This window comes from Macrobrachium nipponense, chromosome 31 (assembly GCF_015104395.2).
Source record: "Macrobrachium nipponense isolate FS-2020 chromosome 31, ASM1510439v2, whole genome shotgun sequence".
Classification (NCBI taxonomy): Eukaryota; Metazoa; Arthropoda; class Malacostraca; order Decapoda; family Palaemonidae; genus Macrobrachium; species Macrobrachium nipponense.
The window spans coordinates 57345432-57416189 of record NC_061093.1 but is presented as its reverse complement, the minus strand read 5'-3'; the positions used below and the strand labels follow the sequence as shown (position 1 = coordinate 57416189).

Below are 70758 nucleotides of genomic sequence, written 5' to 3'. Positions count from 1 at the left end.
AAAAGAAAGCACCAATTTTCCTATTTCTATAAGTAACTACAATCATTTCAGACCTGAACACTTAAAAACTCTGCACACAAGAGATGAAAACATGAGATATGAATATATTTTCTTCCAAAAATAAGCTATTTCCCTTATTAGGTGAAGGCTTCAGAGAAAAAGCTATAAAGTCACTGCCACTTACATCTTTGAACTGCTGAAACAAGAATCAACCCATTTTTGAAAACCAAAGTATTAACCCCTGTATTAAGTAAACAAATGCTCATCCGCAGTGCACTAAAACCCCTTCCACAGTGCCAATCACTCCTATGGTGGCACGGATGCCAACTTTCATTTTCCTCGCAGACAAGAATCCTGAGGTTAATGATATATATCTTAAACATAATTTAAAAGAAAAATATACCACTTAACATGGTCATCACCTCTGAATGGCTATGGCAAATAGCAAAAAACTATTCTGCATCTTTATGGCAACTGAGTAGTTAGAAGACAACTAAAACCAGTACAATTAATTTAAGCAAAGGAGCAAGAAATTTATACTTACCTCGAAGGAGATATGAGTGGAATCAGCAGCAGTACTGTCACTGCTAACTCCGCGTACATCACCCCAGCTATCAACGTCCACTGAATACTCATGGTGTATTACTTCTGCAGAATATGAAAAAAGTAGAGTCAAGATGCATTATTACACATTCGAAAAAGACAAACCTTTATATAAATTAACCAGATACACTCGCATTCATATAATAATTTAATGAAATTCTGCTAAACACTCATTTGCTTCACAAGAAACCTCTATACGTACTTATAATTAGCCCATTTCATAGTCCTCTTTCATTAGATGTTTCTCAAAAGTTACAATTAGAATAATTAAAGCGTCAGACTCATTCAGTAAAGTTCCTTCCACCTGCAGGGGAGGATGGAGAGGGAAATCTGTACAAAATCTGCTGATCAATAATGTTCTCATTTTACTGGAGTTCAGCCTCATACCCCAGACTAAACCACGACCTGATCCGGTCCATGTAATGATTGAAGGTGAGGGCAGCTTCATTTCTCTTAAGTGGAGACTTTACTACACCCACAAGTGTTTCTAAGGAACAGGACCCTAAAGCACAGAAAGTCATGCAGCAGGATACATGAACATAGGAACCACCGCCATAGCGGTGGTCCTAGATCTGGTCAACCTCGTAACCTTTGCCGTAGTAACAGTCACAGAAGCAGCTGTCACTGGAGGGGTATTAGAGCTCATGAAGTGAGAGATCAATCCCTCCACAAAAGGCTCCCCAAGGAAGCCTAAGAAGGGCCATAACTCCCTAAGCCCCTCAGGCTCCGCCACACCTGGAATCTAAGTCGGGTTAGAGGAGCACTCTCCCTTCGCACTGAGGGAAATTCTTTCCCTAGCCCCCAAAACAAATGGAGACCACCGGTGTGGAGCCATCCTGGGTTGTCACCTCCTACGCCAACTCCCTACCAACGAAGCAGTAGGAGATGGTGAAAGGGAGACCATTCTCTTTAGATTGCAACAATCAGAGGCAGCTTGGGCAGGGACAGGAAGGAATCGGAAGAACCCTCAACATCACTGGAGGCATGTCATCCTCCAAAGATGTCTGGGAAAACCCTTCTCTCTCTCTTACTATTTCGGCCAAACAGCTACACACATTGTTCTCACAGCCAGACATGACACCTAGAACAAGGGCTATTCTGGTTGCATACAAGCTTCCTGTAAAATAGGCAGAGTACGTGGGCTAATGGAGGAGGAAGAGAAGCAAAACCAGAAGACAAAAGGAAAAGACTGCGTAGGATTATGGTGTGCCCTAATAAATTGTTTACGTAATCTATCAGCCCCTAGCATCTTCCAATACTTCACAAAATTTTCATCCTCTCATCAGATCACTCATTATCAGCTTCACACTCGTGCCTCAACAGCCAGGCTAATATGACAATTTGTCCAAAATTGCATTTTTCCTAACTATACAAACCTGAGGTCCTTTTACAATAGGAAGGTACTAGCGGCAGCTGGATAGGTCGTAAGCTTTCGAACAAGGGGTTCGGTAGTTAACTGCTTGTCCGAGCAGCGCGCGCTTGGCGCGACTGGGAGGTAAACAAATCACTTTTGCTTTTGGCCCAAGCAAAAACTGCAGAGTGAGGGGTGGCATGAGGTGGGGCTATGTGTAAAAGGACCTCAGGTTTGTATAGTTAGGAAAAATGCAATTTTGGACAAATTGTCATTTGTTCCGACACGGCATACAAACCTTCGGTCCTTTTACAATAGGAAGACTCACTTCTTGGTGGGTGGAATCTGAGTCTTTTGTGAACAGACTGGTGTTCGCCCAACCTTGGAAGCCTCCCTGGTCGTAAGAGCGAGGGAGGGATCCAAGCCTCTGTCCGATTGATCGGGGTGTGCACCGCAGGATCAATGGTCAGACCTCTGGACCGAGTACTAAGAGAGGGGCATGCGCATCTCTTCGTACCAGCAATGTAAGAACTTGTTCCTGTACAGGAGCAAAGTTAAAGTCATGGTTTTGACTCTTGTAGGCATCCACTTCCCCCCCTTGTAGAAGGAAGTGGTGGATATTCTGCTCCCATCCCTCGTGCAAGGGATAGGATGGGGCTCTGTCGTATAGCTCACCGGCATCTCGTCCTTATCCAGCAGGGTGATGACCGTATCCCTCTACCCACAGGTAGAGAGGAAGAAAAGATAGAAAGAGAAGCCAGTCACTTCCTCATCACTATCTATTCATACAGTCACACCAGGACTCGATGCTGTTCAGCCTGCTAGGGTCTGGGTTCGCTAGACGACGTGTTGAGCAGCCACCACGGGTCCTAAGGAAACCGATCCAAGGACCTATGGGCAATATCCAATAGGTATAAGGAAGTTGCCGGTGGTCTGGTTGTACCAGACCACTGCCTTCCATACCTGCGCCACGGAGAAGTTCTTACGAAACGCCGACGAGGGGCCAATACTTCTAACTTCGTGAGTTCTCGGACGGGACGTACGGATGTCGTCACTACCATCAGCCTCATACGCCCTCCTGAAGACCTCACGCAGCCAGGACGAAAGAGTGTTCTTGATACTTCTTTCTTGTTGACCCCGTTGCTAACGAAGAGGCGTCGACCCTCAGGCCCGAGGTGTCGAGTTCTCTTCAGATAGCGCCGTAGCGTCCTCCACCAGGACAAAGCGAGCATCTCATCCACATCATTATCTGCATGACGTTCCCGTACTCTCTTCGCCGATGCCAGGTCCAGCAAGACGAGGTTCATTCGAGTTCCCTGGTTTGGCAAGACCTTTGGAAGCTGCTACTAAGCAAGGAGATCTCGAACGAGTTCGAGATGTCCAATCCCGTCAGTTTCAGGAGGAGCGACAAGGCGGCTCTGTATCCTTGACTGTGGGAACTTAGAGGAGCTTCCTCGGCGAAGAAAAACGAGGAAATCCGCTACCTGCTGAAGATTGGCTCTGAGAGGAGATGGGCCCCGTCTACGACACCAACCACCGAAGACGGCCGACTTCCCCTGGTACACAGCTGCAGAGGACTGACGGACGTTTCCAGCCATCTCTGTTTTTGCGCAACGAAAAAGCTTCTCGTTCGCAAGAGAAGGTGGATAACAGCCAGCCGTGAAGACGTAGAAACTGGACTGCTCGGTGGTACCTCTCGACGTGTGGCTGGGCGAGAAGGTTGTGCCAATGGGGAATCTCTCTCGGTTCTCTTACGAGAAGAGCCAGCAGGTCCGGATACCAAATGGCTTGTGGCCATTTGGAAGCCATCAGGATCATCCTGAGATTCGGGATGACCAGTGCTCGACTGATCACCTTGCGAATCAGGCTGAACGGGGGAAAGGCATAGGCGAAGAGGTTGTCCCACGGGTGTTGAAGAGCGTCCTCTGCAGCTGCCCATGGATCCGGCACGGCCGAGAAGAACATCTGGAGCTTCCTGTTGTGCCGGATGGCGAACAGATCCTCGACTGGTCGCCCCTACAGGTCGAAGAGCCTTTCCGCCACGTCCTGGTGTAGAGACCGTTCGGTCCTTATCACCTGATCCCGACGGCTGAGCGTGTCTGCTACTACATTCCTTCCCTGGAATGATAGCGTGCCGACAGCTCTATTGAGGTGTGCCTCGGACCCACTCGTGCACCTGCCGAGTCAACTGATACAACGGGAGAGACACTAGGCCCCCCCTGTTTGTTGACGTAAGCCACCACCGTGGTGTTGTCGTACATCAACACCACTGAGTGTCTCATCAAGCGGTCCTGGAACGCTGGAGAGCAAGGAACGCTGCCTTTAGTTCCAGTACATTGATGTGAAGGTGCTTGTCGTTCTCGTACCACACTCCTGAAGTCCGCAACTCTTCCAGGTGTGCGCCCCATCTCGGTCGATGCGTCTGAGAGCAGCTGCATGTCCGGGGGAGAGTGCGCGGAGGCACTCCTCTTGAGGGGTTCCTGTCGTCCAGTCACCTGGCTAGGTCCTGCCTCACCTCCTGTGTCAGTGACCAAGGGAGGCTTGGGGGATCCGTCGCCTGTGACCAACTCTCCTTTGGTCTCCCTGAAGAGACCGCAGGTGAAGACGCCCGTTAGGGACTGGCTTCCCGAGTGACGACAGGTGTCCGATCACGACTTGCCATTGCTGAGCTACCTGTTCCTGCCGAGACAGGAACTGGTTGGCCGCCTCCCTGAATCTGCTACCGTGTCGATCAGCATTACCAGGTACTTCATCCTCTGCTTGTGCTCGAGATCGGACTTTTCGAAGTTCAGAGCGATCCCAGATCGCGACAGAACTCGAGCAGTCGATCCCTGTCCTGTAGCAACTGCGAGCGGTAGCTCGCCAGGACTAACCAATCGTCGAGATATCCCATCAGACATATCCCGTGCGAATGGCCACAAGCAGACACCAGAGTGAACACTTGCGTGAACACCTGTGGGGCGGTTGAGAGGACGAAGCAACGTGCCTGAGCTGGTACACCGTCCCGTCGAGGATGAAGCGGAGGTACTTTCCGAAGGACTGATGAATGGGTATTTGTAGATACGCATCCTTCAAGTCCACTGAAAGCATGAAATCGTTCTCCCTGATAGAGTCGAGCACTGAGCGTGCCGTCTCCATCGTGAACCGGGTCTGGCGAACCAACCGGTTCGTGGGAGAGAGATCTATCACTGGGCGCCAGCCTGTCGTAGACTTTTCCACCAGGAAGAGTCGGCTGTAAAGCCCGGTGGTTGATCCGTACCGATTTCTGGAGTTCTCTTGCTCAGCATGGTCTTGATCTCCTGTCTCAATGCTACGTCCTTCGATGCTCCTGGAGCGTACGCCCGCTGATGGACCGGGTCCCCATGGCTGGCCAGGCACCCCCCCCCTTCCGGCAGCAGGTGAGGGGGAATGCCGTCCTTCCACTGTGAACGTCGTCCGGTTGGGGCTGATCGAGACCTGACAGGAGAGAGCCGATACCGCTCCGACTCATTCCAGTCCTCGTCGAGGTCGAAACCTCAGGAGGACTGAAGGGATATATAACTGCGATGTCCGAAGACACGTAGAAACGCCTCTGTCGCAGTAGAGGAGGCGAAGGAGCTTGTTCGACCGTCCAGAACCGAGGGGGCCTTCTTGTCCGGAGACGAGAGACTACCTGGCTCAACACAGTCGGCAAGCTCCGATCGCGGCCGCCCCACCGTCGATTTGGGTTCCCTCTCGGGCCCCAAACCGACTCGAGCCGAGACGTGGCTCTGCTGGTGGGAGCGGCGATCCTTCCCCGAGGTCATTGTGCTGACGAATCAGCGCCGTAACCTCGGCAAAGTTCCTCTGGATCTCGGAAGTCACGGCATCTTGCAGAGTGGGACCGTTAAGCCCTTCGAACAAGAGCATATTCCGAGAACCTTCCTCCTAAGAAGGGGGAACAGCGACAGCCCTCTCGGTCTTCCCCATCCACTTGCGCATACGTCCTGGCCGGTCCAAGAACCGTGCCTGGCACGTAGGGCGTCTCGTGGTTGGATCATGAGGGGCGCACCCCTCACAGATCACTCCTCATAACCTCGCTCTTCCCGGTGTAAAACCCGAGGAGGTTGAAGGTACGGGAGAGGCAGACCTGACGCTCCTCGTCGCTCGCTGGCAGGACCAGTCAGGCTTGGAGGGCTGCAGGCGATCTTTTAGTCAACCCGCGGTGACGATCGAGCTGCAGGCCTGGTCGAACCGTCTCGCTGTGGAGAACGGCTGGACTGAGCACAGCGGCACTGATCTCGAGTGTCAGAAGAGCTGGTGCTGGTTGCCGTACCCGATCGCTCTCTGTGAGAGCGACGGTCAGGCGACCTGCAGGCTCCACTGTCGCAGTGAGACCGGTGCTTGTCCTCACGGCACGTCACGTCGCTGGTTCCAGCCGTGGCTGGCACCGGCGAACGGGAGGACCTCTTCCCAGCCTCAGCCTGTGTCGGTCGTGGACCGTCACGTCCCGGGTAGCCAGCTGTTCACCGCGAGAGTGAGAGCTGGTCTGGTGAGAGTCGCCTGAGCGGCTGTCACCAGTTCTTCCGCCCCGTGCCGTGAACCTGACGCTGAGCGGACTCAGAGGTCTGGTTCCTGGCTGCACGGTCGCTGTTAGGCGACCGTACACTCGGTACCTCCCGCGAGCGAGAGGCCGAGACGGACCCTGATGCAGTGGCAGAACCACTGACGCCAGGCGAGGAAGTACCGGTGTTAGCCGGTACCCCTCTGGTCCCCGTAGTCTTCTTCCTTGCGGAAGAAGAGACGGGCCCCGCTCCCGAAGGAGCAGGAGGACCAGCGGAAGAAACCCTCCCGTCCCACCGAGGTGAGACGGGTCCCGAGAAGCTCCCGAGGAAGCTTCTTAGGAGGGAGGAGGCAACCTTCTTCTTCCTCGGCTGTACAGCCTTAGAAGTCGAAGGGGAAGAGGCGGCGGCTGACGACCATGAAGAAGATGAAGACGACGACCACGACACCTTCCTCCTCTTCTTCGTCAGCTTCCTCAGGACAGACGTAAGATCTGCTATCCAGGGCGGAGCCGGGGCTGCTGTAGCCGAAGCCACAGGGCCCGGACGCACCTGTACAGACAGACCACAGTCTGGGGTAGTACCACCACGAACAGGGACGACATCAGCAGGTATGGGCATCTCAGGAACAGCAGGCACGGCCAGCACATCCTCGGTAGGGACCGCCAGCGCAGCAACGGCAGGAACAGCCAGCGCAGCAACGGCAGGGATCGCCAGCGCAGCAACGGCAGGAACAGCCAGCGCAGCAACGGCAGGGACAGCCAGCGCAGCAACTGCATGGACAGTCAGCCCAGAATCGGCAGGTACGGCAGGCAGCACCGGAAACACAGGAAGTGGAGCAGCAGGCAGCAACATCCTGTTACCGGCGGCAGGTCCAGGGGCGAGTTCTAGGGTCAGCGGAAGTGTGGTCGCTGCAGCGCGGCAACCACGAGCGGCGGCGGCACGCCCCCATCTCGGTACGGTGAACGGCACTTCACAGCGGGCTGTAGGCAAGACTGTACCACGCGAGGCGAGTACACCAGGTGAGGAGGGTCGTCGTCACCTGGTTGCGTGGTCACCACTCCATGGGTGACCGCAATATGCCCAGACATAGAACCGCCTGACCACCAGCACTCTGCAATTGGAAGGACGCCCATACCTCACCAAGGTCCACCCTCGTGGCAGTATCACCTGGAAATAAAAGTAGTAGCGATTAATGGATGGAAAACCCCTCGTGCGGGGGTTTGATCCCTCCCGAACGAGTGGAAGACCCCTAATACAAATTGTACAATCGGCACCGAGCGCCCTCCCCCGCGCTCGACGGATCGGGCGAGGAGAAGAACGCCGATAACCTCCCCCCCCCCCCCCAAGGGGAAGAGTTATCAGTGGGGAACTGAGCGGGGGGGTTTTCTTCGTTCCCCTCCCCCGCACAGTACCCATGTACCCAACAACAAAATAAGAGCTCTAGCAATCGTGCCATCGGCACGAATACAAGGCATAACGGATCATTCCTGACTGAGCGGAACTTGAACCAAATAATATTGATGCAATCAATAATAAGGAACAAAATGAAAATGCATCTTGCAAAACGATTCACTTCACAATGAAAAAGGGCTCGGATCGAGCGCATTTGCGCCCTCGGTACCGAGCGTAAGGGTGAAAGGTTTCATTCCTTACCTTATGATCAAGGTTTCTGAAACCTTGATCCATAACGAATTGATGCAATCAACAGATATATGAAAATGAAAAGACTACTGCGCTTGCGATTTCACTTCATACAATCAAAAAAGAAGAAGGATCAATTCCCGTGAATAACGGAACATTGATCCCAGTCAACAATGCAATCTCAATAACAAAATGAAAATGAAAAAGAACTGTACTTGCGATTTCACTTCATTCAAAATAAAAAGGGGGAAGGATCAATCTCCGAGCAAGCTCGGAAACTGATCCAAAATGAGTATTGCTACAATAAAAATAATCTATGAAAATGAAAAAGAATACTGTACTTGCGATTCCACTTTCATACTGAATAAGTTTCCTGTGCCGATAGTATTCGTTCGGCAACGGGCACACGGTCAAAAAAAATATAAATGAAAAGAGTACTTACTTACGATTTTCATCTACACATTTCCAACCCAATATACGCTCGGAGCGAGCGCTCCCGCCCTCGGCACCGAGCATACACAATACGAGGATCATTCTGGGAAAATGAATTCCCGCAATTACGCCCTTCAGTCCCGGCACTCGGGTAATCGGAGAGCGTTGTGCAGCAAGATCCTTTAATTCACAATTGAAATCAATGAAATGATTGTACTTACAATTCAGTTTCACTAGATACATCGAAAAAGAAAAACACAATCATGCGAAAGCAAACGACGATGAAGCGGGCAGAGAGCGATGATACACGTCCACACGCCAGCAGGCCGAAAGCAAAAGTGGTTTGTTTACCTCCCAGTCGCGCGCGCGCGCCTGTCGGACAAGCAGTTAACTACCGAACCCCTTGTTCGAAAGCTTACGACCTATCCAGCTGCCGCTAGTACCTTCCTATTGTAAAAGGACCGAAGGTTTGTATGCCGTGTCGGAACAAATACCCCCTACATCATGCACAATCAAAACATTTAGTTGCCATACACTTTCCTATACAGCCTAATGCTTTCATCCTGCTTGTGACATAATACAAAAATAAAAGAAGTACAATAGCATCCAGGAAAAAATCTGCCAGAAATCATCAAAATATAAACGCCAATTCATACCGACTGCATAAGGACATGACATTAACAATTCTGACAAGAAAGTAATCATTCCAGTGCCATGTTACAATAACATAAAATTGCTCATGTCACCTCAGCCTTGACGTACTGTACTGTATTAATCTTTACCACTTAAGCACTAGCAATCAAAGATAGTTCCTACTGTACCACTCAAAGTGATAACTTATCATAAGATTAGTGATTAGTGACCACTGTTCAAAGTTTCTCTGATTGCTGGAATGTTTTACGTCATGTCACATATTCCTCTTGCTGCACTACAAAATTATAAAATACCAGTTTCAATTGACATTTTGATGTAGTAATTTACTGTATTAAAGAAAATCTTTGCAAAAAAAAGAAAAAATGTCTTAAATCAGGATATAATTTACCCTACTATCGCACTTTAAAAAAAAAAAGTATGACTAATAACTTCCTTTGAGCGCAAACCAGGGATTGGCGCTGTGTCATACTAAAATCTATTACAAATTTAGTTCCCAAAATAATTGCTACCTTTTTAATGCTTTAAAATTCTTTCTCATTGAGCTGATACTAAACACAACTTATAAGAATGGTTGCAGTAATAAAAGAAAAAAATTACCCAAAAATACCGTGTAGGGGTCACAAATTACTTAAGGCACCGGGGGAGGGGGGGGGCCTCTCTAACCAGGTTAGGACATTGCACCCACAACTCCATTAGAAATGGTAGTAGGTAGGTCTGGTTACGTTATATTCCCTCTGAACGGCTTACTAAGCCTCCAGTGGCCCTGACCCCTCTAATTTGCATTCTTTTCTCACCCCAGTAGGCTATCTTAGAATACCTACGCTTACTAAGGTAACCTATCATAAGTATTCTTAGGTCAACAGGTAAACAGTTTAAGGGTTATTTTTCAAGTAAAACACACCAAAACGAAAAAATTTCTTCTGAATACGTAACCTTCGCTAACGCTTAATAACAAATTAAAATAATTAATCAAATTACGACTTATAAGGTAAGACAATACGGCCACCCAACCACCTCCATAGTAGCTCATACGCAAAATCGTAACCCATAAACACCCCTGGGTTACGTTCGGTTGGTAGTATATTGGTAGATCTAGCTATATAGGCTAGGTAACTACTAGGTATACTATTCTGCGACGAGCTAGACTATGACAGTTGACGTTTTCCTATACGGTTTTACCTCCTGAAAAAGAATTTAGTAAGTAATATTTTTCGCCAAGCTGTAATTAACCTTTAATTTCAACCAATTCCATGAGGACTGTGTTTACTTCAGTCTTTAAAACAGACATCACCACCTACGGGTAAACTAAGCATAAGCCCTAAAGATGCAATACGAAAATTCATACGCAAAAATAGGATTTAAAGGTTAATTTACTTGAGATAGAAGATAAAAATAATAGAAAATAAGGTAGAATGAAACGCCATTACCGTAGACTTTCAAGGTAGTGGGTCTTAGGGTAAGGTATGCCACAAACGAAAAATAAAGCCCCGAAGACGAAATAGGCGGATAAATACGCGAAAATCAAGACTGCCGGTTAGTTCCGTAGCCATCGACCTTAAAATAGATCAATAAATCACCGACATAAATACAAACTCACGTGAGAATGAAACGACAAAATAATCGCCCCCTTAAAAATCGGGAGGACACGTAATCGTAAACCCACGACTTGATTACGTAAATACCTCGTATTTTATGGCTTATCGTTCACATATCGACGACTAACTACTAATAAAAGTCACGGAGAACCATTATTTCACCTTCTTCCCGGATGACTTACTTAAATATGAGTCTTATTTTGATATTTGTGAAGGAATTCGAGTCCTACTTGACTCGATCGTGCCTCGGAGAGGATGGTGATTGTCACGTATACTGATATTCGATAGTGAGTAGATGGCGATTATTTTGTCATCTATTCACAGATCTGCGACGACATCTTACCACTCCGACATTTAAAAATAAAGATACCTAACTATATTTCCATTTTTAAAAGTACCCTTGATGTGAATTGGAAGATGCCTGTGGCTAACCAAAATCAAATATACGATTACAGTACTTTGATTTAAGCTATTTCTAGTAAAAGCTAAAAGGCACCAAAGGCTTAAGCGTCAAATCACACAATTTTACAAGAGCCATGTTTGATTACTTACAAAAATACTGATATTTCCTTATATATTTTACCTCTGAATGTAAAATATAAGCATCATTTCACACAATCTTACTAAACTAGCTGACTAAAATGGTTGGAAGGAGGTATTACCGGTCATTTCATAGTTACATAAGATACGATGACTTCGAGTTTCACATTCTGTAGACTGCATGAAACTATAATCAGAATGAATGCGAATGTGTTTTCAGTTGTCCCTAAGATGGAATAACTTCGTGAAGAAAGGTTAAGTACTGTGACAGGTTGAAAAATGCTGATTTCTTCATCGCAAATTTTGCAAGATGCGATACAGACACCATATAATGCTGTATCATTGTAATCTACAGTGAAAACTCAACCATAGCACCATCTACCTCATCATTAATTGTGCCTTTAAGTCCTCTCTTGCAAAAATATCTGCCATGATTAGTCTCAAAAAGCATCACAAATCATGAAGCTACTTAGTCATAAACCATTTATTAGATTCATGGGCCAATTAGGCCTATTGATGTTCCCGCTCCCTGATCTAGCTACGGCAAATAAGGGCATTCGACCATGGCCAGTTATATAGGTGGCCGTGATTCGACACACACAGGGCAAAAAAAATCTATAAAAAAAAAACATTATGCTAGGGGTCTGGCATAAAATGATATAATATAAGCAAATAAGAATGACCAAAAGTACTGGTAGACCTATCTATAGCCTTTTCAGTTTTCCATGCCATGAGCGGCGCATAAGAAATATTAAGAGACGTTTGCGTTTATATCATGGTAACTACATTTTCATGCATTTATAGTCACGTGATGACATCTTATGATCAACTTTCACAAATCAACTCCTATCGACCGGTGACATAGGTCTATTGCATGGAAGTAAGGTGATGTCCTCGCCCAGAGGAGTCAAAGTTATAGTGCGTTGCTCTGGGACCCATTTGTATGAATATTGTTCATGTAAATTTCATAGTCATAATAACTCAGTGATTTAATATCTATTAAAACATTACAGACACATATGATAATGATGTCTGGAGTTCATTCATTTGGCTATAGGTCTACAGTTAAACAGCAGTGTATAGTCACTCCAAAATCCCACATCAGTTGCTATACCGTCATATTTTTTTACCCATTTTCAGGTAATTGAAGCAGTTTCCCGTTCTACCTTTGAAGTATATGAAGCAGAGCTATCTGCGACTATTCTTATTTTTTTCATTAGCCGCTGTTTCGCTCAATTTTATTTGTTGCCACTTAGAATAAATTTTAAAAATCAGTCACGGCTCACGGTCTCAAATTCCTTGAAATTCCAATACGAGCCCCAATAGGTCCTCAGTCGCCTATGAAAAGGCTCGACATCAAGAATGATCGATTTATTATTTGGGGTAACTGGCGTTGCAACACCAATGGTCATCAATGCCGATCTACAGCTATTTAACCTCCAGTCCCTAACTTATCATTCATTGCACGTTTCTGCAAGTAATAGGCGCCTCATAACTTGCCTTCGTCACTGTAAGTATTTATGTGCTCATATCATTTGCATCTCCCTCACTAAATAAAGTATTTGAAAGCATTATGAACAACAGTCTTAAAGAAACACATATATGATAATGCATTAACATTAAAAATTCTCATCAAGAATTATGTTAACGGTTATAAGAGCATCTAATGGCATCCGATCCGATTTTAAAATCTCAATACTGTAAATCACTGTAGTACGCCATCTCATATAAATGACTAGTTTACGCGGTGCCTAAATTCAAATTCAATTTCTTTTATAAATTAAGGCAATCAGGCAAGAGCAATATCATAATTATTATGCAGTATTTAGTTTCAATTGTCTTTTAGGAGACTATAGATTAACCATTGCGATTGTCAGTGCGTTGTAAATGTAAGATACTACAATAATTTGGTTCAGGCGGAAAACAAACATAAAAAATATTTCTTAAGCAACTTGCGTTTCGTGAGTAAATAACATTGCAATACTTTTTTTATTTATTATTTTGTAAAGGAGGAATTCTTGACTTTTTCAGCCTTTCTGTGGAAAATGAACTATCTGGCAACTGCAGCACTCTACTGCTGACTGTGTTCATAACAATTGAACAATTACTGCATAACTATTGAAGCTGCCAAGGAGGCCCGACGTATCTGTGGCATTAATTGTCTTCCTTTTCTGTGAAAAACCTTATCTTGTGATTCAGGAAGTTTGTCGCTCCACGTAATTGAAATCATGGGGGTAAGTTGGTCACAAATTATTTTATTTAATTAATTAATAATATAATAGAAATACACACACGCATGTAAATAGAACATTATAATTCCGTTGGAAGCCTTTTTTTATTAGGCAAATCAGTGGCCTTTTAGACTTGTTCCATATAAATATTTGTACATTTTAAATAAGAATAAGACTACGATTAATTTTGTTAATCAGTTATCAAATTAGGCGCCAGAATCTCTGATGAAAGAACAGGAATGTTAATGAATTAAGTTGGGTGAATATTACGGTAAGAAAAGTTTTATTTGTGGCAACCCTCTGACATTTTGTAGGACGTATTCAACGAACTGCAAGAAAAGATGCTGAGGGCAGAGGAAGAGTGCTCTGCAGCCAAAAGGGACGCAGAACAGGTTGCCGGAGAATTACGGATGGCCCTAGAAGCCCTCCAGAAACAGCAGGGTGAAAAGGAAGAGCTTGCTTGCATGCAGAAAGTTGCAGCTAGACACAAGGAGAAGTTCCTCGAGGCAGGCGGCAGGATGTCAGGTTACCTGGAGCATCTTCTGGACATGAAAGCATATCTCGAAAACCAGAGTTCCATGTCTGAGGAATTTGCCAGGGACCTGGAGGACCTACGCAAGAAATTGACCTCTCAGCTGAAGGACAGAGAAAATGAGTATGTAGTTGCACAGGGTCAGACTTCTTTAGACATTGAGATAGAGCAACTGAAGGCTGAGGTCGCCGATTTGAGGGAGAAACGAGACATGCTCCTGAAACGAGCCGACAGGGCAAAGCAACTTGAAGGAGAGATTGAACATCTTAAGAAAGAGAGGAATGCATTGCGGGAAAAGGTATGTTTCCCGTGCTTATCTCTACGGGTATGTGTACTTTGTAGATTAATTAGAGCCGCTTTTTAATTACTGATAATGTTTGTGTCTTTAGAGTATTCTGCTAATTCCGATCGATGGTTAAGAGCTTCCTTTTATCCATGGAATCGAATTTACTTGTAACTGTGCAAATGTCGCGTGTGTATAAACCGAATTAAATACAGTATCTATCGTACTATACCCTGCCGCCGTGCCTACATTCATCTTGTGAAACGTAAAATGTCTATGAATTTTTCTATATTTCTTTCTCCCCCAACCCCCAAACGAACACTCCCCCTCTACTCTAACCCAACCTCTCCAACTCTTACTCTTCCTATTAAAACCTTGAACAAGCAGGTAACAATATCAGTTACCCCACCTTATCTCCAACCTACAGAACAACAACCAGCCTTTAACTTTTACCCTCCCCCAACTCTTCCACAATGTGCAATGCAAGGTATATAGAATGGTCTCCCTTATTCTATATACCTTGGTGCAATGTAGCCCTTAAATTTCTTCTCGGTGTTTACAAGAAAATCCCCCATCCCCCAGCAACTCTTCCCCCACAACATCCATCCGCTTCCCCATCCATGGCAGTAACATCAGAACCTTCACAATGCACAAACTTCCAGTCCAGAATGCACTGGAAATGTTAGAAGATGCCCTAGTCGCGAGAACGTCATCCAGGAAAAACTTTATTTCAATTTCTTTCTGGTGGAATCAGTGGTGGCACGTTACTATATATTGGAGACACTACTAACATCCATATTTTGAAAAAACACCAAGAGAAAGCGATATTTAACTTGCTTTCACTGAAAATTAGCAGATATGGTGAGCAGGGTAAGCTATAGCCGCCTTTGTTCAAGTTCTATAATTTTTCATGTAAGGAGTAGCTGTTTGAGCTGAATACTATAATATATATCTTTATCAACCATAAATCAAATATATGACTTCTCTCATCCTCTTCCTCCACTCAGTTCAGAGAGGAATACACGCCTGAGAAAATCCGAGCAAGACAAGACCACAAAAATAAGGAGATGATCGCCAACAAGAAGAAGAATGAAGACCACCTTCGTCGTCTGAACAACAAGATTAGCAGGGCCCTGGGAGAGGTCCACAGGACCAACGATAACATTTCTGCTTTGGAGAGAGAACTGGCCAAGGTCCAGTATCTGTGCCATAAGGAGCACAGCGTCCATTCATCAAGGCGATGAAATAAGAAACACACAAATTATATATATACATATATATATATATATATTATATATATATATATATATATTAAGCGAATACCACGGGAATGATAGTCAGGAATCCAAGCGCTTTCGTCTTTATTCAGACATCGTCAAGGAGCTACTGTCAGTAGCTCAGTTAGTAGCTCCTTGACGATGTCTGAATAAAGACGAAAGCGCTTGGATTCCTGACTATCATTTCCCGTGGTATTCGCTTATTTATGAGTCACGTGCATCTACTGTGATTTTTTAAGCATCTATAATATATATATATATATATTATATATATAGCTATTATATATAGATATAGTAGTATAATATATTTATACTATATATATAATAAGTAGTATATGAAGACTGTTTCTGAAGTAAAGGACCACTTTTTTTTAAAGAACGTTCCTGGAGTAAAGGGCCATTAAAGAAAAAAAAACTTTCTGATGTATAGGGCCGTTTTTTTTTTTCAAATCTTTTCTGAAGTAAATGATCAGCATATAAATATATATATATATATATATATATATATATATATTTAGTGTTATAAACTGGCAATAGAATAAAAAGATTTTTTCTTATCCATTGTTAATACCATTAAAATAATTCTTAATTTCCAAAGTCATTGTACTTTACATTATTTCACTTAAAACTATAAATATTCACTATTCAGTGAAATGATATGTGAATTATATTTGATTTTGTGATGGTTCTTTTTATTTTGCATTTTTCCTTTTAACTGATCATGGTATTTCAGTATTAAGAAGTAGCCAAATACAGTTAGTAGTAAAGTAAAGTTCCCACTACAAGCCATATGCATTGAAAATAAGAAGATACATTTATACAAGATCCCACTGGATCAACAAAATCACAATGATGGACTGTATATTACTGAATAGACTGTTGGCTTGCTATTATTCTTTCTTAACCCATATATTTACTTTATAGTATATATAATATAATGAAAGGATATTATTATTTATTTTTATAGTTTTAATCTCAGTCCTCAATATCACTAAATTCACGGATATCTGATTTCAGATATATAATTATATATATTATAATATATATATATATATATATATATATATAGATATATATATATAATATATATATTATATATATATTATATATATATATGTGTGTGTGTTTAACACTAGTGCAAATAGACCTTGAATAAAATCCTATTGATAGCCGAGTTTGAATGTTAAAGAAAATTGAGGGATAAAAGACAATAACCTATCGTCTTAAAATATCATAGAACAGTCCACTAACGATATTGCATTCTGTTGAAAAAAAAAATAGATTCCTGAAAAGAAATTGACACTTGACTACTTGAATGATGTTATACCAAATTACTAGCAAAGAGGAAGAAGAAGAGAACTCGCTATTATCAAAAACCGAAATATAGCTACAGGTATTTGAATTTATATGTAGTGTAAAGGTATCAAAATTATGTTTTAACTTTGAAAAGAGTATTTTTTATAATTAAAAAAGAATAATAGGTGAAATGACCCAAAAAATAGCTAGTTATGAAAAGTTAAATAACCATATATTGGCCTAGGCCTCTATAGGTAGACCCAGTCGGTCACCCGCTCAATAACAATCTTATGAATTGAAACAGTTTGGAAAATTTTAATTTTTATGTCATTTAGCTATTGGTGATTGAATTATTCAAGAACCGCCAAGGTAGACCTAGTGACCCTTCTTTTGCATGCTGTCATACGTCGAGTTCGTATACTAGGTAGTACCTAGGCTAGGTAGCCTATACCTAACCCTAGACCTAAGCATACTACCTATTTAGCCTAAGGCATTAGCATAGGCCTACGTGGATTGCCCACATCTTAATTTAGAAATTTTCATTCGTATAATGAAATTGCACAGATTCCTTTATTTTGATTGCTGGATGTGTTAGCTAGTAGCTAGCTAGTATATTATCCTAGCTAATTTAGACCTATAGGTACCTACTATATCCAACATACAACTTCCGACGTTTTATTACAGTTGACTGATAAAAAATAATGGTAAATTCGTAATAAGCAACTAAATTACTACCTATAGGAAAAAGTAATTTCCAAATGAAACCCGATGCAAATTTCTTGCTTAGTTCTAAGCCCATACCTAGGTATAACCTAACCTAACCTAGGCCTAGAGCACCCTGCGAAATATAATCTTAGGTTACCCAAAGACTGGCCCCACCTGGCATTTGGTGACACTAGTAGTACTACTGTAAATTTTATAAGGTTAAACCCTAACCTAACTATACTCTGTTTTTTTCCATCTGTCCACCTGCCTGTGGTGTTTGCGTATGGTAACACTGCGTCCTTGGCTTTAGATAGTAGTTACATTCAGCGATTATAATAATATCCTATTTCGAATATTAACGGTGTAATTCGTATATAGTGAATTATTAAAACACTTTTCAGTTGTAAATGTACACCCAGATAACCTTTTATTTACCTAAAACTTACACATAGCGTAACTATCTAAAGCCCGGGACGCAGTGTTACCATACGCAAACACCACAGGCGGGTGGACAGATGGAAAAAAAACAGAGTATAGGTAGGTATAGCTTAGATGTTTGGTCGTACTTGGAACCTAACCTCGCAAATGTTTGAGGTAGCCTGTTATTGTACTGAAAAATTTGCTAGCTAGCCCTATATTTTGTTTATAAAAAAAAAATTCCTGAAGTCTATCTATCCCTCTCCTTCATTCTGGCAATGAGAGTTGCAGGGATGTTGTTGTCTTGACAATCACATAGTATACCCTAGGTATAGCACTTTTAGCTCTACAGTCCAAGGCATGAAGGTCATATAGGTAGATCTATATAACTACTCTGCAGCGAGCTAGACTATGGCAGTTTATGTTTTTCTATGCTGTTTTACCTCCTGAACAAGAATTCAAAGTAATATTTTTTCGGCCAGCTGTAATTAACCCGTAATTTACCGTTGAACTCTATCCTATGGTAAGGGGGATCCGATGGGAATCCGGGGTTTTGGGTGGGGTAAATCACTTGGGAGAAAGCTCACCGCGGAATACTTACATACAATTACTTTTATCTGTAGCAATAGTTTGTAATCATGAAATACATGTAAATATTTTTACGTATAAAGTACAGCACAACATTTTTTCTCCAGCTAACAGAATGTCGCAGCACGGGGAAGTGGTGGAGGATTTTTATGGGGTGTACTTACTCTACTGTATCAATCCGAAGTTCAAAGGGCGGACCTACATAGGTTTTACTGTCGATCCAAATCGACGTATCAAACAGCACAACACTGGAGTCAGAGCTGGAGGAGCTTACAGAACTAGTAATCGAGGACCTTGGTAAGTGTTATTAATTGTTTTTCCTCATTATTCTTATTCAGAAGATGAACCTCATTCATATGGATTAAACCTACAGGCCCCATTGACTTGAAATTCAAGCTTCCAGCAAATATATTGTTAATTTGAAAGAAAGTAGTAGGAAATACAGAAATAAGAGATCAGTTATTAGAAAAGAAAAAAATAAATTAAGAAATTCATAAAGAAATTGATAAAAATGTAAGTAAATTATTAAAATACAAGGAAAGTCTTTTAGGGTAGTACCTCATGACATCTTCAGCCTACCATCTAATTAAACAAAGGACTGACTGATTTGGATATTCTTCCACCTCTCTCTGCTCAGTTTACAACTTTTATTCTTTTTTTTTTTTTTTTAATTTTTACATGTGCATTGGATCTTTCCCATACATCACCATGGAACTTGGGTTCTTTAGTTGTACGTAAATATGAATTTGTTGCTTTATTGTAGTCCCTAGCAACTCGAAGGTTATTTTTTAATAACCTTTTTTGTCTCTGAAGCATTTGTGAGTACAGGAGTAACTCAGTAGGCAAATTTTGCTCATTTACATTTAACCCTGAATATACAGTTGTTTGATATAAAATTTTGTTCTTTTTATATTTGCTTCATAAGCGTGATATGATCGGAAATCCTTTATAAGAGTTCTGATGACTGTACTTTTAAAAAAAGTTGCAAGGAGTTTTGTGGTAGTACTGTAGTAGGAGATTAAGCTTCATTGTTTGTCAGACTGTCCTCTTTTCTTGTTTATCCCGTCACTTCTTACTCCTTGACATCTGCCCACGTCCTTCATTCTTTTCACATCTGTTGTCATGTGGAGGAGTGGCCTCTACCCCTACTCCTCCAGGTTTGGGTCACCCAGACTCCAACAGTCCTCTCCCGTTTAGTCATCCAAGCTGGTAGCTTCTGAGGATTTTTAAAAGTAGCTGTTTTGCCTAGGAAGGATTTGTCGGTCTTGATTGGAGCGGATTAGTGTGAATACATAATCTTTGTAAAATATCTTTGAGAAAAAGACTTGAAACCAAATTATTTTTCACTGATTACTGTTTCTGGTTAAAGCAGCACTGTCCCAGGAAATGGGGCATAAGTAAAATAAGTTTCTATTTACAGTATTAAGAGTGTAGATTATTTGATATCTTCTATATTCAAATAGATTTAAACTAAATATTTGTTGTACTAAATTACAATCATTTATAAATTTCAGGGAAATGGTCCTCATTGTTCATGGGTTTCCGAATGATATTTCTGCCTTGCGGGTAAGTTTATACTTCACTGTGTTCCTTTCCAGAAACCCATACCTAAGTCTTAACTAAGGGCCTCCATCTCCCTGTTTAAAGATAACCTAAATAGTAGACATACGTGAAATCTAATAAGAAAAATATAATGCATGACAATTAATACAAAGTTAGAGTTATACTAGTATTAGATACTTAAATAATGGACTACACATAATTAAAGAATACTGTTTATGACATGAACATACATGTATGTATAGTTAAGAGAAAAGTCTTAGCTACTGTGTATGGTACTGACCCTAAATTCTAGTTACATTTTAGCTAAAATATAAAATGAAAGATATTAGTTTTGAATTTTAAAGTGTAAATGTGTACTTAGTATAGGAAGAAGGTTAGCCTAATGTCTGTGATATTGTCTTGTTATTTTCACTCAACATAGTTACACATTTATCTGGAACAAGACAATAGAAGGTGGATGTTGTAACAAAGATTGTTTGAAATACCAAGCTCTGATATTAGGTTTTCTGACTGAAACAACTCCTTATATGTGCCTGAAGAAAGATTCTGAGGTTGTATCTTTTCAGATCCAAATTTAGTTATGTAACTCAACTAATTATATTTTGATGAAAACATTACGTAGCCTGAAGAGTTGAAGAATGAATTATTTTTTGTTTTGCACATCTTTTGAAATGCCTCAAGATGGTTTAACCAAAATAAATATTTTGTCTTCAGATATAACTTTATACTTAAGCAATATATGTTCAAAGAGTATTACCGTATTGCTAAACGAGCACTAAGTGTGAGGAGCGTGGAGTATGGAGAGAATTCTTGTGTGGATGAATTATGAAAGGGTTAAGATTAATTAGAGGTCTCAGTCAACCAATCAGGTTTTCAGTTGCTCTTCCCATGCTAAAAAAATTATAATTCAGGCTAAGTGTAAGAAAAAAATTTTTTTTTTCATACAAACTCTACCCTCCAACCTTATTGATTTTAGCAGGCCATGAAACAGACAGCTCATTTATACTAACATATCTGGTTATCCACCCACACATGTGCAAGGGTGACTGCTGTCATCTTTATTTTAAGAGGGATTGACGTGGGATGATAGTACAACCGCAAAATATATTTAATCATAAGTGTAATGGGATCGTATGAAAAATTTGATCTTATTAAAAAAAAAAAAATATTCATCGGTAATTTGCAGTACCATGCGAGGGTGCTGCTTCACTTTCCCAGTCCACCTACATTTATGGAAGCTATTTTAGAATAAAAAAAATCACACTTTTATTGTAGTGTCTTACCGAACAATTATAGAGCCGTGATTTTCCACGAGCGGCAGGATACTAAATTCAAATTTAGCGCGTCGGCGTCGCCAACACTGGTGGTGATGACGTCATCTCCCTCCACTCGCGGGAGAACCAGGTACAACTGCCCAGGTGAATGCAATTCTTTTCCTGCCGGCGTCCGGTGAACATCGGTGGTCGGTGCGGTTGGATAACTTTGCTTCGCTTTTTTCTTGTGGATTTGATCTTCGGAATTGGTGAAGTACTTCTTTTTTGGCGTTTGTTTGTTATTTTGCTTTTTATTTAGGCGTTGCCATGGGTCGGGATTCTTAGTTGCCGTTCGGGAGTTAGGTTTTGCATCTCAGGATGTAAAACTAGATATCCAAGCTAGAGTTATGATTCTCACACTAAATGTGTTAAGTGTAGGGGACAGGTTTGTTCAGCAGATCGAACATGTAACGAGTGTAGTGATTGGACTGATTCTCAATGGAAGTTTTTTTAGTTCATACTCGGAGAAATTAGCTAAAGACAGAATTAGAAAGCAGCGCTTAGGGAAAGTAGACTTAGCTCTGCTTCGTCTTGCGTGCATCTGTTCCTTCTGTTTCTCCTCAAATTGTTATGTCTCCTTTAACTACACCTCCTATTCCTCCTACTAATCCCACTTCTCCGGCTTCCCGTGTAGTTTCTTCCGACACCATTGCCAGTCTGGAATCGAGGTTAGATCAGAAATTTTCGGTACTAGCGAATACGGTTTTTGCAACTTGGTAATTCAGTTAAGACGTTTTTTGGAGAAAGGGCCTCAGGTAAGAGTGTAGTGAGTGGCGTACGTGCTGTCCTGACACGTCTCCTAGACAAAGGTCACTGTCCAGCTCCCCCGCACCGGGGAGAAGACATACCGGAAGTCCAGGGAGTCGATCGGGATTTGCCCACAGACAGGCGCCTCTCTTGTTGAGCCTGTTGCGCCTCAACAGGGCTCGGTTAAGCGTTGGAAAGGTGTTGCGGTCAGACGGCTTTCAAATGATTCAAGCGATTCGTCTCCGGTCGCACGGCGCTCTTGGCGAAGATTCGCCCGTTTCGCGTCCCTTAAAGAGGCGTTCAGGCGCCGATTCTTCGCCTCCTCCAGTCAAGCGGTATAAGGAGCCTGAGAGTAGGGTTGCGCCTCGACCGTTAGCGGCTCGTTCGTCGCCTCAATCTGTGCCTTTTTCGGCTCCATCTACTAGTAGAGATTGTGGTTTTAGCGCTGTAGCTAGCAGTTCTAAGGGTGTTTCTTTAGGCGCTTTTTCGTCTGTTACGCCTGATGCGCCTGTTTCGCCTCGAATTTCGGCGGCTCCGAGCGAGCGCAAGGTAGTTTTTCCGCCTCCTGCTGAACATTTAGGCTCTTCCAAGCCTACGTTAACTGTTTTTGATTCGTCTCTGGCGCCTTTGCGCAAGCAGTTAGAGATGTTAACCAACTGGATGAATGAGTCCAAGGGTGGTTCGAAACCTTCAGATCCGGTTGTAGTTCCGTCTACTTCTTCGGCGGTATCGGAGAATGAAGAAGAAGTAGATGGAGGGAGGATTCACATCACCTCTCGTGTTATTCACGTCTCCTTAGATTTCTTCTGGTATCTATCCAGATTATTTTGAGAAAGCGGCTACGCGCTCCCCAACTTCGACTTTTTTGATGAGGAGGAAAACTTCAGACCCTCTCCTCCCAAAACTTGTTCTATCTAAAGCGGTTAGACATTCGTTGAAAGAGACGGAGAAATGGATGTCTATGAAAAGAGACTTAGGGAAGGCTCTTTTTGCTTACCTCCCTCTAAGTTGCTTCGTAAGAGGTATAGGTTTTATGTAACTGGGGAAGCTCCTTCTCTGGGAGTTTCTGGCCTCCTCCCAGGGAGACTTCTCCAGTTTAATCGACTCCTCTAGAAGATCTGCTTTCGCCGCAGCGAAAGTTTTCTTTACAGCGCCTGAGTTGGACCACGTTGTAAAGAATCAATTTAAACTTTTGGAAGTCTTTAGCTTCCTTGATTGGACTATTGGCGCTTTAGCGGCCAAGATCGAAGACTGTCCTTCTCTTTCCCAGGAGTTAGCGGAGGATTGGATTGGTGTTCTGTCCTGTGCGGACAAATCCATTAGGGATGGATGTGATGAGTTAGCTTCGCTCATCGCCTTTGGTACCCTTAAGAAAAGGCAACTTTGGTGCTCCTTTGCTTCTAAAAGGGTTACGTCCCAACAGAAGTCTGCTCTCTTGTTTGCTCCTTTTGTGAAAGATAACCTTTTTTCCAGACGATGTAGTGTTGTCAATTTCGTCTGCGCTAGATAAGAAATCTACTTCGGATTTACTGGCACAGTCTACTAAGAGACCTAAAGCTCCTGTGGAGACTGTTCCTTCGGTTTCTCCTCTGGCCCAAGCGCCTTTTCGAGGGAGAAAACCCAAGCGCTTCTTTCGGCCGAAATCGAATTTGCGACCTCAGTCTAAGGCCTCGGCCAAGTTAACAAACCTTCCAAATGAAAGCTCGGTTCTTCATGCACCATTGGAGCCAGGCTGGCTCTGTTTTGGGAGGAGGAATGGGAAAACAGAGGAGCAGAAGCCTGGTAGTGCAAGTACTCAAGTTCGGCTATCGTATTCCTCTCGTTTCACCTCCCTCGCTCTCACCTGTGCCAAATTCCATTCCAGGCATACTCTCCGGGCTCAGACAATTTTCTGGCGCTAGCCGCAGAAGTGGAAGCGCTTGTTTTCTCAAAGAAGCGATAGAACAGATAGAAGGGGATTTTCCTCAGGCTTTTACAATCGCCTTTTTGTAGTTCCCAAGTCATCAGGGGGGCTGGAGGCCGGTTTTGGATGTGAGCGGCCACCCTGAACGTTGCATGTCCAGAAAACAAATTTCATATGGAGACCACTCGGTCGGTTCTGGAGTCCATCAGACAGGGGATTGGATGGTCTCTCTGGACATTGCAAGACGCTTATTTTCACATTCCGATACATCGCGAATCTCGGAAGTACCTGAGGTTCATGTTCGAAGGCAAGGTGTTTCAGTTTCGGGCGCTTTGCTTCGGACTAGCGACCGTCTCCTCAAGTTTTCACCAGGGTTCTATCCCCGATAGGAAGCTGGCTACACATATTAGGAGTAAGAATCTCCCTCTATCTGGACGATTGGCTTCTCCGTCGGTGGTAATCAGAGAGTCGGTGCATGAAGGACCTTGGAACAACTCTGGATCTTGCCAGAAAGTTTATGGGAATTCTTGGTCAACAAACAGAAGTCCCCAGTTGGTTCCATCTCAGAGCATCCTTTATTTGGGGATGATTCTGAATCTGCAATCAAGTTTTTCGGGCTTTTCTGTCCCCGAAGAGGGTTCAAGGCTGTCTGGAGACAGTTCAGGAGTTCTTGGACAAAAAGGTAAGTTCTGCCAATCAGTGGATGAGGCTCTGGGCAAAATTGACGTCAGTGGAGAAATTTGTGACGTTGGGAAGACTGCACATGAGACCTCTGCAGTTTTTTCCTGAGAGCCTCTTGGTGCAGGAAGACACAACCAGACTCGATTACCTTTCCTGTCACAGATCAAATAAAAGAGGACCTAAGGTGGTGGCTCTCTCGAGCAGGTTGAAGAAGGGTTAGATTTTACGACCCATCCTCCCGAACCTACAGTTCTTTTCCGACGCATCGGACACAGGTTGGGGAGCCCTACTGGGAAATCAACGGACTTCAGGAGCTTGGTCGGAGAAGGAGAAGTTCCACATAAATGTAAAGGAACTGTTAGCAATTTTCTTAGGGCTCAGACAGTTTCGGAGCTTAGTAGAAGGCCGAGTAGTGGCAGTGCATTCCGACAACTCCACGGCTCTCTCGTACGTGCGGAAACAGGGGGGGAGGGGACTCAGTCTTTCTCTCTGTACGAAGTAGCCTAAGGATCTCCTCCTGTGGTCAAACGAAGCGAAGGTTCAGCTAGTCCCGAGATTTGTTCCGGGAAAGATGAACGTCCTGGCGGACGAGTTAAGTCGTCAACAGCAAGTGTTACCTCTGGAGTGGACTTTGGACAACAAGATTTGTCAGAAACTTTGGCGCCTTTGGGGACGACCGTCAATAGACCTGTTCGCGACATCGAGGAACAACCGTCTTCCTCTCTTTTGTTCTCCAGTCCCAGATCCTCTAGCTTGGTCGGTGGGACGCAATGCTGTTGGGATTGGTCGGGTCTGGAAGCTTATGCATTCCCTCCGTTCGGTCTAATAAGAGAGGTGCTGAACAAGTTCATGTCGCACAGCAATGTAACGCTAACGTTAATCGCTCCCTTTTGGCCCAGGAAAGAGTGGTTCCCGGACCTTCTCCAGTTGTTAGTAGACTTCCCCAGACTTCTTCCTCCAGAGAAGTGGCTTCTCAAACAACCTCACTTCAAGAGGTTCCACCAAAACTTGTCCGCTCTAGCTCTGACAGGGTTCAGACTGTCCGGAATCTTGTCAGAGCGAAAGGATTTTCAAGAAGAGCTGCAGAAGCTATCGCTCGTTGTAGGAGAGAGTCTTCTAACAAACTCTATCAAGGGAAGTGGAGAATCTTCAGAGAGTGGTGTAGAAGTGCTAAAGTCTCTACTTCTGCGACCTCTTTAACAGAAATAGCAGATTTTCTTCTATTTCTTAGGAACTCTAAGAAACTGGCTCCTTCGACGATCAGAGGATATAGAGCCATGCTCTCTTCGGTTTTTCGACATCGTTTTTTTTCAGGTTTGGATATTTCCTCCAATTCAGATCTGTCGGACCTCATTAGGTCTTTCGAAACCACTAAGCTCCCGCAAGATACAGTGGCTTGGAACTTAGATGTGGTGCTTAAGTTCCTCATGGGGCCACCGTTTGAGCCTTTGAAGTCGGCTTCACTCAGGAACTTGACTAAGAAGGCACTCTTTCTTATTGCACTAGCTTCTGCTAAGCGTGTCAGCGAATTGCACGCTATAGACAAAAGAGTCGGTTTCTCTCAAGGCAATGCTGTATTTTCGGTATCTTTGACCTTTCTAGCCAAAAATGAGAATCCTTCTAATCCTTGGCCGAGGAGTTTTTGTGGTAAGGAACTTATCTGATTTGGTTGGACATGAGGAGGAGAAAGGCTCTTATGTCCAGTCAGGGCTATTAAGCAGTATCTGTTTGCCACTAAGGGTATCAGAGGACAATCTTCTAAGCTCTGGACCTCGGTTCAAAATCCCTCTCGTCCTCTTTCTAAGAATGCTATATCGTTCTTATTAGAGAGCTTATCAGGGAAGCTCACTCGCAGTCCGAGAACGACAATCTTTCCGTTCTGAGAGTTAAAGCTCACGAGGTTAGAGCAGTGGCAACTTCTTTAGCATTCAGAAAGAATTTATCTTTAGCTTCGATTCTTCAGAGCACGTTCTGGAGATCGAATTCGGTTTTGCGAGTCATTATCTCAAAGAGATAGAAACGGTTTTCGAGAATTGTAAACGTTAGGTCCGTGGCTGGTTTCTGGCATGGTGTTGGGAGAAACGGCACAGGGGTCGTCACCTCTATGCTAACTTTTCACCTTGAATAGGTTGTCGTTCAAGGGAAGCTGGGGGTACTGAGTACCTGGGATACTCACCAGTCTGTTAGGTCAGATTTTACAATGGTTGGGTATATATGTTTTTAAATCTGGTGTGGTGACAAATGTTTTGTATGATTGAATTTCTGGTCTTAGCCCAGGGCAAGGGCAATCTTTGTTGTTACTATCCTCCGTCAGTCAGCCTTGACTCGCTTGAACTACGGAAGGATTCCACTCCTGTAGAGGCTAACTTTGGTCAAATTCCAATTCCTCTACAATAGTAAGAAGAGCACCGACCAGAGGCAGTAACAGTCTGCTGTAGCTCTCTTACAAGGTAAGGTACAACAGACACCTTGAGTGTTTACTGGTATTGCAATAAAATGTAACCATTTAAAAATACTAGTGGTCCACTGAATCCCACCTTCCCATAAATGTGTAATCAGCTCTATAATTGTTCGGTAAGACACTACAATAAAATGAAACATTTTCATTATTAAAATGAAGTTTTATTGTATACTTACCGAACAATTATGATTATACCCACCCTCCTCCCTTAGGTGGACGGACGGGCAGAAAGAATTGGATTCACCTGGGCAGTTGTACCTGGTTCTCCCCAGCGAGTGGGAGGGAGTGACGTCATCACCACCAGTGTTGGGCGACGCCGACGCGCTAAATTTGAATTTAGTATCCTGCCGCTCGTGGAAATCACGGCTCTATAATTGTTCGGTAAGTATACAATAAAACTTCATTCTAATAATGAAAATTTCATATTAACATTAAACAGTAAACATGGATAAAATTTTGCTAACAATGTGAACTGCTACACATAAAATACAGTCCTACCAAATCATATACGTATACACTTTTTCAAGATTAATATTACCTTACCTTCCAGTTATAGAAGATAGAGCAAGCGATCATTGTTTATAAACTTGATATAAGTTTTATATCCCACTTGATATTTCTCTAGTTGCTGGAGGCTTCCAGAATTTTGTTCAAAGCAAACTGGAATTTTTCCATATATAATTAGGGAGTGGCCAGAACTGACCCTCTTATGACATTTGGGTTAATAATCTGGTTTTTGTAAGACTTATTTGTCACATTATTGGACTTAGTATGCAATAGCTTTGTCATATTAAAATTGTTAAGAAATTGTATGGTCATGAGATCATTTCAATTTAACAAATTTTTAGGAATATTTTAGGGATACATATATCTTAATATTGTGAGTATAACTAGTCATATATTCAGACAATTGTTGCAAAGTAAATAGAGACTGACAACGTTGAATCTGCTCTTTATATTGCAGTTTGAATGGGCTTGGCAACATCCCGAAAAAAGCCGTAGATTACGAAGCGTTGACCGTAAGAAGAGTAGTGAAAAGAAGTTTGACTATTTAATAAAAGTTCTTGCTACCATGCTACGAACCAAGCCTTGGGCACGTCTTCCGTTGACCATAAGGTGGCTGAAACAAGAGTATATGAAAGAATTTCCTGTGAGTATCATTCACGATTATTATATTAATCTCTTAATATTTGTTTATGGAGCTGAAAACATAAAAAAAGATTTTGACAAGATATATTCCTTTATATGTTAGTGGAATGGTTATTAGTATACATGTAATTTTACTACATTTATGAGATGGTTGAAAATAATGTCGAAAAAATGTGTTCCATCAAATTAGGAAGCTCGTACTTTTCAGTTGGCATTTCACATAGTCAAGGGTCTTATTACAGTCAATGTATAAAAAGAAAATGTGGTTGAAAATCAGCAAAACATCTGATAAGGAAGTTCCAGTAACATCTGTTGTGTGCAAATGTAAAAGTTTGCTTTAAGAGTTCCGACCTTGCATTTCTTCTGATTGGTATTAAGAAACACTAGTGTACTATAGTGAAAAAATCATTATTTTAATGTATGACACTTACCTGGCTGGTATATATATAGCTATATTCTCTGTTCCACCTGGCAGAAATTTTCAAAACTCACGGCAAACGCTAGTAACCTATTAGTAGTTCAGGATACCACCACCCCGTTACCGTGGCGCTAGCGCCAGGAACCGTTCCCACTTGGGCCAGATTTTTTCTGCCAGCCGAACCGGCAACATTGTTGTGGTTCCCTGCTAGGATTTTCTTCTCGTTGCTGACTTTTCATGGAATTTTTGGTATCGTACTTGGAAACGTTAGCTTGGCATTTGCTTTGGATTGTTCTTGGAAGATGTCTGACACTGGTAGTATGTTTAGAGTTTGTGTGAAAGATGGGTGTAAGGTAAGGTTGCCGAAGGCTTCGGTCGACCCTCATACCATTTGCAAGAAGTGTAGAGAGAATGTGTGTACTTGGGAGAGTAGGTGTGTTGAGTGTGAGAATTTGTCAGAGAAGGAGTGGAAGATATTTATGAAATATGTTGAAAGGCTTGAGAAAGATCGTGTAAGGAGATCTGTTTCTCGTAGTGAGAGGTCGAATACTTCCAGTAAAAGGAGTGAATGTGTTTCCTCTCCAGCTCCTTCTAACGTAGAGTTGGTAGTTCCTTCTCCCCAGGTATCTCCTGCGCCCGCTGCTGTATCGGAGGGGACGAACGATACACAGATTGTTAAGGTGTTCGCTGCCCTTGCGTCCATGGGTGACCAAATACAGCGTCTTACGGATAAAGTGAGTGCTTTTGATGTCAGTGAAAGTGTAGTGGAGGGGGCGTCTGATCGTCTCTCTCGTGCTCCTAGACCTAGACCTCTGTCAAGCTCCCAGACCCAAGGGAGAAGGCATGTCAACAGTCGAAGGGAGGCGAGAGAGGTTTTACCACGGTCAGGCGTCCCTTCGGACAGTCCTGTTGTAAGATCCCAGGCTGTTGCAGTTCGCCGCAGAAAAGGCGTAACAGGGAAGTGTGCGTCCTCTGATGGTTCGACATCAGAGCGCGAACATCGGTACTCGGTAGTGTCTCGCCCCCTCAAGAGGACATTAAGGACATCAACTACTCAAGATAGACGTGCTCACGATCGTGAAGCTTGGAGCAGCCCGGAGATTTTGTCTTCCTCGTACGACGAGGACATGGTTCCAACCTAGAGGAAGAAGATTGTGCGATCGAAAGAAGACTCGGTATGGCCCGTACGTTCCTGGATTTCGTCAAGAGACTCCCTCCAGTCCTCTTGCTTGTCCTCTCCTCTTCTCTCTCCTTCGGGTAGAGTCCAAGATCGCTCTCCTTTGCGTCCTAGTCCTTCTCGTCTTCCTCCTCCTCCTACGGCTGTTCATCAGGAAGATAGTACGAAGGATTTCTTAAGAGAAATGCAGTCTAAGCTTGCAGTTCTCGTCGATTCATGGGATGCTCCTTTGCAAGGACCTGCAAGGCGTAAGGACGATTTCCTTCCCGTTAAGTCTTCCAAGAAGACGGAAGACAAGTGTTTGCGCGCTGAGGATTTAGGACGCACGGGCGCTACGAAGACGAACGATCGCGTAGTGTTCCAGGACGCAGGAAGAAGAAGATTGTTTCGGAAGAAACAGGACGCAAACGTTCAGGACGCGGAACCGCTGGTGGACGCAGGACGCAGGCGGCAGGAAGCAGACGTATCTATGATGGACGCAGGACGCAAACGGCAGCACATCGATTCTTCCGTGGTTGTAGAACGCAGATGGCAGGACGCAGAGACTTCGTTGGTGGCAGGACGCAGGCGGCAGGACGTTAATCCATCAGCAAAGCATTACAACGATAGTGATCTGCAAGACATTTCTTCAGCAGAAGAAGAAGTGGACTTTGTTGAAGAGAAGAATGTTGAACCGTCTTCGGATTACAAGATCCTTACTTCACGTCTGCTATCTATTTTTGAAGGGGAATTTCAGCCTACGGCGCCTTTATCTCCCGTCTCAGTTTTCTAAGACTAAGACTCCTAAGAAGTCCTCTTTTCTCAAGATGACTGTGTCGATTTTGGCCAAGAAGGCACTGCAACGAGTGAATAACTGGCTGAAGGATAAGAAGGAAGCGGGGAAATCCTCCTTCGCTTTTCCCCCAGCCAAGTTAGCATCTAAGTCTGGAGTATGGTACGCTACTGGAGAAAGTCTTGGCCTGGGAGTACCTGCCTCCTCCCAGGGGGACTTCTCCAGTATAGTAGACAGTTCGCGCAGACAGGCGTTGCAGTCTGCCAAGGTCTGGTGGACTTCGTCCGAGTTTGACCATCTTTTTAAAGGAATTTTTAGGACTTTCGAAGTCTTCAATTTTCTAGATTGGTCATTGGGAGCGTTGGCGAATTCCTTAGAAGACGAAAATGCACAAGATATGGAAGTGGCTAAGAGCATTATGTCCTGCATGGACAAGGCTCTCAGAGATGGAGCAAATTAACTGGCTTTATTATTCGCAGCAGGAGTTTTGAAGAAGAGGTCGCTTTTGTGCTCATTCGCTTCTAAAGGCGTTTCCAACGCACAGAAATCAGAGTTGATGTTCTCTCCCCTTTCAAACCAACTGTTTCCGTCAGAGGTTATTAAGGATATAGCTCTGGCGCTTTCTCGGAAGGCCACTCAAGATTTGCTCTCTTCATCGGTAAGGAAGTTTTTACCGTCCAAGTTGGTGAAGAAAACTCCAAAAGAATTTAGCCCTCAAACAAGGCCTTCTCAACAGCCCTTTCGAGGCAGAACTTTTGCACGACCCGCCTTTAGAGGCAAGAGAGTACCAGCGAAAAGAGGAGCCAAAACCACCTCTAAACAATGAGAACTCAGTCCTCCAGACAGCAGTAGGAGCCAGACTTCAAGAATTTTGGGAAGTTTGGCAGAACATGAAGGCAGATCCCTGGGCCGTCAGCGTAGCTCGGGAAGGGTACAAAATTCCCTTCTTAAAGAAACCTCCTCTCGCAACATCTCCGAGAGCCCTGGGGGCAAATTACAACGATTTAGTGAAGAAAAAGGCTCTGTGGGAGCAAGTCTCTTCCATGCTAGAGAAAGGAGCCATAGAACCTGTTCTGAATCACGAATCTCCGGGATTTTACAACCGGCTATTCCTGGTTGCGAAGTCCTCGGGAGGATGGAGACCAGTGCTGGACGTAAGTCAATTGAATGTTTTCGTGGAAAAGACCAAATTCACTATGGAGACGAACGATTCAGTACTGGGAGCGGTACATCCAGGGGACTGGATGGTTACCCTGGACTTACAAGACGCATACTTCCATATTCCGATTCATCCAGGAAGCAGGAAGTATCTAAGGTTCGTGATTCAGAACAGGGTCTTTCAATTCAAGGCCCTGTGCTTCGGCCTTTGCACAGCCCCCCAAGTGTTCACGAGGATGATGTCCAATGTAGCAAGATGGCTGCATCTAAGAGGGATCAGAGTGTCATTTTATTTAGACGACTGGTTGATAAGATCCCAATCGAGAAGTCAATGTCTGGAGGACCTGAAACAAACGTTGGACTTAGCAAAAGACCTAGGTCTTGTGGTAAACCTGGGAAAGTCGCAGTTGAATCCCAAGCAACAGATAGTTTATTTTGGGGATTCAGATATCGTCAGCGACTTTTCGGGTTTTTCCGTCCCCCGAAAGGCAAGCCCTATGCATTCGGAAGGTGCAGGACTTCCTAGAGAAAAACCGATGCCCAGCAAGAGAGTGGATGAGTCTACTGGGCACACTCTCTTCGCTAGAGAGGTTCATTTCTCTAGGAAGACTGCACATGAGACCTCTACAGTTTTTCCTGAAAGATTCATGGCCAAGAAAATCGCAACCGGATTCCTTCCAGTTTCTAATTCCTGCCAAAGTGAAGGAGGAATTAAGTTGGTGGCTAACCCAAGGCAGGTTAGCAGAAGGGATGTCGCTTCAACAGAAGAACCCAAACCTAATCTTGTTTTCCGACGCGTCGGACGCAGGTTGGGGAGCGACATTAGGCCCTCAGGAGGTGTCGGGTCTTTGGAACGAGGAAGAAACAAGTTGGCACATAAACAGGAAGGAACTGATGGCGATTTTCTTGGCCTTGAAGCACTTCAGAGAGTTGATTCGAGACAAGACAGTGCAGATCAACTCGGACAACACCACGGCTCTGGCATACATCCGCAAACAAGGAGGGACTCATTCTTTTCCCCTCTACATGCTGGCAAAGGAAGTCCTACTTTGGGCGGAAGAGGAAAACGTCGTTCTGCTCACCAGGTTCATCCAGGGGGAGAAGAATGTGGGAGCGGACCTGTTGAGCAGAAGAGGACAACTTCTACCGACAGAGTGGACGTTGCACCTGGAGGTATGTCAGAGCCTGTGGAAGTTGTGGGGCCGTCCAGTAGTAGATCTTTTTGCGACAGCCAGAACAAAAAGATTACCAACCTATTGCTCTTCGGTTCCAGATCAGGAAGCAGTGGCGGTCGACGCCTTCCTGATGGATTGGACAAACCTAGACGTCTACGCTTTTCCTCCATTCAAAGTACTGGGGAAAGTTATGAAGAAATTCAGGGAGAGCCAAGGAACGAGGATGACCTTAATACTAGCTCCGTTTTGGCCGGCCCAAAGTTGGTTCACAGAGGTACTGGAATGGACAATAGATACACCAAGAACTCTTCCTCTAAGAGTAGATTTACTCAGACAACCCCACTTCTACAGATTTCACAAGAATACCCTCGCTCTGGGGGTCTGACTGCGTCAGACCTATCGAAAGTCTTGTCAGAGCGAGGGGATATTCTAGAGAGGTGGCCAGTGCAGTGGCTAGAGCCAGAAGAACCTCCACAATCGCAGTATATCAGTCGAAGTGGGAAAATTTCTGTAAGTGGTGTAGGAAGAGGAAAGTGTCTTCATCCAGTACCTCTGTGACCCAAATCGCAGACTTCCTCCTATACTTAAGGAAGGACTTAGGATTGTCAGTGTCTACAATCAAAGGCTATAAGAGTATGTTGACCTCAGTGTTTAGACACAGGGATCTTGATATCTCTAATAATTTGGACCTTAGAGATCTGATTAGGTCATTTGGTACTAAGAAACAGCCGCAATGCAGGCCTCCTGCTTGGAACCTCGAAGTTGTCTTGAGGCATCTAACCTCTAGTAAATTCGAGCCTTTAGAGAAAGCCTCTTTGAGAGATGTGTCTAAGAAGACTATTTTTTTAGTCGCTTTGGCAACGGCTAAAAGAGCTAGTGAGCTTCAGGCCATTTCAAAGAAAGTGGAATGGAGACATGGTAATGCAGTGAGTTCATTCCAGGAAGGTTTCTTGGCCAAGAATGAGAACCCTGCGAATCCTTGGCCAAGATCCTTTGATGTCTTGGGTTTATCTGAGTTAGTGGGACACGAGCAAGAAAGAGTTCTCTGCCCAGTGAGAGCATTACGGTTTTACATTGAAAGAACAAGAGAGATCAGAGGGAATTCTGATGCTCTTTGGTGCTCAGTCAAAGACCCCAGAAGATCCATGACAAAGAACGCTCTAGCTTTCTTTATGAGAGAGTTAATTAGAGAAGCTCACATGTTGTGTCAAGAACAGAGCTTTGGTATCTTGAAAGTGAAGGCTCATGAAGTCAGGGCAGTGGCGACTTCATTGGCGTTTAAAAAGAATTTAGCCCTCAAAGAAATTATTGAATCTACCTTTTGGAGAACGAATTCAATATTTGCGTCTCATTATCTGAGGGATATTCAGACAACCTTTGATAATTGTCAGACGCTAGGTCCATACGTGTCCTCGGGTACAGTATTGGGCAAAGGAGTTACCACCCCATAACCTTCTTTTAAGCTAGTATTTTATCAGGTGATGGTGTTTGTGTTTATTGGTCGTCTGAGAAAAGTGTGTTTACTTTTATCAGTCTGGTTTGTATTATATTGGTGTGGTGTGTGTGTGTAGTTCAGGACTTGATCTATTACTAAGCTTGAATGCAGTGGCATAAGAGGGCTGTAGGGTTCTGTCAACACATTGGTCACGCCCAGTTGTCAGTTCCAGTCTTAGCTTCTTCAACATACAGGACACTTCCTTGTTGAGAGCTCCTAAGGTTTAAGCAGACTAAGAGGCAGGACCTATGAAGTCAGCTACCTTAGCAGGTAAGGAACCTAGAGTAAATTAATAATTTTAATTTTTTATACTCTAACAATGTTGCTGTCTTTGACCCACCTCCAAATGTGTCAATCAGCCATATATATACCTGCCAGGTAAGTGTCATACATTAAAATGAAGTTTTTATGTTAAAACAAAGTTGTTCCGACACGGCATACAAACCTTCGGTCCTTTTACAATAGGAAGGTTACTAGCGGCAGCTGGATAGGTCGTAACCTTTCGAACAAGGGGTTCGGTAGTTAACTGCTTGTCTGACAGGCGCGCGCGCGACTGGGAGGTAAACAATCACTTTTGCTTTCGGCCTGCTGGCGTGTAGACGTGTGTATCATCGCTCTCTGCCCGCTTCATCGTCGTGGCTTTCGCATGGTTGTGTTTTTCTTTTTCTATTTATCTAGTGAAACTGAATTGTAAGTACAATCATTTCATCTTTATTTCCATTGAATTCAATTGTGAATTAAAGGATCTTGGTTTCTCCACGCCCTCCGATTACCCGAGTGCCGGGACTGAAGGGCGTAAGTGCGGGAATTCATTTTTCCCAGAAATGATCCTCGTATTGTGTATGCTCGGTGCCGAGGGCGGGAGAGCGCTCGCTCCGAGCTTATATTTTGGTTGGAAATGTGTAGATGAAAATCGTAAGTAAGTACCCTTTTCATTTATATTTTTTTGACCTGTGTGCTCGTTGCCGAGCGAATGCGCTTGGCACGAAAACTTATTCTGTATGGAAGTGGAATCGCAAGTACAGTATTCTTTTTCATTTTCATATATTTATTTTGATTGTAGCAATACTCATTTTGGATCAGTTTCCGCTCTTACCCGGAAATTGATCCTTTCCCCTTTTTATTTGAATGAAGTGAAATCGCAAGTGCAGTATTCTTTTTCATTTTCATATTTTATTGAGATTGCATTATTTACTTGGATCAATGTTTCCGTTCTTACCCGGGAATTGATCCTTCCCCTTTTTATTTTGTATGAAGTGAAATTGCAAGCGCAGTATTCTTTTTCATTTTCATATGTATTTTGATTGCATCAATTCATTATGGATCAAGGTTTCCGTTCATAATCGGTAATGGATCCTTTTACCCTTGCGCTCGGTACCGAGGGCGCAAATGCGCTCGATCCGAGCCCTTATTCATTGTGAAGTGAATCGTAACCTTCGATGCGAAGGAGATGCTGCTTTGTCCTGTGAAAGCGCGACCGCGCTTTCTGAAGAAACTCGACATCCCAGGCTGAGTGTTGAAGACTCTTCGTCAGCACCAAGATGACCTAGAAGTACACTCCCTCGAGTTACACAAGAACTTCTCCGTGGCGCAGGTACTGAAGGCAGGGGTCTGGCCAGACCACTGGCACCTCCTACCTTTTGGATATTGCCCACAGGTCCTTGGATCGTTTTCCTTGGGACCCGTGGTGGCTGCTCAACACGTTGTGTAGCTAACCCAGACCCTAGCAGGCTGAACAGCATCGAGTCCTGGTGTGACTGTAAGAATAGATAAGTGAATGAGAGAGTGACTGGCTTCTCTTCCTATCTTTTTCTCCTCCTCTACCTGTGGGTAGAGGGATACGGTCATCACCTTGCTGTATAAGGACGAGATGCAGGTGAGCTACTCGACAGAGCCCCATCCTATCCCTTTCACTAGGGATGGGAGCGAATATCCACCACTTCCTCCTACAAGGTGGGGGGAAGTGGATGCCAACAAGAGACAAACCATAACTTTATGTTGCCTCTTGCAAATAGGAACTTGTTCTTGCTTGCTGGTACGAAGAGATACGCTTGCCTCTCTCTTAGTACTTGGTCCAGAGGTCTGACCATTGATCCTGCGGTGCACACCCCGATCAATCGGACAGAGGAGGCATTCCAAGGTTGGGCGAACACCAGTCTGTTCACAAAAGACTCAGATTCCTCCCACCAAGAAGTGAGTCTTCCTATTGTAAAAGGACCGAAGGTTTGTATGCCGTGTCGGAACAAATGACAATTTGTCCAAAATTGCATTTTTCCTAACTATACAAACCTGAGGTCCTTTTACACATAGTCCCACCTCATGCCACCCCTCACTCTGCAGTTTTTGCTTGGGCCAAAAGCAAAAGTGATTGTTTACCTCCCAGTCGCGCGCGCGCGCCTGTCGGACAAGCAGTTAACTACCGAACCCCTTGTTTGAAAGCTTACGACCTATCCAGCTGCCGCTAGTAACCTTCCTATTGTAAAAGGACCTCAGGTTTGTATAGTTAGGAAAAATGCAATTTTGGACAAATTGTCATTTTAATGTATACTTACCTGGCAGGTATATATAATTTAATGCCCACCCTCCTCCCCTCAGGAGACAGGGTTCAGAGAAAAATCTGGCCCAAGTGGGAACGTTTCCTGGCGCTAGTGCCACGGTAACGGGGTGGTGGTATCCTGAACTACTAATAGGTTACTAGCGTTTGCCGCGAGTTTTGAAAATTTCTGCCAGGTGGAACAGAGAATATAGCTATATATATACCTGCCAGGTAAGTATACATTAAACTTTGTTTTAACATAAAAACTTCATGTTTAAGTTCTGTAATAATTGATTCAAAGAGCTATTATAGAAGATGCAATTGGCTTCATTATTAGTACATGTCCACCCTCCCAATTTTCTTGTGCTTGATTTCTGCTTTATCTTTTTCAGGTAGGGATGGAAGCCCCTTTACATATGCCAATGGCCTATGGCCCTGTTAAGCCTCAAAAAGTGTCGTCACCTCAGAAACAAGCTTCTTCAGTTAACAGCAGCCAAGAAACCTTTTCAACTTGTATATTATGCGAAGAACTTATAAGGTCATCTGACTTAATGAGGTGAGTGAGTGTTATACGATTGAAAAGCAAAAAATTAAATGGTTCAAGTTTGTGTACTTTATGGCCCAATATATGATACACATTTTTGGCTGGAATTACTTTAATCTGGAAAAGGCTTCCTGTAGGTTGGGTAGGGTTGTCAGTGCACCTCATGTGATGCATTGTAGGCTTTTAATTAAGGTTCACTGCAGCATCCCTTTGCCCCTTTAGCCCCTTTCATTCCTTTTACAGTACCTCTGTTCATATTCCTTTCTTCCATCTCGTTTTTCACCCTCTCCTGGCAATTGTTTCATGGTGCAGCTGTGAGGTTGTCCTCATTTTACACCTTTAAAACCCCTTTTACTCTCAGTTTCCCATTCAGCCTTGAAGGACCTCATAGGTCCCAGTAGTACTTGATTTGGCCTAAACTTTATATTCCATTCCATTCCAGAATTTTTTATTTATTCATAAAGCTACAAATCTAGATAAAGGTTGAACTTACAAATTGAAGAACAAAAAATCCAGGAGAAAGTAATGATCCTCTGATATGTTATAGCCTTGACAGAATTATTATTTTTAAAAATCCATTGCTAATACGTAATAGGTATTAGCTTCTTATTACTCGTATCTATGTAGTAGTTACGCACATTAAATTAACCTCATACTTATACTGTGCATGTTCTATTTAGTGTATGTATGATATTGTGCTGTTATTACTACTTATATAATAGTATTGAAAGATAATAGTTAAACTATTGTTAGCCCTGTCTATATAATTTCAATGTGCTCCATAGTGACCAGTCATAGTTATATATATCACATATCAATCTCAACTTATTTGGAAAAGTAAGGGTGTATTTCAAGTGAATGTCACCAACTCACCATATCATTGTATGAAGGTTCTTGGATGAAGTGATGGTGGTATTTGAAGATGGGGGTTAGAAGCATAGCAGGAAGATGTGTATACACCCTAGAAAATCCAGAATGCTTCAGGGAGGATGGGGAGGATGTGGGTGAGGATAACATTCATGCGTAGTAGAATAAGGGCGTTTTACTTGGAGACTGCTCCTGCCGTTGGTATACTAGTATCTAGAGGATGTATCAAATGACAGTGATGATGCTACACCTGACATACTTAGCATTCCCAAGGTCATGAAACCACTACAGGTTACAACTGTAATAAGGAAGTGGTGGAAGAGTACCTTTATTGAGCTGTAGAAACATCATTTGTAATGCCCGAGTAATATTTATGATTTCTTCATGGCTGCCACCCCACTGCATCCAAGTCCATCACTGTCAAGTCATCCTTTACAATAATCCATATTGGAACACTTATCCACATTTACAGACAATACTTTCATTGAACCCTTTTCAGTTAGTAATTTTGGAATTTCTTCAGCTTGCTCACACATCAGGTTTCATAATATAGTGTAGGGACTTTCATTGTGGCAGGGGAGAAACCTGTGAGAGTGGCTCAGAAAGTCTTAAATTTTATGTCTTCTGTTTTCACCACCTTGTGAAGGAGGTATTTTTTTTTTTTTTTTTTTTTTTACAGAACGAGTAATTTTTATTAGGGGGTTAAAATTATGGATAAATTCTTGTGTAAGGTTATTGGAATATATATTTATGTACCATTTTTGTTCTTATTTCATGTTTAAATTTTATTGATTGTCCTCAGACTGATGGCTCTAATGAATGTCAAATGTAATATTGCTTTTGCTGTACCCATTTCAGATGCCTAAAGTCAACATGCAAGATGACAGCTCATGTGAGATGTCTCGCAGGTCACATGTTGAATGATGAAAGTCCGGATATATTACTACCTTTAGAGGGCCAGTGTCCAGATTGCAAGAGCGTTCTATTATGGGGTGACCTGGTTAGGCTGAAACGCGGTTGCTACAGAGAATCTGAAGACGTAGAAGAGCACTGGGCAGAGTCACTCACAAGGGATGATGATACTACTTGACAGTGATGCTTTTTGGCTACAGATTTTCCATTTTCACTTACATTTCCAGGTACATATATTGTCTTTGCTGCTGCTGTATCTCCTTAAAACATATTCTGAAGTTGCTCTCGATATAGATCTAATAGTTGACACTTGAGGCAGTGAAAAGAGGGAGATGGAGTGGTTGGACAGCAAGATAAGAGTCAGAAAGCTAAGGAGACGAATTACAATGATCTAAAGTTAAAATTGGGAAAAAAAACCCAGAGTCGCAACAGGAAGTAATAGATAAAGACAGCAAGAATGAAGAAAGGAAGTAGGAATGGAGGTAAAGTAAAATAGATGTACGTGTATGTAGTAATGAATTGTAATAAAAATTCTAACAGCTGTAGATATAGTATTGATTTTTCATGAATATTAATATGTAAAGGTGACAGAACAATATGACCAATTACCTTATTAGACTAATACCGACTGAAAAATTTACATAACATACTTGGATTTCTGGGAAAGTGGAGAAAAGGGTACGTTACTTTTTATTCTGGGAAAGAGGTGAACACTAAAAAATGTTGTATATTCTCACCCATACAAAAAGCACAAACATAAGCCATGCCTTTATTGTGATTGTCTCTAACATCTGGGATTTAGTTTTCTGTAAAAGAAAACTATTGTGCCAGCTTTGTCTGTCCCTCTGCCTTCAGATCTTGAAAATTACTGAGGCTGCAAATTGGTACATTGATCATCCACCCTCCAGTCATCAAACATACCAATTGCAACCATCTAGCCTCAGTAGTTTTTATGTTATTTAAGATTAAAGTTAGCCAAGGATCATGCATCTGGCAGCGCTTTCCAGAGGCGTGCGACACACCCTCACTCTACTGCATCTGGGGAGCAACGGAAGTACTACCGGTCGTAGCTGATAGTTTTATACAGCATTATACATTGTACAGAAAGTTCAATTATGCAGAAGAAACTTTGTTACATTTTTACTGTTTATATTATTGAGACTCAATTCTTCAGGCAGCCAGCAAGTTTGCCAAAGTATCTCTTTGGCAAAGACTTGTTCAGGGGTTCAAAGGGGAGATCACCTGGCATTACAATGATAAATGAGATAATGTGAGAAAGAAACTTATCCCTCATGGCTATCTCAATTTTCTTGAAGGACAAGGAGCAAATATGTATGGCTGAAAAGTCACAGGAGCCACCCTTATTAGAAAATGATGCCTGGTTACTTCACAAAATGCTTTTCATTTGGTGGATTGGTTTTAAAAAGGACATGAACAGTTTATGACAGAGATTATTAAAATAATATGTTAAATCTGAAGCTGAAGGAGTGTGATGAAACTTAAATGGGAGGTAAAAGTGGAAGACACTAGTAATTTGTAGCGACTCAGTGGCGTGATTGGTTTGGTCTTGGCCTGCCAGCTTGGTGGCTGTGAGTTCAATTCTCGGGCATTCCACTGAGGGGTTAGAGATGTGTATTTCTGGTGATAGAAGTTCACTCTCGACGTGGTTCGGAAGTCACGTAAAGCTGTTGGTCCCGTTGCTGAATAACCACTGGTTCCATGCAACGTAAAAACACCATACACACTAACAAACAAATAGTAATTCATTTTTTCTTCATAAAATGAGGAGACAGATGAAGAACAATTGGCATAAGAGAAATGAGGTATCAATTATACTGAGGATGAGAGAAAAACGGGAGCCAAGAAATTCTTTTAAATGTGTGGCAGACTAATTGTTAATAAAAAACATTGTTCTCTGGAAATATGTGAGATTAAAAATAAAATTATAGTGTGAAACTTCTGACAATGCAAAACATAATTTCATATAGAGTAAAGTATGGATTGTAGAAGTAATCAACACAATTATGTGTGGAACAGAAATAAATTTATGACTCGCACCAGGTTTGAAATTTATGACTCACATTTGGGTTTGAACCTGATGTGAGAAATAAATTTGCAGCACAGTATTAATAATAAGAAATGTTCAAACGAGACAGAAATTAACAATTTACAATAATGTACGTATGCATCTGTACAACATGTAGTGCTAAGTGCTCATTAGCCTGGACTGGGAACAATGACCTAGCATTTTGTATTTATTGTTTTTCATCATTTTATGAAGTGAAAATTATGGCAACAACAAAAAATAAAAACAAATTACTGGAAAGAGAGAGAGTGTGTTTACAGTACAGTTATGGGGGGAAGTTTTATTGCACAGTATAAGAATGCTGCTCTCTCTCTCTCTTTCTGCCTCTCTTTTCCCTGCCTAATACTTACAGTTGTGAATTGGAAATGCTGTAGGTTGCCTGACACTATTTTGATAATGTTTTTGCTTGGTTGTATCGCGTGCACATTTGAATTTTGTCTAAATTCTTTCCATTTTTTTTTCTCCATGTGTAACCATGCAAGAGTGAAACCATGTGGAACCCCTGTATACTGAAGGCCAACTGTATTTCCTCTAATAATTGTAAAAAATATGATCTGTAAAACTATTTCTAATAGCAACATATTATGTATGAAAAACTAGAATTAATTGAACATTACTGCAAATGCCTCAAAGGCATGGAAGTGCAGTTTCAAATACAGCAAGCTTATTTAAATTGGTACATAAAATTCCAAAGAATATAATTATGATTCCCTGCATCAGTCATATTCTTACAACTGCTGTACTTGTACAAGTTATGTAAATAAGGATTTTGCCCTTACAGAAATGTACTTTAGAATGACTTTTGTAACAGGCTTTCCTGTTCAGTTTCATAAGATTTCTGGAAAAAAAGAAGGATAAATACAGGATTTGTTCATTACATAATTGAATGCTCTGAAACTGGAATATGCATAAAAATTTTCATTAAAAACCTACAACTATTATCTATTCCATCAAACATTTCTGTATATATTTCACCTTAGATATGTACTGTACAAACGTATACTTATGTACAATAGAAGTAACAAAATATTAACAAGTAAGTTTTAGCAAAACTATTTTACAACATTGTACTTTTAACCTGAGAATTTTCAAAATATAAACAAGAAGAACAGCTAAAAGTACAATACAATATCCACTTCCGATCCCAGAATACTACAACCACCCTTGTGCTTTCAAAATATCGCTTCTTGCCAATTCATCGTCGGGATATTCCTCTTGAAGTTCGCTGTTGGGGATATAATGCTTGCCAGTAAATGTATGGAAATACTTCCCAACATCAACGTGGGTTATCGGCTCGGGCTCTGTGGCAATTTCTAAGTTTTCTTGTGCTGCATACCTATGAAAAACAAGTCATGTTGTCATTAAAGTGTTACAGTATTTTGCTTATTAAATGAAACCTGTTTTTATTGTTGGTATGAAAGTACGTATATGTTACAGTTAGGAAACAGACAAGACTTCCCTGATAATCCCTATAAGGGGTTAGTGCTGTCAGTGCACCTCACATGGTACACTGTTGGCATTACTTCAGGTTCTTTGCAGGGATATTTAGGACCCTAGCTGTAACCCCTTCCGCTTCGTTTGCTGTACCTCCATTCATAATCTGAAACTTTTTTCACATTTCCCTTTAAGCGCTTAATAACAATAGGTTCCAGCGCTTGGCCTTTGGCCTAAATTTGATATTCCTTGCCACCAATAATGGGTTTGTTTAAAGTGACTGTATCTAGGCTATACTATATTACTGCTGTGTTCTTATACCATATTGACTCCCCTATTATTATTTGAAAGCTTTAACAAACTTACAAGTAACAGCAAATGAGTATGTGCATTCCAAACATCCAATAACTATCAAAATTGACATGTGTATGTAACATGTAACATGCAAATTCCAAACTAGGTTGTTATGTTACATTATATGCTCTGTAACTTTTTAACATATATCAATGAAGATTTTATGAATAAAATACCATTGAGATTTAGTCTTCCCCTCACTATACAGTATTCCACAAACCTAATAGAATGGTCACACAGCTATGAATGTTGCTTTCAAATATCCCAGCAACAATGACATTAAATGTTAGGAATCATAAAAGTAAGTTCATTGGGTTACTGACCTCACAACCAAAAATAAGGACAATATGTATATCATAAGTACTGTATAATTTGGCATTTAATATCCTGTACAACATGAAACACCTTTCTCAGACCTTTTTAGGCTTTTTCATAGGGCTTTTCTAACCCCCATCAAGAAGAACAATGACAGAGTAGTTTGTAGGCTTGCTCCCCAAGTAAGTGAAAATCAACCCTGAATAGACTATGCTAGTGAAATAATAGTAATGAAGGCTGTTCATTGTCATCTCACCTGTGAGACCCATCGTAAACCAACACATTGTAAAAAGGTTGTTCTGTCTTGTACATAAGATTATTCACTCCCATCCTATGTACCCAATCACGTGGCATTCGACAAGTCTGTAAAATAAATGGAATTGATTAAGATATTCTCCAGTAATTGATCATGCAATCAGTTATACATATATTTAGGTTATATTAATTGGTAAAAATTACAGACTTCTATGCTATAAATTGAAATACCAGTTGCATAGCATAAAATTTAACTGCATGTCAACCCCACTTAGTGTAACATACTTAAAAACATCAGAAATTGCAAGAATAACTCATGTTAGACAATGTTACTCCAGCAAATGGCAACAATAAAATATTTCCCAAACAAAACCAAGAGGTGAAATACATTATGCCATGAGTTATCCAAATAAATCCCCTCCCTAGTGACATTTAATTACTGCACTGCTTCGAGGTAAACTCATTGGACTTGCTTAGTGATGGTTTGCTCATAAGTCTGAAATAACAGAAAGATTACAAAAAGCCTTTTACATAGCCAATAAAAAAAACAACTGTGCATGTGTGTGTTTACAGTGACAATATACAAATACTATAACAAGATACATATATGAATATTATAAAAGATAAATTAGACATAATTTTACTTGGTGGATATGAGAAGACGACAGAGATATCACTGTACTTACACAGTACGGTACATTACAAGTTAAAAAACTCAGGCAATGCTTTATGCCCGCCTCATACATGCTTCCCTTACTAGGAGAGTTGACTGCAAATAACAAGAAAAACTTTTTATAAGGCAATATATAAACAAAATACCATGAGTTACACTTCACCTTATCCCAGCCAAATATAACGCATGTATAGAGGTATCTCTTGTGTTTCATAACAAGCCCAGTTGCATAATTGATTTCTTTGCTTCTCTTCTTGACGGTAACACTCTTGGAGGTTTCATTCTGACTCTGCAGGATGCGCTCACAGTCAGTCAACATTTCTTCGAGGATATCAGACGGACCTTCCTTTAAAAGACGCTGGCATCCAGCTACGATCCGATCATAGTGGATCTCCAAAGTGTAATATATCCTGTAAAATGAAAAAATATCTTTCAAAGACCAGTACAATGAACTTAAGCATTAAACTCAATTTGTAATATAATATGGATACATATAATCTTTTATGTAAATTGTCCATTAGTTGATGAACCTGAAAGTCAGTACATGTAGTATTCTTCAAAAAATTTAAGCAAATGTTATGTTCTGTAAACAAAATCAATACCTTACAGTCTTAAGTCTTGGTTCAAAGTGGCTGACTGTATGCAGTACATACATACATGTGCTTAGTAAGATCATGCTACTGAAGAGATGCCAAAAATAAACTACTATCATTTTCATAGACAAACTATATATAACCCATAAAACTAGTGCCAAAACAGACACAAGAAAACATTGAAAGCATAGTAATAATATATGTGCACTAACCTCAATAACAGCTCTTGCACACCACGATCGTTTGGTGAAAGCAGACTCATGAGCTCTGTTGCTGAGCAGAAGAGCTCCATGTGATCTGATGCGTGAGCCTGCAGCTGTGCAACGTTCATGATGTTTCGAATCATTCTCTGAAATACTTGTACTGCTGTGCCTGAACTAAGAAGATCATGATCAGAATGCAGGCCAACTGGTACTTCTTGCACCAACTCTGGCCCCGTAAGTCGTCGACCTCTATTGAAGGCATCTATGTATTCGTAATTGTCCTCTCTGGAACAAAATCAGATTACTGTGCATTATTATGCTTTCAACCAAAGCAAAAGTAGAAATAATTTTGCTTCATAAAGAACAGGAGGCTAAAATTTAGAAAAGAGAAAATGAGGCATTACCTTTTTCACTTTGGGAAAGCATCATTCCACATGATTGGAAAATTCATTCAATTTAGATGGCCCATACCATTAAAGACCCATATATACTTCAACAATCTAGATTTTGTGAACAGATGGACACAAAAACATGGAACGTTACGATCAGCTTTAATAATGCTACTGAACCTTGTCTCTTCAAGAAGTGGAAATTATCCCTATCAACTCAAGTGTTATATCAGTTGGATGATATAGTAACAATTTCTATAAAACCAACAAGCAGATACTTACACAGTCCCAGGTGATAAAGGTACTTGAAAACAATCCCAAAGTCTTACCCAGGTATCCTCCACCTCATAACAAAATGAGATGGATAGTTGACTGGTTCCAAGAGGACACCAAGGCGGTGACAAACTGCTGTGTAAATTATGCTGAGAGTGATTGGGATCCCTTTCTTAGATGTCAGCACTTCATTGATGAGAGAATTCTTCAAGTTGTAATAATCGCCATTGTTCCCACAGAGTTTCACCTGAAGCCCAAAATGCATGTTAGAGAGAGAGAAACAAAATGAATCACCGATATTTTTTCCTGGTATGATATTCTTTGTTTTTCTCTGCTTATTACCCATAACTGAATATGCATGCATTTTTATTCTGCATTTTGTAGTTGTTCTGCTATATCTCATTATAAGCCATTAGTTTTAACATAACCTTTTCCTGTGACTGTGAAAAACCCCAGATCCTTCACTCCCAGTAAAATAAAATAAAAAAGATTTGGTGTTCTCAGTAGGCTGAAGCATGTCTATATGGTCTCATTTCCTGTATGCTGAATCTTCCCCAGAATTTAGACTTCTTCAAGGATTATCATCAACCCTTTGAGATTCTGAGGACCATAAATAATTCCATGTCATGCAGCATTGGGATGACATTTCGAATGTTGTGGATAGTTTATTATTAGTATAATCAGAACGGTAAACCCTATTTATAGGGAACAGGCCTACTGGGGCCACTGACTTGAAATTCAGGCTTCCAAAGAATGTGGCATTCATTTGAAAGACATTTGAGAAGATAACAGGAAATACAGAAAGAAGAGATCAGTCATTTGAAAAAGAGAGATAAATGATCAAATTAATAACTAAATAGATGAAAATTTTCATAAATTATTAGAAGTATTGCATCTTTGCTTGAACTTTTGAGACTACCCAACATTCAAGAGCTAATTCAGCTTCATTACTTTGGAATTTCATACCTGAGAAAACAACACGTTGTTCAGACACTTGAAGATCTGATGGCATCTCATCTGTGACCACTGTGACTCCTGCAGAGTATCATAGGGAGAGAGCAGTGGTTTCAACAAAGCAGGATGATCTGAATGCACAACACTCACTCTGGCACGACAATCTTCAGCAAGTTTATCTATTTGGCTGATCACCTGGAACAGAAATATGTAATAACCAATTATTCTTAACAAAACAGTAACAATATATTAGGGACCTCAAAATTAATAGTTAAAATCATAGTCATCTATTTCCTTTTACTTTAACACAAATGTTTCATGAGACATAAGACATAAGAGCGCTGCATAAAAACTACCATGTATGATCAAAGAGCAACTCATTCAGACTGTCAAGGATTGTGCATATATCAATGCCATCTTGCTGCCTGTCTAGAACAGATGCTATAAACATCAAGATAATAAATAATATAATAATTATTTTTTAAAAACTCATAGCTTTTACTATCACTTGTTACATACGGTAATGGAAAGATAAGGTTTTTTTCCAAAATATAAAGTAAGAACTTAGGAAGCAGCTCCCTTGAGCCAGAAACTTTCACAGCCTCCAATTCATATTTTCAGATGCCTCACATTCAACTGAGGAATATTCTCTGTGAATCAAATGTCAACTGGAACATTCTGGGAGAAACTACTTATTCCAAAATAAAAGTAACACCACATAACTTAGCTATCCGTATGTCTGTGAATAAAATTGCGAAATACTATACTTACCTCCTTTGTACTTATGTCAGTGTGTGGCTGGAACCACCTGGCAACTAAGATCGCCCCAATTTCCAGTGGCTGTTCATTTGGAGGTCGAGCCATGAAGATTTCCCAATCCTGCTTACAAACATTCTGATGGACATGACAGATCACCTTCAGGGCATAGTACTTTTCTGTCATGTTCTCATACCTACAATGACAGATACATATAGCTATAAAAGCTGTCTAAAATTAATTTCATTACCTACTGTCCCCATGAAAAAATCTCATAGATGCAATATTTTATAAATGCATATATCTTTTATTTGTTTCAGTGGGTCAAAGTAATTCAGAATCAATTTCAAGGCAATTAGTAATTATCTTGCAAGAGAGGCAGACCAACAGATGGAGAGGGTAGTCGCTCTAGCTCCCTTACTGTTCACTCATTGGTTAAATCTTGCAATGCAGGAGGATCATTTACAAAGTCAATCAGCAAGACAGGAAGAAAGGAACTACATGAAGAACAATGGTTTGTATCTAGAAAACAAATTAATACTAAAGTGAAAAGCCACTACTTTGAACCATGGAAATCTATTCATGAGCCCCCTTGTTGTGAATAATGATCACTTAAACTTTCTTCCTCTTCTTATTTTGCATATCTTGATATACAAGGTATAAATCAACTCATAACTGAACTGTAGTCTCAGGAATGACACTACAAATAGTCTGACTAGAATCACAGAACTCTAATGAGGTCTAAAATGGGAAAGGTCAGATACTCAGTATGGCAAGTACAGTGCTGTAACTCCATGAAACCATACAGGGTCACTGTATAATAATAGTGAGACCTCTTAGGTCAATGGTAACTTAAAATCAGCATTAAATAGAACTGTTCGCACAGGACTAATACCTACCCATGGGGCCTATTATATTTTTCAGTGAAAAAATAAAACCTCAGAATAGAATTTCCATTCTCTCCTGACTCCTGAGACCTTAATGATATGGAAACATTTGAGAGAAGGTTATGAAAGATATGGTCATAAGCAAAATCCATGCCATGTAAGAGCTTTAAATGTTAATCTGTTACAAATTTATGGACAGTGTACATCAATTGTTTGGCAAGGAAAACCTCTGCAAAAATTGCATAAAAATGAAAAACTTACCAAGTTTGACATGTCAAAACAGCAAACATTCCTGAATCAGTCTCGAATATTGTGTACAGGTTTTTAAATTGATAACACAGAAAGCTTAAAAATATCACTCAATGCCTTCACAGAAACAGTGTACGTGCATAAAATGTATAATATAAATTTATATTAAGGGAAAATGTGTAAATTTGTACATTAGTACATAAAATGTAACATACAAATTTATATTAAGGAAAAATTAGGTCTAACTGCAGAAATAAAAAAAATTAAAGTTTTTGCTTCCTTCCTGTGTATCATAGAGTAATAGTACCATATAAGTAACATATGAGGACTGTCTATTGTAAGAGCAAAAGACCTTTGTTCAGTTATAAATGACATTCACACACAGTTACCCCCCTTTTCACAGCACCAGTTGACTGACTAACAGGTAACACCCTTCGCCAGTTTGGTCTAGGTTGTACATTGCGAGATTGTTCACGTGTATTAATGGACTCCTCTGTTGGCTCTGACGGATGCCTTAAAGAAATTACAACTGATAAAATACAGTACTTCTATTAAATGTTTCAAGTATAGTAACCATCCATGATCTCAAAAATCAATTGTACAGCAATTTTTGTTTCCGTGATACAAACCATTAATTAAAAATGTACCATCATATTTGATAGCATATAAGATCTAAGGGTACAAAAGGCACCACCTCTCCAACTTCAGCAATGAATGTTGAGAAAAAGATATTCTACAGCATAGCAGCAACAAAAAACTTTCAGCCTATGATAAATAGGCTGCCCTAGCATAAAGCTACTATACTTGATGTGACTGATAATGCACAAAGCAAGAGAGAGAGAAACCAATCAACAGTGAGCTCCCTTGCTGGTGGCTTACATTGGCAAAGTTACTATAACTCAAAAATAAGCTCTAATATGGTTTCTGCCTGAATTTTTAAAGTTGGCTGCTACAAACAAAGATATTGATCTTAAAAATATCCTCAATACCCTACATAAATATACTACCTAACTTAATTTTAACTGCATTATGGAATATCACTTACTGTGGTCCCTTTTCTATAATTTTTCTCAGAGCTGAATTTACGTAAAGCAGGGCATATCTGGAGGAGGAAACTAAGCTGTCTATATTTGCATAGACCCGTGATGTCAGGTGAAGATAATGGTACAAATGATGACTGAGTCCAGACACAAACTCCTGGACCTTCCTCTCAAGGGTGACAATTTGACGGACCTCCTCCTGCCAGCTGACTGTGGCTGCATCGTAATGAATCTGGTCCCATAATTTTGGCCAACTGAAAGAGGTAAAAATATAAATATCTAGAACTGAAAGAGGTAAAAAATAAATATTTACCTAGATAAGATTTAGTATTTGCCTCTCTATCAGGTATATATAGTTTTAGCTACTTCTGGTGAGGAAGTAAAAGCAATGGAGAGGTAGATGAGGTTCACAGAAAAAAAATATTAGGTACTAGGCTATACCTACCTACTAGGTATAGGCTAGTACCTACCTAGTATTTTTAGGTTCCATACCTTATACACAAATCTCTTATTTTATTTATCAAAAATAAGGTTCAAAAGTATTTTATCTCTAGGTTCCATATACACAAATCTCTTATTTTATTTATTATTAATAAAAATGAAAACGAACAAAAAAATCCTTTGCTGAAACATACCCGTTCTTTAACTTCAGTCGCCATAAGCAGGGAGTCGCCACAAAATCCCTCAGCCTGGAGCAAGTCGCCGCGACTCTCGCCAGATCATAGACAGTAATCCCAGGACATGATAATATTTGCAACAATACTTCATGGGGTAAATCGCACAAAGGATTTTCCATTATATCTACTTGTCAGTCTCCTACGTTCCTTTGTCGTGGGTAGTGGTAGTAATAGGTGGGTTTCATCTTTGAAACGGCTCCCCGTTTTTCTCAATTTAATTCGTCTTTCCTTGTTTGTTTTCAACGTAGTTCATTGTCTTCGTAATACACCATACTCACATTATTATATATTCCTCCCTATTTTCTCTTTCGATAGGTCTACAAATAGAAGGATGATAACTATAAGTTCCTTTTTATTTTCTCCTTCGAGTTTATTTTTTTTAAGTTCATTGTCTCTGAGCAACCATATCTATTTTTGTTATAGACTTATTCCTATCTTCATTTTCTTCTTTCGATAGCTCAGGCGAAAAGAGGATGTTAGTCGTCAATTCCTCTTTATTTTCATGATATAGCTGCTGCAAGAATCTAGGGGGCTAGTTTTTTTTTTTTTTTTTTTTTTTTTTTTTTTTTTTTTTTTTTTTTTTTTTTTTTTTTTTTTTTTTTTTGGCAGCGTTCCTTATGTCCTTAGCTGCAACTCCTTTCATTCCTTTGGTCTTTCTTCCATCTTTCTTTCCTTCCTCTCCTTACAATTGTTTCAACGTTATTCTCACTTGAACATGGTACATTTTCTTGTAGCTCTAGGTACAACTCTGATATCCTACCATGTGTTTATTTTGGTGAAGATTTTCTGGGTTCTTAGACGCCAGACCTTGTAGTCATGAACTATTATGACTCGTGAATCAATATGAAATGGTTTTCGGATATTTCTAATACTCAAGGCAGTCCCTTTAAACCTACTTTTTTTCACGTTAGTTTGGATAACTTGACGTCAATACTCTCTCTGCCATTAGCGTATAGGCTTCCATGCATCTTGTGTTTTAAAAGTCAGACCAGCCTCATTTTTAAAAGACTTTAATAAGCATCTTTGATAGTCTATTAACAATCGCCTATAAAAAAAATCTCATAAAAACGTGCAAAATGTCCGATATTCATTTGGAGTTTTTCTCTCGCTATCTATTCAGAAAACCATATAGTACGTGTGTGTGGCCGAGCGAATCTGTAAAGAAAATCTAGGCTATTGTTTGTCCCCAAGATATTTTTAATAATTAAACAAAGAACCATTATTGACGGCTTAAATTCACATTTAAAAAATTACTTGCGTTCGAAAGTCGTGATGTCTTCACTCGGGCAGCCGGGCTCAGGTAAAACAAAGATTTTTGTTCTAACAACGCAATAGTATATGATCTGCATCTGGATGAATCATTCATACCAAGGTCAAATGAAAATAACTACCATTATTCCTGGCGCTACAGTAATGATGACACGAAAGGCAAAAGGTATTGCGTGCAACGGGACGTCATTATACAGAAGTGGCGTGATAAGTTAATCTTAATTTGCATATATGGATTAGCAGGAAGACGATGCGGTGCCGAATAAGTTACAATTTTCATTAGGTTGAACTAACTTCTTCTTTTGTGTTTTAGAGTGGAAATCACTTCTTCGAATTGAATATTGAATTATTGTTTGCATAAAGCAATTATTAAGTTATTTCTTAATAAAAAAAATCTACAAAATGAATTAATGGTGGAATATTGACAGCACTGTTGTAAACAAACAGGAAATTACTATTTGTATAAAGCAAATTAGTAAATTTTTTTTATAACGTACAGAATAAATGTGTTGTAGAATATTCTCAGCACTGTAAAAATATTTTATCCATCTTCAAGATAATGCTATTCCTTTTTATTAGAACCTATGTATAATAAATTCTAGGAGGCATATTCAGAATGTGTAGAATCAAAGATATTTTTTATTAGAATCTACGGATTAAAATTAATGTTCTGTAGAATATACACAACACTCCAGAACAATTTAAGTTTTTTTTATCAGCGTATGAGGAAAATGAACGAAATAAAAAGGTAAAACTTATGTAATAGAAAATATAAAAGAATTTCTTTTACCAGATCCTGTAGAATGAATGCGGAGTGGAATATTTGTAGGGTGATATTTCTTATTAGAAACAACAGTATAGATATTCTGTAGAACAATTACAGAACAATTATATCCACGTATGACGAAAAAGAACGAAATAAAAAGGAAAAACTTGAGTAACAGAAAATGTAAATTGTAGGATGATATTTCTTATGAGATTTCTTATTAGAAACCATAGAATAAATATTCTGTAGAATATTTCCATCAATGTACACCAATTTCAGGCTAATTTTATCCATTCAATGAAGAAAAGGGGTGAAATTTAACCGAAATATAAAGAAAAGAAAGAAAAAAATGCCTCGCCCCACCGAGCTCCTCGAAGACCCAGCAGATAAGAATCAGCTGATGGCGGCGTTTGTTTTCTCTGGAGGTTCTGAGACGAGATTCCTCATTCCTAGCACGACTCCTCTTCTGTCAAATAGCTGTCAACAAGAGGTCCCCAGGCCGCTCCTCTCCCCTGTAGTTTGACCTGTAACAGCTGTCGGAAAATGGGCCAGACTTCGTCGAGTGGCGTTAAGGCGCACATGGAGACGGCCCAGAAGACGGGCGCCCTTGTGCTGTCCAATAGGAAGCTGGCGGAGGTGAGGAGGAGGAAGAGCTTCTGCTGTCGCCCTTCTGCGGGAGGTGTGACACGCCCTTGTCAGCTGTCTCAGTGCCGACGGTTTAGGTTATCGTATATTAATTAAGATAACGCCCAAACAAGATTTCAGTTGTTTTGAAGACAGGTTGATAACAGCAATTCCTAGATTTAGGTACCACATTTAGGCTAGGTTGGGACGTGCCGTCCTCTCGTTCAACAGGTTAGGCTAGTAATAGCCTAGATATAGAACGGCCGCCTAACCTGACGGTTAGCTAATAGAGGCTTTTTAAATTACTGTAATTTTAAGGAAGAACACCACATGGAGATGCTGTTCGCTAGTAAAATCGGTAAAACTGAATTTTATTACCGCGCCCTGGTTCCCGCTTTGGTATACATACTATATCTAGGTATTAACTCCACATTGGATATTTCTTTGGAAATTGCAGTTTCCTGTAGTATTTGGATTGCTTACTAAGAATTTACCGTTATTTTTTTCCCGCTTTGGTATAGTATCTAGGAAATAACTCCACATTGGATATTTCTTTGGAAATTGCAGTTTCCTGTAGTACATATTTGAGTTGCTTACTAAGAATTTACCATTATTTTTTGGGGGTTGACTGTAATTAACCCCCAGGAGCTGGTACTAAACACGGCGAAATACATTTGCTGCCGCAATCCCTAGTGGCTGTCGTATTCGGGGGGAACGTTCTTTGCAGTCCGTGTAGAGTTATTGCCTAGAATTACCTTGATTTTATCTTATTGTATTTTGGTTGCTTATCAAGAATTTACCGTTAGTTTTTGGTGGTCGACTGTATTTAACCTATAATTAACCCCAGAAGTGATGTATAATTGTATGTTGGTGATCTTGGAATGCTGTCGCACATGTGCAGTGTTGTAGGGGAGCTTTTGGTAAAAAGTGAAGTTTGCTTCACCTGGCCTTCCTGGCTATGTAGCGTAGCCTACTAGGTAAGGTAAGGTTAGTATACAGGCAGTCCCCGGGTTACGACAGGTTCGGCTTACGACGTTCCGAGGTTAAGGCGCTTTTCAATTATATTCATCAGAAATTATTTTCAGGGTTACAACGCTGATCTGGCATATGAAATATGACCCAAAAAATGCAACATAATCTATATTTGAAGGTTTTTTTGATGGAAAATGCTATAAGAATGCAGTTTACATAGTTTCCAATGCACCCAAAGCATTAAAAGTAAGGTTGTTCCGATATGTAATACAAACCATCGGTCCTTTAACAATAGGAAGTAGCTAGCGGCAGCTGGAACGGTTGTAAGCTTCGAACAAGGGGAGAACGGTAGTTAACTGCTTGTCCGATCGTCGCGCGTCACTTTTGCTTTCGGCCGTGGTGTGACTAGACGTGTTCGTCATCGCTCTGCCCGCTACTCGTCGTATGCTTTTGTTTTCAATTCAGCCCTCTTTCTGGTTTGTTTGTGTGTTGAATGAGATTGTAAGTACAATACTTTCATTTTTGTTTATCACATTGATTAATAAACAATGGATCAAGAGATGGAGCTTTCGCCGCGCCCCTCAGTCGCCCGTAGAGTGTGTCCCGGGCTGGAGGGGCGTAAATGCGGCGGATTTCGCTCCTTTGTGGATGTGGATCCACATGAGTTATGTACAAGGTGTCGGGGGCGAGAATGCTCCCGAGCCGAACCATGTGTAACGTGTGTTGACTGGTCCGAGGCGCAGTGGGTTCTGTACGAGGGCAGGAAGAGACGTAGGCCTACAAAGGAGTCGTCGGAAAGCTCTCCAGCGACTTCTTTGGTAACGGATACCTCGTCTTCCTTCTTGCCCCCTGGTCAGCCAGTGAAGGACGACCTGGGACAGGTGTGGGAGTCGCTGGGGTTGCAAGGAGTGCCAAGCATCCAGGGGCTAATCCAGCGGTTGGCGGGGTCGGCAGTGGTCACACATGGTGTGGTGACCACTACCACTACTACGATCACGACTCCGGCCTATGGCATGCCGCCGCATTTGGTCTATACGCCTCATGTGATGACGGTGACACCGACAGCTGCGATTCAGAGACCTCTCGCTGCCGTGTCAAGGAGAACCGTGCCACCGCCACCTGGGTTCTTTGTGCTGCCGACCCCGGACTTCCGCTGCCCTAAAAGCTCTCCCTTAGACTTGCCGCCAGTGCCGAGAATGCAGGTAGCTGCCGACAAGACGCTTGGCTCCCCTGTTGCTACTGCCGTACCTGCCGTACCTGTTGCTGTGCCTGCCACTCCCGCTGTTCCAGACGCTGTTGCTCCTGCTGTTCCTGCTGTTCCTGTACTTGTTCCTGTCGTTCCTGTTGTTGGTGGTGCTGCTCCAGGCTCAGGTCTTTCCGGACAGGTGCAGTCGGGCCCTGTTGCTTCGGCAACTGCCCCGGCTCCCTCCTGGATGGAAGACCTGACGTCTGTCCTGCAGAGCCTGGCGAAGAAGAAGAAGAAGAGGAAGGTGTCGTCGTCGTCTTCATCGTCTGCTGCCTCCTCTTCCCCTTCGACTTCTAAGGCTACCAAGCCGAAAAAGAAGAAGGCTGCCTCCTCCCCCCCTAAGAAGGCTCCTTCGGGACCTTCTAAGGGCCCGTCTCGCTCCAGCGATTCGGGGAGCTCTTCTGCTGGTCCTCCTGTTCCCTCGGGAACAGGGCCCGTCTCTACTTCTGCAAAGAAGAAGACGATGGGGACCAGAGGGGTACCAGCTTCGGCTGGCACTTCCTCGCCTGGTACTAGCGGTTCTGCCGCTAAACCAGGAACCGCCTCGGCTTCTCGTTTGCGAGAAGTACCGAGTGGACGGTCTCCCGCGGGAGACCGTCCAGCCAAAGTCTCGACGCCCGAGTTTGCTCGCCGTCAAGACCGAGGCGCGGAGCAGAAGACTGGCGAGAGTCGTGCAGACGACTCGCCAGGCCAGCGGACGCTCTCGCAGCGACCAGCCGGCTGGTTGAGGCGAGGAAGGGGTCCCCGCGGCTGTCGGTACCAGCGGCTCGATGCGCCGAGAGGACACTCACCGGTCTCACCGCGACAGCGAGCCTAGCAGGTCACCTGACCGCCGCTCCCATCGGGACAGGGCGGAGACGGTAACCAGCAACAGCTCGCCTGACGCTCGGGATCGGGGTCGACGTTCTCAGCCGAGCCTCTCGCCTCAGGTGAGCGGCAAGGCCAGGCCTGCAGCTCGATCACCACCGCGGGTTGGGGATCAGCCGCAGCCCTCCAAGCACGCTGGTCCTGCCAGTGAGCGAGGGGGGAGCGTCAGGTCTGCCTCTCCAGTACCTTCAACCTCCTCGGGCTACACGGGGAGGAGCGAGGTACCTAGGAGTGATCGCGAGGGGTGCGCCTCTCGCGATCCCGCTACGACGCCGTACGCACCAGGCACGGTTCTAGGACCGGCCAGGACGTACGCACAAGTAGCTGGAGGCAACCGTGAGGGGTCTGTCGCTGTTCCTCCTTCTGAAGGAGGAGTGTCTCGGGATCTGTTCTTGCTGGAGGGACTGGACGGTCCTACTCCTCAAGATGCAGTTACTCCCGAGATACAGAGGAACTTTGCAGAAGTCATTAAGCTGATTCGTCAGCATAATGGCCTTGCGGAAGGATCGCCGCTACCACCGTCCGAGCCCACGTCCCGGCTCGAGTCATTTTGGGGCCCGAAGAGGGAACCCAAGATGATGGTGGGACTGCCGCGATCAGAGCTTGCAGACTTGGTCCTGGACCAGGTGGAGAATCTCGTCTCAGGGCGAGAGGATTCGCTGAAGTCCGGTCGGTCTTCCAAGCTGCTTCCACCTCCCCTACAGCGTCAGAGGCGTTTCTACGTGCCATCGGAAGACCCGATACCGCCGAAACAGGTTAACCCGGAGTTAGCGAGGCTGACTCCAGGTGAGTCCCTGCAGCAGCTCCTGTCGGAGAACCTCTGGTTCTCGCAGCAGGAGGCACTCGCCCTGGAATCTACCGCTATGGCAGCATTCCAGGCAGTCTCTTGGCTGGATTTGTGGTCCCTCGCAATATCCAAAGTCGCTCTGGGAGCTCTGCTCTCGAAGACGACGCGTCTTTAAGGAGACTGTGCCAGTCTGGAGGAAGAGCTATCTCTTACCTCGCCCATCAGACTGCTAACCTGTGGGACAACTTGGTTCTTCGTCATAGGGACGCAGTCCTTACCCAAGTGACCAAGGGGGCTGGGCGTGAGGCGGCACTCGGGCTTCGTAATGGACCCATTAGGAGTTCCACCGCTCTCTTTCGGGCCCGAGATGGTGGACGCTGCGGTGGAAAGGCGGCGCACTGATGACAGTGACCGCTTAGTTCACCAGGCAGTCTCGAAGGTTTCTGGGCAATCTCGAGTAACTGCGGCTAAGCCTAAGAGTTTAGCTGGCGCTTCCACAGCTGCTAAGACGGTTGCTCCTCCTAAGCCCCGTGTGAAGACTCCTGTTGTTTCGACTTCTGCGAGAGGAGGCCATAACCAGCCCTCCTCCCAGACCTCCTTTCCCCGAGGAGGTGGTGGGAAGAAGTCGAAACGAGGTGGGAAATGCTAGGGACGGCGTTCCCCCTCACCTGCTGCCGGAAGTGGGGGGGTGCCTAGCCAGCCATTGGGCAACTTGGCAGCGCTACGGCGCGAGAACTGGTATAGTAGACGTCCTTCGGGAAGGGATATCTACTACCCTTCGAGTCTCGGCCCCCCCTCATCTCCAAACCGGTCCATCTACAAACCTATGTCCGGGGATCATCAAAGGACAACGCTCTTCGACAGGAGATCAAGACCATGCTGGCGAAACGAGCTGTAGAAATCGTAGAGGATCAGTCACCGGGCTTTTACAGCCGCCTCTTCCTAGTGGAGAAGGCATTGGGGGGCTGGCGTCCAGTGATAGACCTCTCTCCCCTGAACCGTTTCGTTCGCACGACTCGGTTCACGATGGAGTCGGCACGGTCTGTGCTCGACTCGATCAGGGGGAACGATTTCATGCTTTCAGGGGCCTTGAAGGACGCGTATTTTCAAATACCCATCCATCAGTCCTCCAGAAAGTACCTCCGCTTCATCTTCGACGGGACGGTGTACCAATTCAGGGCACTTTGTTTCGGTCTGTCAGCCGTCCCACAGGTGTTCACAGGGGGCGAAATGTTCACTCTGGTGTCAGCTTGGGCCCATTCGCACGGGATACGTCTTCTGAGGTATCTCGACGATTGGCTGGTCCTGGCGAGCTCCCGCTCGCAGTTGCTACAGGACAGGGATCGGCTCCTCAAGTTTTGTCACGATCTGGGGATTGTGATAAACTACGAGAAGTCCGATCTCGAACCCAAGCAGAAGATGAAGTACCTGGGTATGCTGATCGACACGGTAGCAGGGCAAGTCTTTCCCGCAGACTTGCGGATCAGCAAATTCAGGGAGGCAGCCGGCCGGTTCCTGTCTCGGCAGGAACAGGCAGCACAGCAATGGCAAGTTGTGATCGGCCATCTGTCGTCACTCGAGAAGTTAGTCCCTCACGGGTGTCTTCACCTGCGGTCTCTCCAGTGGAGACTAAGGGAGAGTTGGTCTCAGGCAAAGGATCCTCCTTACTTCCCCGTGGCTCTCACGGAGAAGTGAGGGCAGGACCTAGCCTGGTGGCTCGACGACAAGAACCTCTTAAGAGGAGTGCCCATCCGCACTCTCCCCCCCCCCCCCCCCCCGGAGATGCTGCTGTTCTCAGACGCATCGACCGAGGGATGGGGCGCACACCTGGAGGAGTTGCTGACTGCAGGTGTGTGGGACTATCATGACAAGCACCTTCACATCAATGTCCTGGAACTCAAGGCGGCGTTCTACGCTCTCCAAGAATTTCAGGACCACTTGGTGGGACACTCAGTGGTGTTGATGTGCGACAACACCACAGTAGTGGCATATGTCAACAAGCAGGGGGGCCTAGTGTCTCTTCCGCTACACCAGTTTGACGGTGCAGGTGCACGAGTGGGCCAAGGCTCACTTCCAATAGAGCTGTCAGCACGCTACATTCCAGGCAAGAGGAATGTAGTAGCGGACAAGCTCAGCCGTCGGGATCAGGTGATAGGAACCCGAATGGTCTCTACACCCAGACGTGGAGGAAAGGCCTCTTCAACCTGTGGGGGCGACCGGTCGTAGACCTGTTCGCTACCCGGCACAGCAGAAAACTGCAGGTTTTCTTTTCAGCCGTGCCGGACCCATGGGCAGCTGCAGAGGACGCTCTCCAACACCCCTGGGACAACCTCTTCGTCTACACCTTTCCTTTCCTCCCTTGTCTGATTCGGAAAGTGATCAGCCGAGCGCTGAACCACCACCCCGAATCTCAGGATGATCCTGGTGGCTCCCAAACGACCTCAGGCCGTTTGGTATCCGGACCTGCTGGCTCTTCTTGCGGAAGCACCGAGAGAGAGATACCACCCCATTGGCAACAACCTTCTAGCCCAGCCACACGTAGAACGGTACCACCAAGCAGTCCAGTCCCTTCAAACTTCACGGCTGGCTGTTATTATCCACCATCTCTTGCGAACGAGAGGCTTTTCTCGTAGCGCAGCAACAGAGATGGCTGGACACGTCCGACAGTCCTCTGCAGCTGTGTACCAGGGGAAGTGGGCTGTCTTCTGTGGTTGGTGTCGTAGACGGGGTCTGCCTCCTCTCAGAGCCATCTTCAGCAGGTAGCGGTTATTTCCTCGTGTTTCTTCGCGAGAGAAGCTTCCTCTCAGTTACCCACAGTCAAAGGATACAGAGCCGCCCTGGCCCTGGTCCTGAAACTGAGGGGACTGGATATCTCGAATTCGTTCGAGATTTCCTGCTCATGAGGAGCTTCGAAAGGTCTTGCCCACCCACCAGGGAACTCAGGCCCCCTGCGTGAGTTGTGACTCTCGTCCTTAGGAGTTTGACTCGAAGACCCTCCTTCGAGCCCACTCCGAGAGTCGTCAGACAGGGATCTGACCCTCAAGACCCTCTTCTTGCTGGCCCTCGGCATCGGCGAAGAGAGTAGGGGAACTACATGGTCTGTCTTTCGATGTTAAACACACCAGAGGCGTGGGGATCTGTGACGCTCGATTTCGTCCGAAACTTCGTAGCTAAGACTCAGGAATCCGTCGATCCCTGACGACAGGTTCGTTCTTTCACGATCCCCTCCCTTTTGGATTCAACCGATAATGATCGGATGAGATGCTGCTTGTCTGTGAGGGCGCGCTACGGTGCTATCTGAAGAGAACTCGACACTCAGGCCTGAGTGTCGACGCTTCTTCGTTAGCACTGGGGTTACCAGAAAGAAGTATCCAAGAACACGCTTTCTTTCTGGCTACGTGAGGTGATCAGGAGAGCGTACGAGGCTGATGGTAGTGACGACATCCGTACGCTCCGACCGAGAGCCACGAAGTCAGAGGTATTGGACCCTCTTTGGCGTTCCGTAAGAACTTCTCCGTGGCGCAGGTCCTGAAGGCAGGTGTCTGGGCCAACCAGACCACCTTCACGTCCTTCTACCTTCGGGATATTGCCCACAAGTCCTTGTAAACTTTTTCCTTGGGACCTGTGGTGGCTGCTCAACACGTTGTGTAAGCTTACCCAGCACCCGAGCAGGCAGAACAGCATCGATTCCTGGTATGACTGGGAGAATGAATGTGCAAATGAGAGTGTGACTGGCTTCTCTTCACCATCTTTCTATACCTCTACCTGGGCAGAGGGATACGGTTGTTGCACCATGCTTTGGTAAAAGGGAGGTCCGATGCAGGTAAAGCTAACTCGGACCGAGCTCCATCCTATTCCCTTTCACTAGGGATAGGAGCGTATATCCAACACCACTTTCTTTCTCCTACAAGGGGGAGGAAGATGGATGCCTACATGAGGACCAAACGCCCATGACTTTATATTTGCTCCTGTACAGGAAGAAGTTCTTACAATGCTGGTACGAAGAGATACGCTTGCCTCTCTCTTAGTACTCGGCCCAGAGGTCTGACCATTGATCCTGCGGTGCACACCCCGATCAATCGGACAGAGGCTTGGATCCCTCCCTCGCTCTTACGACCAGGGAGGCACTCCAGGGATGGACGAACACCAGTCTGTTCATTCAAAGACTCAGATTCCTCCCACCAAGAAGTGAGTCTTCCTATTGTTAAAGGACCGATGGTTTGTATTACGTATCGGAACAAATGACAATTTGTCGAAAATTGCATTTTTCCTAACTATACAAACCTGAGGTCCTTTACATATAGTCCCTCCTCATGCCACCCCTCACTCTGCGTATTTTGCATGGGCCAAAAGCAAAAGTGATTTGTTTACCTCACTGCCGCGCGACGATCGGACAAGCAGTTAACTACCGTTCTCCCCTTGTTCGAAGCTTACGACCGTCCAGCTGCCGCTAGCTACTTCCTATTGTTAAAGGACCTCAGATTTGTATAGTTAGGAAAAATGCAATTTTCGACAAATTGTCATTTTTCTTACAATTTTTTATGATGTTACAACGATTTTCGGCTTATAACGCGTCTGAAGAATGGAATCCCCGTCGTAACCCGGGGACTGCCTGTAGTTCCTTTGATAATAGGTTTCCTTAGCCAATCCCTTCTTAAACCTATTGCTTTTAATGACTTACGCATGCGTGGAACCTTTCCATAACAACGACATAGTAGTCCAATTCTCCCGACGTTTTCCCCAACGCAAAAACCCTGCTTTTCCAAAGGGCCGCCAACCATTTTGGGTAGATGTTTGGTTAATAATAATTGAGCGACCATAAACAACAACAACTCCTTCACCAGCAATACCAAAAGTATAGGAAAAACCAATTTCCAAGGTAATGGTGCGTACTGAGCTGTTCCTTAGAAGTACCAGTGTAATTTTAAGGAAGGATTCTGCAGGGATATGTCGTTTATTAGTAACATTTGTAAAACTGAAGGTTACTACTGTGCCCTGGTTCCCACCTATTTATCACTTTGAGTATGTTTATGTCTGCTGTTCATGTTAATGATATTTACCATCTTTTTTTTTTTTTATATATCTTTATGTTCATCCCCAAGGGGCTGGTACTAAACCCTGCACTGATTTTGCTTGTAAAGTAGTAATTTCCAGACCTGAAGGATGTGTTAGTAGTTTTCAGTTTTACCATAATGTTTATTGACAAAATATATTTGCTAGGCTAATGCAGTACAGGTGCGATACTCTGAGAAATTTACCTCCTCCTCTTCTTTTTTTTTTTTTTTTTTTTTTTTTTTGTCGTCTATGTAAATCTCCAAGGGCCTGGAATTAAATATGGCTTTTCATTGTGCTTTTCTGTAGAATTACGTTGGTTCTTAGTGAATTGTTTGGTAATTCTGAGGAAAAGCAACACATGGAAATATTTTTTATTGAAGAACTTTTTTGACATTATAGAAAAAGGTCTATATGATGCAGAACAGGTGAAATAATTTGAGAAATTTTGCTGTCTTTTGTTTTTGTTTTTACTTAGAATATCTCTGTGGTATGCCATAAATTGTACCAGCCCCTTGGGGATGAACGCAAAAACAAACGAAAAACTTTAAATTCCTCTCATTATTTCAGTAACTTTTAATTTTCTGTTTTGTCTTCCTAATGTTCTTCTTAAATCATTTTGAACATGACCAGTCACATTTTATATTTTGTAGTTTTTCATTACTGTGCCCAATGGCATTCCTGTCTCCAGGTCCAAAAGCTTTGTTCCTAGTACTGTGCATCCGTTTAGTTTTATTTTTACACATTTGGGATGAGAGTATTTGCCAGAAATCTACCTCATTGCAGGGAGAGATGTTGCCTATTATCAATTTCCTGGTTTAAGAAACTATTCAGTACGTACAGCATTCACCATAAGTGAGAATAAAAGGGTTGTGGGTATTAGGCATCACTTACTTTACGTAGTATTTTCAGCTTGTTTACACTCTTTTTCACCTTTCAAATTTGTTCCTCCAGGTACCAGACTTGTCTGCAGTCATAAAAGTTTTACGGACCTTAGATTTGTCTGCAAACAAGCTCCCAGCTTTACCACCTTCTGTATGTGAGCTTTCAAACCTAAAGCATCTTAATGTGAATGGGAATAAAATAAGTAAGTGTACTGTTGACAAATTTCTGATACTCCATATCAAATACTATTTTGGTCTAGATATGTAGTAGTACTTTGAAGTTGTAATAAGATTTTTTGGGTGCAAATCCATAGTTATATTTTATTTGTGAGTCATTGCAAATCCTAGAATAATAACTGGATGACGATTGTTTGTGTGCTGTTTGGTAGCTGTTCTATCATTGATTTCATATAGGGAAGAACCTCAAGAAGCTGTTGGTGTTTGGAGATGGTCCATCATGTATTATGTATGTCCTAAGATTTTTTTGGTAACATTGATTGGCTTCATTACAGTATAGTGATATCACTGTTAGAGGTGGTGTAGGACCTCTTCTCATTGATGCAAAGTCCTCAGGTCCCAGAGTAGGAAACAATAAACAGAAGAGGATAAGGGAGTGAAGTCTCCCTTAGTAAGGGATGGGAAAATTGATCATAGTTTTGAGTAAGTTATTTGAAATATCTCAGGAATTGGAAGCTGCCTTTTGCTGTATGCTGTCTGTTATGATCCTATAGGTGACTTAATTCTGAAAACTAAAATTAGGTCCTTATTTGAATAGGCAAAGCATTCTAACAAATTGAGAAGCAAAACTGTCTGGAATGTGGTGTACATGCCCAAGTTTCTAGGCTAATCTAACAATGGGAAACAAAATAAAATTATTATGGAAATTCATGAAAATTTCTTAGCACAGCTGAAATCAATGAGAAATAATAAAAAGAAAAACTGTCACTTTCCCAAAATAATAAATTATCAGAAAATAGTTAAGCACAAAACACATATCTAGAAATAAATGAGGTAAGATATGTAGCTATTGTAATTTCAGCACAGCTTCTTTCAGAAAGGGGCTTGAAAATAAGTCAAACTCATGAATATTGGTATAATTTGATATAATGATGCATCACTCCTGAGATTATAGATTAAAGGAGACTAGTCTATCTGCTGGATTAACATTGCACTTAGCCAGTTCCATTACCCTGTTTACTCTGTATTAGTTTCATATGAAATGCTGTACTGTTGTATTTATTTGCAGACTACCTCCCAGATGATCTGGGAAGACTAACAAGATTGGAGTCATTGTCTGTAGGGTCCAACCTTATCACATCCTTGCCAGACTCTCTTTCTGGTCTCAAACACTTGAAGTCAATTACAGTCAGGTGATATAGATAACTTTTTTTTTTTCATTTATTTAGTTTCGATTATAGAACACCTGTGTAACCTGTTCAATTTGTTGAATTGTCTCATAAATTTTTGTTGTTGATTTATTGTAAAATATTAAATTAATTTCAAAGAAACTTTAATCTTGTCATTGTTATTTATATATGTATATTTTGTTTCCAGTGATAACCAGTTGACTGAGTTCCCTTTGTGTTTGTGTGGTCTTCCTCAACTTGATGCTGTGGATCTCAGTGGGAATCAAATTACTTGTATCCCTGAAGGCATTGAGGGTCTACAGGCAGTTGAAGTTAATTTGAATATGAATCAGGTAATTCTTTTCTGCATCTGCCCTTGTTTAAGACCCTGTTTTGCTAGTGCTGTCAGTGCACTTCTTAACCCTTAGTCGACAGACATGCTCACATGAGTAGCAGTAACAGGTTTTGGGTGGTGGATGGAGTGACTCATGGTGAGTAACAATATTACTTGCCATTAATTTGGGGGAATCAGGCAGGAAAGATGTGCCATTATACTTTTATAGCCCATAAATTCACTAATGTCAACTTTTAGACTGGCTAATATGAGAGACTCGGTGGCTCAGGGCTTAGTTGGGATCTTGACTTTAAGGGAGGATTTATTGCCTCTTTGTCTTGCATGATGTCTTTTTGTAAATTTGCTCATAAATATACCAAGAGGTTGCTATTGGTATTAGTTCTTATCTTTTATTTTAATATGTCAGTCATAAATGTAATTTTGCAAAGAAAAGTGCAAAGAAATACTAGAAAAACATTATAAATCCAAAAAAGTTAGTGCATCTTCGTTCTTGGTAAATTTACGTAAATGTTTTACAACAATATGCTCAAAATTTGTTACTAATTTTATTTCTTATCTGTTTTGATATTGTTTGAGCTATAATTATAATTTTACAAAATGAAATAGATTTATTTATTAGAAAAATCATGCATAACTTGCTGCAACTCCTTCCATTCGTTTTACTGACCTCATTCATATGCTCTTTCAAACCTTGATTAGAGCAAATGCAAGGGTTTCCTCCTGTTACACCCTTAAAATCTTCTGTATTTTCAATTCCCCTTTCAGTGCTGAATGACCTCACTGGTCCCAGTGTTTAGCCTTTTGGCCAAAATTTTATATTCCAATTCCAGTTCCAATAATTTTAAGTTGTTAAAGTGAGAATTGGATATACTGTACTGTATTGCTTTGAACACTGCTGGTAATTTTTAAAATCAAGCCAGTTTTTAAGTAATGCTTGTTCAAGGAAAATTGCAAACAAATCTTTTTCCGCAGGTATCTGAAGTGGCGTCTGCAATTGCTTCGTGTCCACGCTTGAAGACTCTTCGTCTGGAGGAGAATTGTTTGTCACTTGCAGGCATTCCCACGGAGTTGCTCACCGATTCACAAGTGTCACTGATGTGCCTTGAAGGAAACCTCTTCCAAATGAAGGAATTGGAAGAAGTTGATGGCTATGGAAAGGTGAATAATATACTATGTTAGTTTTTATCACGTCATCATGACTTTTTATGTTTAAGTACATTAAGGTTCAAGTGTCGGTTAATATTCAATTCGCTCTACCTCAGTGTAATTCCCCTTTGGTATTATTTCCAGGGGTAGAGTGAATTGAATATTAATTGAAATTTACAACAGGGGATGGAATGATGTTTGTAGATGTACAGTAACACATTTAAGAATGGATATATCTTGTATGCCAGAAATGAGAGAAGAGCATAGTGCTGAATCACATGTTTTAAATTACGAACAATGACCATTACTTTTTATCTTTGATAACAATTCCATTCTATGCACAGCACTTTTGGTGGAATTTAATATACCTTGTGCAAAAGAATCTCTTTTTGAGAAATTTTTTCTTATAAAATCCTTATACAGTCATTTTTTTTCCCCCAACATTTTATGTAGCAGTGTGCTTTTTTTCTTTCAGTACATGGAAAGGTATACAGCAGTGAAGAAGAAGATGTTTTAACTTTCCAAAAGTGGCCATGTATTATGTTAATGAATTCGAAAGTTCAGACTACCATCTGCCAAAGGATTTGTAGCTTTTAAAAAAAAGATTAACACTGTTATTTTTATACTGGTGGTAAAAGTGGATGATAGTAAATACAGTGGTAAGTGATACATTATGTATTTGCTAATATTTTTTGTTTTTTTGTTTTAAATGAGATTCATTTAGTATAAGACTGAGTAGTTTTGATTTATTCATTGTGGTTTACATTTTTTGATATGCAGATTTAAACCTATTGTGTAAAGGTCCTTGTCATGTACAGAAGATCATCACTATAGATATCTTTCATTGTGATTTTCTCTTACCCAAAGAGACATCTAAATTTATAGGCTATGCAGATGAAAATCTCAGCACTGATACATATATTTTAAGGTGATAATGATCTGAATCTTTAATTCATTGCATCATCCTATGGCAGGTGAATCTTTCTTATACGTATACTTAAGATGTATTAATCTTTTCACTATCAGGTTATTGAATACTTGTAAGCCAATTTGTCAAATAAAATTAAGTTTGAATATATGTCACACACCCTGGGCACAACATTTGAAATTCAGATATTTCATATGTTAGTAAGATGCTGTAGAGTAAGTGTCAGTTAAGATTTAGCCGAAGTAAAGTCCTGCTCTGCTCAGCAAGTCTTCTCATGTTGATGAATGACTTATCAAACCATTTGCTTAAGCTGGAAGCATGCAGAAATAAGCTGTCTTCTGAGAGGGATTTTGGCTGGCTGTCAGAAAGTTCAAAAATGAGATGGGCAAGTTGGTAGCAGGTTGTGCTGTAATGAAGAGAGGGTACTACTGAAGTACTAATTGAAAGTTTTTAAGGGTGGAATAGGCTTTTTGAAGTAATTGAAAGTGTATTTAAGGTTGAACTTAGCTACTTGAGGATATTTTTATTGTGCATTTTTGTAACAAGTGGTAGTTACAGGATTACTTTACCTTCCCCTTTTTCAAATAGGTATTTGTATTTTGGTTTCAAAGCAGTTATATTTTAGTTCATTAAATGAGATTTTTATTGTACTTTTACAGTGTCTCCAGATTTTTGGTAATAGTAGTAAATGGTTATATACTGATAATCTATTTCTGCTTGTAATTGTGAATGAAGAGAGCTTTTCATTAATGTGGTAATAATGTACAGTGATGCTCAAATCTGATGCGACAGGATTCTTTTTGTATCGTCCAGATTCTCAGACACAATGTAACATTACCAAGTATGTAGTTTAAAATTTTTTTTATTTCTGATGTCATACATGTTGAAAAGTTTGTGAATTCACAGCTAACACTCTTTTCCTTATGGTTATATAAATATGATCCTTTTATGCACTGGTATAATTCGTAATCTGTGTGATTTGAACTCATTTTTTTTTTCACGTAGCTTATGTCAAAGTATGGTGTGATAGGGTTAGCAGTGCTCATTGTAGACCTACGTTACACCAGGTGATTCTTGTTGCACCGCCACTCTAATTGTTGCGTCACACACACTCTGCTCACGTGCTATCAGTGGGCTCATTCTACTTATGTATTTACATATTTACATTTTTTCAGTGTTGAAGTGTGAAAACAATCAAATAAGACCATTTCAGATTTTATGGTTGCTCTGAAAACAATATTAATGTTATGACAAATGTTTTGGTTTTTTTATTTAACAATTGAACTGAGGTTTGATGGCGACTTCGTTTTGGTCCAATGCATCAGCGATGAATGAACGAAAGTTTTGAAAATGTTTTGTGTTTTTCTGAAATATGGCTATATGTGACATTTTCTTACAGTTTTGAAATATATGACAGAATTCACTCTTATGGAACATATTTTGGCCGTATTTTAAGCAATAATCGTGTTTTTGCTTTGAAATGAAAGATGAATATGGAGCGTGTTCGGTTGCCAGTTAGTGAATTTTGAACAAAATCCTATGCAATCATGTAGCATCAGTTCTGAGCATAGTTGTACTTGTAACAAAACAAGATATGACAGAAAGCAGCCAGTAAGTATCTGTGACACTTGATTGAGGTCATTATTTTTCTCATATCTTTTGTAAGGCCATACAGTTTCTGGTGTCTATGCTTTGGTCTTTTTCTTTAATTTTTTCCTTTTCACAAGTTATTTTCTATTCTTTTAAGTGGTGTAGATTGGGACTAATATAATTGCCACGTCTGAAGGATTGTTGCTAATTATTCTTGAGTTGTGCATGCATACTTCATCTTTGTTAATCAGGTCATGTGTCTAATTTGTCGGAGTACCTTAAAAATGTTAATGTATACGCTCATTTAAATATAATGGATATGATTTTCTCATCTTCATTATTGATCTCTGTCTGCACCTCAAGAATTGTAATTATTACAATACAGTATATCTTAAAGTTATTTACATTGCTGTAATTTTTAAACCTCATGGTTTTTTTCAGTTTTCCTATCATTCATTATATTTTCCAATCTAAAATTTCAATTATGTGGAAAATATGAGATACACACCAGTTATTGAAATCGGCACTTGTATTATAACTAACCCTAGGAGGTCTTAATGTAACTTCCATAAGTCTACTACTATTTTACTGATGGTTTTGGTTTTTAAGTAGTTTTGACCTTAGGGGAATCTTTTTAGTTCTTAAGCTTTACATTTTTAAGGAATGTTCCTGTTGCAGGTACATAATCTCTTATCCAAAGTTTCTAAAAGAAAACAAATCCCTGATGTATGCACAGTAATGTTCTACATAAAAGGTAAACTAGTACGTAACAATTTTACAAATTGATTAAAAACTTGTCATTTTATATGTGCTGTACTGAATTTCAAATTTTAGTATTTACACCATTTTAAGCACAACTCATGAACTTTAGAAACTCGAACAACAAACACACTATGCAGAATTCTGCATCACATTGGAAGAGAGAGTAATCTGATTTCTAGGGGTGTACAATTTGCTGTGTACCTTACCCAACACACTTGAGACCCAGCTATATTATTTTGTGCCATTTACTTTGCACCTGCTCCATGCGGTCTCATCCCACCAGTTTATTCTGCTCAATTTTCCGTTCTCCCTAAAGAACCACTCCTTCGCTCTCTCCGTGTGAGTGCTTTGAAATGTGACTCAGTGATTTTGTTAAGCTGACAATTAAGTGTTTATATGTTAGCTTGTCCCTTTATTGGTTTAGTAGGCTTGTCAAATGAATTCTCATATTAAATTACTATAAGATATTAATGTTCAAGCACAGATCAACATAAGTTTGAGCTAATTCATTATATTTGAAATATGACTTTAAGTAGGCTTATCAGTGCTCTTTACTGGCATCACAGGGAGCTCAAGACTCCAGTATGATGTATGACTGGGTTGAAAAAAAAAACACTTTGTAATCTAAAGTCTGTCTAGTGTCAATTACGTATTACAGATAGGAGATTGTGCACATGTATCAAGAGATTGTGTACATGTATCAGAGATGATAATTTTTAGTTTTCAGACGACTTTGTACATATATTTATTGTGTAAATTTTCATAATTGGTATTTGTGTATATTTTAGTTATTTTAATGCATGTAAAATGCTGGTTATATTCCTGCCATAGCCATAATCATGGGCTAGATTTAAAGTTATGCAGTGTGCAATTTCATGTTTTACAGTTCATAGAAAATGTTATATAAATGGAATGTCGTTCGTTACTTGAACAATTACTGGAATGGAGGGGTGAACTGTCTCAGCTTCAGCATGTTCCTAAGAACTGATTTTTTGTTGTTGTGTTTTTAAAATTGTTAGGTTAGATTGATTATAGTTCATAAGACCATGATAATTTTATGCTTGAAATATTGACATTGGTATTAACAAGTTTTCCATGCTTTCATGAGGCAATATTATGTTTGTGTATTTTCAAACTACAATGCTTTCTAATCATTATTGTTGCAGTTATATTATTGTTTTGTAAGACTTCATTCAGCTTTAAAAAAATCAAATTTTTAAGTAGCTTATTTGTTTTAAGGAATATAAATCTTTGCTTTACTAGAGTTATTACCTTAATACTTGAAGGACAGAGCAGCTTAAGCAGTAATATATGAAAACATATACTTTCTAACTTTTTAATCAAATGAGAATGAACAATGCTGTCATTTGTGTTGAAGCCCAATTCTCATATGTTGGTGGACAGAGCTCTGCATCCATTCCAACATGAGCTATGGGAGACCACATTGGAAGGCAATTGTTTTGTATTCCACAAAACATGATTTTTTT

General features: G+C 41.8%; 5 protein-coding genes across 7 annotated transcripts in view; 3 read left to right on the top strand and 2 right to left on the bottom strand.

Moving 5' to 3' along the window:
- The window catches only part of LOC135207003 (B-cell receptor-associated protein 31-like), a 36396-nt gene extending 25283 nt beyond the window's left edge, over window positions 1-11113 (bottom strand). Inside the window, exons 1-2 of the mRNA XM_064238630.1 lie at window positions 10982-11113; window positions 545-648 (exon numbers count right to left, since the gene is read on the bottom strand). Of these exons, the coding sequence (XP_064094700.1) occupies window positions 545-636 (92 nt within the window). The 5' untranslated portion in view covers window positions 637-648; window positions 10982-11113. The remainder of the gene's footprint in view (window positions 1-544; window positions 649-10981) is intronic.
- Window positions 11114-13321: 2208 nt separating this feature from the next.
- LOC135207001 (girdin-like) lies at window positions 13322-15672 on the top strand. The gene is made up of 3 exons (XM_064238626.1): window positions 13322-13573; window positions 13885-14400; window positions 15393-15672. Exons 1-3 carry the CDS (start codon window positions 13568-13570, stop codon window positions 15627-15629), a joined length of 759 nt encoding a protein of 252 aa, XP_064094696.1. The 5' UTR covers window positions 13322-13567; the 3' UTR covers window positions 15630-15672.
- Window positions 15673-16824: 1152 nt separating this feature from the next.
- LOC135207000 (structure-specific endonuclease subunit slx1-like) lies at window positions 16825-40084 on the top strand. Of its 3 annotated transcripts, none has more exons than XM_064238623.1 (6): window positions 16825-17055; window positions 18776-18965; window positions 20183-20234; window positions 28301-28486; window positions 37609-37772; window positions 39486-40084. In XM_064238623.1, the coding sequence occupies exons 2-6, from the start codon at window positions 18784-18786 to the stop codon at window positions 39715-39717; spliced, it is 816 nt and encodes a 271-aa protein (XP_064094693.1). In that variant the 5' UTR covers window positions 16825-17055; window positions 18776-18783; the 3' UTR covers window positions 39718-40084. The 3 variants fall into 3 exon arrangements, with proteins under 3 accessions (XP_064094693.1, XP_064094695.1, XP_064094694.1); XM_064238625.1 differs by having other exon boundaries at window positions 17004-17082; XM_064238624.1 differs by lacking the exon at window positions 16825-17055 and adding an exon at window positions 17185-17327.
- Window positions 40085-40706: 622 nt separating this feature from the next.
- On the bottom strand, window positions 40707-50867 carry LOC135206999 (F-box only protein 21-like). Its single transcript, XM_064238622.1, has 9 exons — window positions 50636-50867; window positions 50006-50254; window positions 47840-48020; window positions 47081-47263; window positions 46171-46361; window positions 45462-45737; window positions 44820-45066; window positions 43985-44091; window positions 40707-42961 (listed from the first exon to the last, which is right to left on the bottom strand). Exons 1-9 carry the CDS (start codon window positions 50794-50796, stop codon window positions 42778-42780), a joined length of 1779 nt encoding a protein of 592 aa, XP_064094692.1. The 5' UTR covers window positions 50797-50867; the 3' UTR covers window positions 40707-42777.
- A 2245-nt stretch (window positions 50868-53112) lies between these two features.
- On the top strand, window positions 53113-66717 carry LOC135206998 (leucine-rich repeat-containing protein 57-like). The gene is made up of 6 exons (XM_064238621.1): window positions 53113-53348; window positions 63215-63347; window positions 64391-64514; window positions 64699-64843; window positions 65818-66003; window positions 66467-66717. The coding sequence occupies exons 1-6, from the start codon at window positions 53256-53258 to the stop codon at window positions 66506-66508; spliced, it is 723 nt and encodes a 240-aa protein (XP_064094691.1). The 5' UTR covers window positions 53113-53255; the 3' UTR covers window positions 66509-66717.
- The last annotated feature ends 4041 nt before the right edge of the window (window positions 66718-70758 follow it).

What these genes read in the sequence shown, in the direction of transcription:
- LOC135207000 (XM_064238623.1), top strand. Translation starts at nt 18,784, where the DNA reads ATGTCGCAGCACGGGGAAGTGGTGGAGGATTTTTATGGGGTGTACTTA. An exon ending in ATGATATTTCTGCCTTGCGG is followed by an intron (nt 20,235 to 28,300) that starts GTAAGTTTATAC and finishes TTTATATTGCAG; the next exon opens with TTTGAATGGGCTTGGCAACA. An exon ending in AGTATATGAAAGAATTTCCT is followed by an intron (nt 28,487 to 37,608) that starts GTGAGTATCATT and finishes TATCTTTTTCAG; the next exon opens with GTAGGGATGGAAGCCCCTTT.
- LOC135206998 (XM_064238621.1), top strand. Translation starts at nt 53,256, where the DNA reads ATGGGCCAGACTTCGTCGAGTGGCGTTAAGGCGCACATGGAGACGGCC. An exon ending in TGTGAATGGGAATAAAATAA is followed by an intron (nt 63,348 to 64,390) that starts GTAAGTGTACTG and finishes ATTTATTTGCAG; the next exon opens with ACTACCTCCCAGATGATCTG. An exon ending in TTAATTTGAATATGAATCAG is followed by an intron (nt 64,844 to 65,817) that starts GTAATTCTTTTC and finishes CTTTTTCCGCAG; the next exon opens with GTATCTGAAGTGGCGTCTGC.
- LOC135206999 (XM_064238622.1), bottom strand. Translation starts at nt 50,796, where the DNA reads ATGGAAAATCCTTTGTGCGATTTACCCCATGAAGTATTGTTGCAAATA. An exon ending in ATGAGGTGGAGGATACCTGG is followed by an intron (nt 45,738 to 46,170) that starts GTAAGACTTTGG and finishes ATTTTGTTCCAG; the next exon opens with AGAGGACAATTACGAATACA. An exon ending in GTGCAAGAGCTGTTATTGAG is followed by an intron (nt 45,067 to 45,461) that starts GTTAGTGCACAT and finishes TTCATTTTACAG; the next exon opens with GATATATTACACTTTGGAGA.
- LOC135207001 (XM_064238626.1), top strand. An exon ending in GGAATGCATTGCGGGAAAAG is followed by an intron (nt 14,401 to 15,392) that starts GTATGTTTCCCG and finishes TCCTCCACTCAG; the next exon opens with TTCAGAGAGGAATACACGCC.